Raw genomic sequence first — 72,089 nt, forward strand, 5'->3', positions numbered from 1 at the left:
CCTTCACACCTTAGTTTGTGAATCTGGAACCAGCCAGCCAGAGCTATTGAGTGACAAGCCCATCCCCATCTTGCAGTTCAGACCCTGGTCCTAGAGTGGCGTTTAGATCACTTTGCTCCTTGAATTTTCCAGAGACTCTAGTTCCAGTGAGTGAATTAATAATGTTAAAAATGTTCTATTGCTTAGGATTTCCCAGTGTTTGTTTATTAACTGTCTGCCTTGAGATAACAATGGATTGGGGTGGGTTCTTTTTTTATTAGTTCTTGGGGAGTTTTCTCCAATGTGTTTTGATCCTTTTCACTGCCCACTTCTTCCCCACACACCCAACTTGTGTCCTTTTTTAAAACTCTCTCTTAGGTGAATGTTTCTAAATCATTTAAAAGAGTTAAAGAGTTAAGAAGGCATTGATGAATGAATGGGAAGAAGGCTCTGTGAGTAAAGCAATCGCTGAAGACCCAAGTTCAAATCCCCAGAACCCACATAAAAAGCTGGATGCAGTAATATATGCATATGTAATCCAAGAATGCCTCTCTTAGAGGAACTGGGAGGCAGAAACAGAAGAACCACTGGGAACTCTAGGACCATCTTGCTTGGTATATGCAGGAGCAGTGAGCAAGACAGATGCTGTCTCAAACAAAATGGAGGGCGAGGACAGACACTCCAGGTTGTCCTCTCTGGCCCCCACACGTGCATGGTGGCGCATTTCCACACATGCACACACCACACATATATGTACACATGTGCACACACATGCATGCACATGCACACACTTGAACATGTACACATGCATACACACGTATGCCCACATGTATGCTCACACACAGGAAATCACTAAGTATTTTACTGACAAAGCTGATCCTGCATAAGGTTAAACATTAGCATGCCATCTGCCCCTGAGGGGACTTAGATGAGGACTAAGTAATTATATTAGTTTCCTTAGATGGAAATTTCATCCATTGTATATGTGCAGAGAAAGGTGAGCAGGTGAATTAATTCTTTATCTACATTCTTGCTAAGAATTCTGGGTAGCAAATTTCTCTCCAACGATCCAAAGTAAACAAACACTTCAGCACTTTATCAAAGATATGTTATGAATGTGGCAGATACAGGGAGGTCATCGTAAATTGCCCTGTTAGTGTCATATTTCACAGAAGGAGAAACACATGATCAGAATGCTGGCAGCTGGCAGAGTCAGAGCCTAAGGAGACCCCTAAGGAGAGCCTCCGGTAACGGTGCTGGGTCTTCATTGCTTGCTTCTTTCTCGGATCATTATGGTTTCCTGGTCAGAGGTGCCCTCTGAGGTTATGATTCTCAACCTGGTGTATTCCTTGGTTTAGCTAACACTGGGAGAAAGTCGGGGTAGACATAGTTGCCAAGACGTTGTAGAGGGAACCCTGAGTCCCAATGCGCCTGCCCCAGCCGTCTGGTTGTACCTTCACAGCTTTGGCCTTGTGGAGAGTTGGGGAATATTTCTTACCCCTGCTTTTTTGGGAACAACCACACAATTTGCTTTTATCAAAGGGAAATATAGATTTAATCTTTTTTTTTTCTGCCATTGTGGTGGGGAGTACACACCCCAGATAGCACAGAGGATGCAGTTGCAGGAGAAGCCAGTGGATCAAAGCTGCCCAAGTCCATCCATGGCCACCAAGGAATATGTATTTGTTTTCATGTGGTGCTGAGTTTGCTGAAGCTAACATCAGGGCTGGGGAAATGGCTCAGTCAGTAAGCACTTGCTTCCTTGTAAGTGTGAAGACTTGAGTTTAGGTCCAAAGCTTGCTGGCCAGCTTGCTTGCTTTGCCTATTTGGTGAACTTCCAGGCCAGTGACAGATCCTGTCTCAAGCCAAAGGTAGAATGTACTTAAGGAATGCAAAAAACGAGATTGCTCCCTGATCTTCACATGCCTGTAGGTACATGTGCATGAACACAAACACAGACAGACACACATACATACCCACACACAGCAAAGTACAAAAAAAAAAAAACCCTTTATTTTAACCATTCAATTAAAAAATGCTGTCTTATTTCACTCTCCCCTGCACCCCCAAGTATCTGATTCATTTAAATTCAACTATTTGACTACAAAAATCAGAATTCTAATTTGTCTTGCTTTTCTAGCTATACTAGAAAGTTCATCACTATACTAACTATACTAGAAAATCCATCTGGGATTATGTGCTCCACTGTGGGGAGTGTCAGGGTGCTGGTGATGAATGTGAATCAATTCTTTCATATGTCTTTTCTTATATCGCACAATGCCATTTGGGCAGACCACATGCTTCATGACACTCTCTTTTTTAAATCAGGAGCAAGTAGCACCACTTGTACTTGAACCATTATCTCCAAGAGCCGAAGTGGGTTGTCATGGCCAGGTGGATCATGCAGAGGATGGGTTACCTCTGAAGGGAATGGGTAGTTCCCTTTCCTCATTGAGCTTCTGGCTGCTGCCACTGTAGTGTCTCTGCCCACCTCTGCCCAGTGGTCTTCATTGAAAGCTGTTGTATCAGCCTGGTACAAACAGGTGGAGCAGGATTTGTTTTCTGCACATTCATTGCTTTCTTTTCTTATTTTTAGCAACATTCTTCACGAAGATAATCATCCAAGAGATTGAATATCGAATTGAGAATTACAGGGTGCAGAATATAAATGATGGATTCAGAGAGAGAACCCAACTTTTCCTCTCATAATAAAGCATGAAGGTACCTATTGACACAGGAAATCACAGCCTGGGGACAAGAAAAATACAGATAATTCAAGCAAAAGACCTTCACCAGTCAGGCAGAAGGCTGAGTTCTCTAGGTGACTCAAGCTCCAAGCCTGTTGGTTTCCAGCAGTGTGGTACCTCTCAGTGTTCATTCGGTGGCATGAGACCACACTTGTTGGACAAACCAGGCTGCTATTAGGTACGATTAGAATTTGAATGTCCTCAGATAATTTTGCTTCTCTCTCTCCCTCCCTCCCTCCCTTCTCCCTCTTTCCTTCCCTGCCTTTCTCTCTCTCCATCTCTCTCTCTCTCTCTCATCTATCTATCTATCTCTCTCTGTGCTTGTGTGCATGCGTGTGTGCGTGTGTGTGTGTGTGTGTGTGTGTGTGTGTGTGTGTATGCATGTGTATGGACACACACATGCAGGTGTTTACATAGGTTTCTGTTTTCTACATGCATGCATGTATATATGTGATATATGTGTTTATAGGCCATAGGTCAACTTTGGGTGCCATTCCCCAGATGCTGTCCACCTTCTTTAGGGGGAACTAGGTCTCTCACTTGGACTGGAATTTGATGATTAGCCTAGGCTGGCCAGAGCCCCAGGGGATCATTCTGTTTCCACTTCCACAGCACTGTGATTATGAGCACATGCCACTGTGCTTGGCCTCTTTTAGGTGGGTTCTAAGAGTTGAACTAAGGTCCTCTGGCTTATTGTATAGACAGCTCACTGACTGTACTCTCCCCCCAGGCCCTACTTTTGGTTTTTATTCTTGAAATTAAAAACACCCAACTCTGTATACAAATATTAACGAATGCATGTGTGAGTGGTGGGAAATAAAGAATGCTCTGTAGCTTTATTGTCCTTTCCTTATCTGCTACCAATACAAAAGCTTCCTGGTTTTGACATGATAATTATGCTTGACAAATTTAGCAAATGAAAATACAAAGTGTCTTCTCTCTTAAACTTCAGAGAAGCAGCAAGTGATTTTAAGCTGTATTTATACTCAAATTATTTGTTGTGTGAAATTCAAATTTAACTGAGTATCTGCTATTTTATCTGGCAACTCTAATTAGGCCATAGCTTTTTTACCATGCAGCAATTAGAAGAAGTTGGCTGGAGAATACATGGGACTCTATGTACTAGTTTTGCAATGTTCCTATGGTAATGTGACTATTTGAAAATATAAAGGTCTTGAGAAGTCACTCTCCCTCTCTGTTCACTGTACACATGGGATGATGGGATGATGAGCATCCTCGGCTAACCTGGAGAGGAGACGGGGCTGCCATCATAGTGATGCATGTGTTATTTATTTGGCTATGGTGGTTTGGAGGAGGCTTGGTTCTATTCTTTGGGCTGTGGAAAATAACCAGATCAGACAGTTGTCTAAGACAAATTGTGTGTGGCCAACTTTCCCGCCCATTCAGCTCAAGCTTGGACTGCATCCCATCTTCGGGTGGCTGGGCAGCAAACAGCATTTGTATCTCATGTCAATAACAAGCTGCCATGCTTTCCATGGCCTTTAGGGACAAAGGTCAGCTGAAATTAAGGATGAATTTCTTTATCTGAAACTGCCTCCAACAGCTAAATATGTTACAGTGTCTAGTGGACCAGTACCATTCACTTCTGGGGTCCTCAGGGCTCAGTGCCAAGGTGATAGGCCAAGCCAACTTATTCCCCACCTGCCCATACAGAGGCCCTACTCCCTTGGTGGGCTGATGGCTCCTTCTTTCTCTCTGATTTGATAGTGTGATTCTCAAAGATTCTCAGTCCTATGCTCTTTTTTCATGGAACCAGTTGCCAGTCACCACAGTCCCCCAAATATGGATGAAAGAATAAGTCAGGTTCAGCAAAATAGAGGTGGCATGCTTTGCCCAAGAGTGCCCTGTGGATTTCCCCTCCTTATTTTCCTGGACTAGTAGTACTCAAGCATTCAGTCAACATATGTGACTCAGATTGCCCATGCCCTAAACATTTCTTTCTTGCATTTCTAATCTGTATTCACTGATTATGTCTTTGTAGGCAAAGTTTATATTTCAGCAGAGATAAAACTTTCCTCTAACAAGCCTAATTTTAAAAAATTTAAATATAGTATCAGTAATATAGAAAAATGCCTTTATAGCCACAATTCACTATTGGCAAGATTGTGGGCATGTTTGATTTTTTTTTTTTAAATTACTGTTGGATTTGAAAAAAAATAATAATCTATAAAATTTCTTTCACATATAAACCAGAGATTTCTGGTTTTCTTGTTGAATGACTTTTCTTCAATACTCTGAGTAATGACACCCACTAGCCAGATGCTGAAGAATGCATGTCAGTGTGGATGTCCCTGAGGACCAGTCACAATGGATAGCTAGAAAAACTCAAAAACAAGAAAACTACACTTGGAAGTGATTGCCAAAAGCATAAATGTTGTCTGTTAAGAGCAGGCTGATTGACCCTCAGTTCCAGTTTTTAATGTTGGCTAAATTGATGTGGAAAAACTTACCAACATTTTTATTTGGATTTAGAGTTCTAATGGGGATAAACTTTATTTTTTTAATCAGATTTTGGTCCTTTCATCAGGCTGTGGTAAATTTCCTATTCATATGCTTTGCCAGTTGATGCTTTGTATATGCCAAAAGATTTTTCTCTATTTGCATATTAATGTTTTTTGGCACTGTTTGCTTCAGAGAGAATTTTAATTTTTTTATAATTAAATATATATATATATCTTGACTTTTATATTTTATAGTTCCTGCCTTTGGTCTCCTGTTAGGAAGTCTCTCTCCCTTCCAAGACTGAAATATTGACCAAACATTAGCAATAACAAGAATTATGGCTGTTTACTTAGTTCATATTATCTACGAGAGAAACGATGAGTCACTGAACCTTGTGGAATTTGACCAAACTCTGTTAATGACCTAGCAGCCTCAGTTGACCTTTCCTTGAAGATAAGGGAACAGAGACTTGGGGGAACTTATGTGTCTTCCTGGAGGACACCAGGATAGGTTCACCTCTCAAGCTCTGTTAGATGTTGGCAGGACCAAGGCAGAGGGATGATTCCAGGGAGATGGGCCAAGTGGATGGCCGAGCGGCAGTGGGAGTGTGTGGTTCACTTGTCAGCTGCAGCAGAGCCTTTGGTCACCTCAAGGGAAAAATGAATTCATCTCTCAGGCTGGCGACAGCAGAAGGGGATGTGTACCAACTCCGAATCAACTTGTACTGGGCATCCTTTCACAGTGTATTTGAGACAAGAAGATAAAGCACATGAGAGACCCACAGCCAAGAACATCATAAAAGAAGCAAGAGAAATTGGAAAAAAAATATTGTGGCTTGCAGGAAATAGGATATATTGTTTGTTTAGTTCATGATGCCTCTTCTGTGCAAAATAACCCCTACTAAAAGAAAAGGAACATGAATATGCACATAAATATACACATACACACATATGCACACAGACACATACATACGTGTCTATACACACATAGACAGACACACATGCACACACACACACACACACACACACACACACACACATGCAAACATACTACCACCACCACTATAAGCTATGTTATGAAAAAGGTTGGATAGCATTTTTAAAACTATGTTAAGTGAGAATAAGAAAATATTTAAGTTGAATTTCCCACAAGCCAAGGTGCTGACTTAGAGAAAAGACAAAGGGAACAGAGGAAAAATCAAGGGGGGGGGGCATACTTCCTTATTCCTCTGAGTTTTCTTAGTAATTTCTACATGAGGATTTATTGCTATTTGACTGTAAGATTGAAATGGCCCATCATTTTTTCACTTTTATCTCATGTATTAATTGCTTCTCAAATGTATTTTAAATATTTCCATACTTTGCACGTCTCATCCCATGATGTCTGTCTCAGCTTTGCCATTCTTTGTGACAACAGGTACAGTAGAGGAAAACTTCAACCATATCTGGGGTTCCGGTGGGCCTGAACATAAAACCAACAGAACACAGAGGCAGGGGGAAAGCACCCAAGTATGTGAATAGAGGTTTGATGTGATGTCGAGGCAGTTTCAGAAATGAAGACCCAGAGAAACATGGGGAACTGTGTTTTATGCTTGTGCTTGATGGAACATGGGCAGAAGGGAGTATGCTTCTACAGCAATTAACTGGAGAGAGGAAAATGCAAGGCCTGCATGCTCAGATTCCTCTTGGTGTCTCTGTGTTTCCTGGCCTTTTTATGGGCACAGGACATGACACCTGTCACATGAGAGATTTTAAAGGGAGAAGGGAGAGAGGTCAGAGACACCATCTTGCTTCTGCTGTTTTCTCAAATGACAAGATGTCATATTTGGGGCAGTGTGCCCTGAACCCTGCCAACAGTGTGCTTCAACTGAATTATGGCCCTGACTTTAGATATAGCTCAAGTCAGTCATCAGCGACATGGCTGAGTTGCCTACCCACCTGCCTACCTTGACATATCTCTTCAGACCCCAGTCCATAGATACTTGATTTAGTTTTTCTATTAAACTAATTCATCTTTACATTGAGCGCATTAACCTCAACTTCTGATTGGTACTGTGTTGTTACCAAAACAAACGCAGAATTGTGAATGGAGCTTTAGAGAATTGCAAAGACTAACATGGGGCTGGGGAGCCAACTTAAAGCTTTTGTAACCTTTTGTGTGGCAGCCACCTATTTTTCTGGCTAATGAAGTCATTTCTGGCTAATTAAAGTCTTAAGTGCTTTAAGAACAGACTAGTACCTCCAGATTCAAAGTGCAATCCTGGGGACCATGTCTAAAACTGGACAGCCAAACCAGATGAACAAAGCTCATCTCGTCACTGAGTCAAATGATAGACAAGAGACAGCTCAATGGAGGAAGGATTATTTTGGCTTATGGTTCCATGTCTGGGAAGCCATAATGACTGGGGATCACCTGAAATGACAGGAGCTTTGAGTGTGAAAGCAGCAGATCGGGAAGCAGAGAGGTTGGTATGGCACAGGAACCAAACTGTAACACCCTGTCCTTGTTTCCATGGCCTTTACTCAACCAGTTAGGCTCCTCCATATCTGAAAGCTCCCACAGTCACTCAAGGCATCAGCTGGGGACCAGGTGTTTAAACATATCACTGAAATGCAGTTCACACTGAAATCCTTCAGGGACACTTGTTAGCTGAGCATCCACTGGATGTGAGTGCAGCTGGGAACTTTGGCTCTCTATTTCAGTTGGAAGTAGTTTAGATGCTTTTTTAATGTTTCTCTTTTGCTTGTAGAAGTTGGGATTTTCATAGCAAAGCAAAGTGGGCGATGGTTGATTCCTAATTTATTGACCAATAAATATCCCAATGAGATGAAATACTGTATACATCAGCCACATCTATTCTTTTCTGTATTACTTTGACATCTAGAGGCTGAATAGAATACCCTCTCCTGAGGTTGACTGACTCATGGAGAGGTAAACAACTCAGATCTGAATGGGCATTTCAAAGGCAGACAAATAGTGTCCATGTCTTCAATCTATCCCCACCCCACCCCCTTTATGGGCTGTCACAATCTAGGCATCCTCGAGACCTTGTCTGCACCCAACCTGTCTGCATTTTTAGCTGGGCACACACACCTCTCCTTGACAGACTGCACATTTTTCATGTGTTCCTGACTAAGAGGAATGAACACTAAGCACTATTCATGGGCTTCATCCTATCGACATGAACTTCTCACAGTTCTTGCTGGCTATAATTTTGAACCGTGGCTTCATTCTCTGTCTGGTACCCTGGCTTGGTGGTCTTTCCCAGCCTCTGCATCTAGATAGTTCTTCAGTCTCATCCTTGTGCCTCACCTGGTAAGATGGTGGCCTCTGAAAGCTAAATATCAATGCTTCACTCTGAGGTTGATGAGAAGTGGAAATCTAATTTCCTTCTTCTGCCTGTGACCTCCCCCTTTTCTCAGCTCCATTTCTTGATGAGACTGACCTTTCTCCAATATGCCCTTAGTACTTCCATTGAAAATCAGTTGATTGCTGATGAGTGGGGTTATTTGGGAGTACTACTCAGTTCTCTTTCCCTGGTCTGTGTACATCTTTGTGCCTATGTCATGCTGTTTAATCACTCCTTCTCCGAAGCCAGGTAGCACAACCTCTCTGATTTTTCTTTTTTGCAAAAGATTGCTTTGGCTATTTTGGGTTGTTAGTGCTTTCATATGATTTAAACATTATGTAGTATATACATACCTCAAAAGTTTATGGAGCACCCCATTAATATGTATCATCTTTATGTTTTCATGTAATCTAATCTTAAAAATGCTTCTCTCTTCCTGTATCTAAAATTTTATTTGATGTATGTTTATTTAATATGCTTTGATCTCATTATGGAATGGAGGTCACTTATAAATTGAATTTCTTCCAAAATTCCAAATGGACCAATAGGTACAACACCCTACATAATTTTATCTTTATTCATTTATTGTTCCCTTTGCCTGACCACAGGTGAAATAAGGATAATATTTACCAGCTTTTCTCCACTGCACACTTTCTGGCTCCAGTTCAGAAATAAAAAGAAACTTAACCTTCATTAAAGTTTTACATATTTTTCTACTCAAAATAACCCTAACTGTATTTGTAAGCCAGAAAATTACTCCACACATTTTCTCTTTTGGCAAGATCATATTATAATCTCTATCATCTATCACAGTAGATCAACTCTACCTCTGTTTGACTGTTAAAATTTAAAGATCGTTTATTTATTAAATGACTTACAAAACTGTACAGTTTCAAGGTCATTGTTACAGTTGCAAATAATTTTGGTTTTGCCTGGTCCTGGGGGCTTGGCTTAGAGGGGTGGCCAGGGCCCACAGGATGTTAGCTAGTAGGGCTGCTAGGATGCAGCTGCCCCAGAAGTACCCTTGGAAATCGCTTCTAATACTCTGCTATTACATGGTGATATTTTTGTGTACTTGAAGAAAACCCCTTCTATTGTAAGATTACTAAGATGGTCTCCAATTCCTGGCATCAATTATTCCTTCTCTCTAAGCCCGAGCTCCCGGAGTAGCTGGGACTACAGACACATGCCACTCGACCAGTGAAGAATGACCATTGACTTTTAGGAAGTGCTTGGGGTTCTATGAATATAGTTTCCTGCTTCTCATCTACCCATCTAAGTAAATTATATTTCTAGAGCCATTGTGAATTTCTCTTGTGGCAAAAAAAAAAAAAAGGAAACTAGCCATTGACTGAAATAAAAGCAGGGTGGGTGAGAAGAGCTTGAGGGTAGAAACAGAATAAGAGCCGAGTGGTTTGGGGAACAAAATCCAGTGGTGCCGAGGAAGGAGACAAAGGCAGGGCAGGCGGGAGGGCTGCACCAGAGCATCCTCTACTTTGTCCTCGGAGGCTTCCGTTACCTCGTGGTCTGTTGCGTTAAGCACCCGCCTTGTCTGCTGGGCTTACAGAGCCTCTTCACTGTTGAGCAGGAGCAAGGAGGGCTCTTTTGAGGTGGAGAAAGAATCACTACTTTAGACCAGTGCTGGGGTTTCAAAAAAGTCCAGTGAGCTGTGCTGAGAAAGAACAATGAAAGCAGGAAAAACAGGACACCAGCCCCCACTCAGCCCCCTTCATTCCCTAAATCTCACCAGGGGATGCTGGCGATAGCCTTTGACACTACATCTCCCTGTAAATAAAAAGCAAGCCTGTGGAAGCTGGTCGCTGAGTTTCACAAGTGGTGCCTGGTTTAGTTTCTCCAGGGATCCACTGTTTTCTTCCCTTTCTTCATACTTATGCTCTACATCAAGGCCAGGAGATGGGTTAGAAAGATAGTTATCTCAAGCTTCTCCAGAATTAGTTTCACTCACTTCATCATAATTCTCAGCTGTAGCCACATATCAGTCATTAAATCCTGGGGTTGGACTGGCGCTTATAGGCAACCTGTCCTGTTGCTTTAATCACTCTGATATAAGGATTGGACTCCCTGGGGAGACTTTGTAAGAAGAGTGTTTGCTCTCTTAGTCATGTCTGGGGAATTCTTAGGCTAAGCTTTGCCTCTGGCTCCTGGGTCATAACCTCGAATGTCCATATAGAAGAAGGCAACTTACCTGGTACCCCATCCAGATAAGGACAACTCTTATCTGACCCCACAGCCACGGTGCTATAACTTAATACAGGCATCCTTCTTCCCTGGACACTCACCAGCCATAGATTTAACATCAGCAATTTCACTATGGTCTTAACATGCCCTGGAAATGGTCTAACTTGTAATCTTGCTGGGACATTAACTTGAGTAATGCTTTCTGTGAGGCTGACACATAGAATTGAGTCACTTAACTTGGATGTGGACCTCTACAGAAGGGTCACTGTTCACTTTTTTAATATTTGTCTCCTCTTCATGTGTATAGAGCAAACTGCCATATAAATGACTTTTGTCCCTAATTTATGATTTACAAAGGATCCAAAAAGAGCCGTGAAAGTTTTCAGTTATATTTATTCTATTTCATGAGAGAATCGATGCCCTTGGTGGTATTATACATTGGTTATTTGAAGACCCTGTGAGGTATTTCTAATGAATGTCAATGATCTACTCACTTCCTCCTGGAAGTTTTCCTGAAGAGCTCTGAGCACTGCCTAAGCAAGACTTTATTACTACGAAGAAGATATAAATAAGGAGATATATTGGAGCCCATAAAGATTTTGACATGCCAAAAATCAAATAAAGTAATACTGCAGAGAAAAATAAGGGATGTGACTGGGATTATTAGCACTTAAGGAAGCAAGCCAGTGGTGTGCCATGATTGATGTGTGCCTCAATTTTGTGGTTAGGAATCCTCAAGATGAGTATCTGTGTAGAAATTTATGTGAGGGAGATTTGATGTGTAGCAGCCATTCTTCACCAAATAAAATGATTACTGAATTATTTTCTGTGTATCTCCCCCTCTGCTCCAGAATTAACTTGAACTAGCTTCTGAGGCTGTTGACTTGTTCGATGAGAGTATAAATTAAAGGTAGTAATGACTAGGCAACTGCTTCCAAGTGTGTTTCACAGGCAGACAGGACAAAATGTATTCATGTCTGTCCGTCCGTCAGGGTTGGCAAGCCGCAGTGCATGGGTCACATCCAGCCCTATTTACTCATAATCTGCAAGCTAAGAATCATTTCCCTATATGTTGAAATAGCTTTAAACAAAACATGGTAAAATCAGAATATTTTGTGATATGCAAAGATCTTGTTAAAATCACAATAAAATGTTATTAGGACAATAACCACAGTCATAAACTTACAATTTACCCATATAAGTCAGGTTTCAATTATTATGACAAAGAACTGAGCACGTAAAGGAAAAGTCTATTTTGGTTCACCATTTCAGAGGTTAACTTTGGTTATGGTTTTGGAGGTTTGTTTTGCATTATGGTGTCAGAAGTTTTAGTCCATGATTGGTTGTCCTCATTGGTTTGAAACTGGTAGAATCATGGTAGACAAAACATCCTGTGTCATGTCTGGAAATCAAAGAGAAAGAGGATGATGTCTCACCATATGATCCTAGGGGATGCTCTCAACTACCTAAAGAGTATCTACCAGTTCCCATGTCTTAAAGGATTTACCACACCCAATAATACCATGCTGGAGCCATGCCCTAATCATGGGTTCTTTTGAAAGATAATCTGGACCCAAAGTACAGGGTCAACTCTGTGATGTTCATGCCACACACTACAGGTGAGTAGTCAGTCTAAGACTGGATGACACGTAATGCCAGGAATTCTAGCTCTACACAAGTGGACAATTGGTGATCCATGCTGTAGATCAGAGTGTCTTAAACTCATTATCCCTTTTGCCTGAGAAACTTTTATGTGAATCTAGGTATCTAGGTACGCAAGTAAATATTTACTGATAATAAATCAGAAAGAATTTTGTTGTAGAAGAATTATTTGATGTACATATTGTTTTACCACTTAACAACGATGGGAGGAAGTTCATTTTCTTTCTTTCTTTCTTTTTTTTTTTTTAAAGATTCATTCATTCATTATGTATACAGAAGAGGGTGCCAGATCTCATTACAGATGGTTGTGAGCCACCATGTGGTTGCTGGGAATTGAACTCAGGACCCTTGGAAGAGCAGCCGGTGCTCTTAACCACTGAGCCATCTCTCCACCCCGGAAGTTCATTTTCTAATGAGGTGAATACAGTTGTTTATTTTTACATAAAGAATTAACTCTTGGTTTAATATTTGATACATTAAGGTGTAGTGGATCAGTAATGTTTTTTTCTGGTGGGTGTTTTAATTTTATAATCACACCATAATGCACACAAGTATGTAGTATAAATTAGCAAAAGTATGTTTAGGGACATTTCAGAAATTATTAGAAATTATATGCTAATTCCAAAGCAAAATTCATTTAATGATATAATGATATTTTTAAAGTAAAATTCAAGTCAAACACTCAAACAACATATATTTGTTTTTTGTTTTTTTTACTTTTTGCTTTGGTACCTGTCCTGGATCTTGCTCTGTAGACCTGGCTGGCCTTGAACTCACAGAGATCTGCCTGGCTCTGCCTTCCGAGTGCTGGGATTCAAGGCGTGTGCCACCACTGCCATGCTCAAACAACAATGTTTAATTCTGACATGGCACAAGGCAGGCGTATGCTACCTTGTTATTTACAACCTGAGAATTGGTAATGGGGGGGAGCATCAACAGGCTTTGTTCTCTGCAATTAAGCTAGCGTGTTCCTAAAAAGGCAGCAAGCTTTGTATGTGCAGCAAAAGCCTTGCAATTCTCAAAACCCATTGTCTTGAGCCTGAGCCCAGGTGTTTCCAGAAGTGTGCATAGGCCATTGCCTGGCTTGATGGCATTCGCAACGGCAAGTGTGCATGCTGTGGGTTCAGAACCAAGACTGCAGTGATGTCACTCGGTGCAACATAGCTGAGTGCTGCCAGAGATACTCTAGATTCACTAATTTTTGCCATTGTGTGTTCTGAAAACTTTTACTATTGCTGAATTTTTCATGACCCACCTCAAACACACAATTTGAGATACAGCAGCTTCTGCATGAGGAAGGGTATGAAGGAGGGTCCTGGGTAACCATCTGCTCCCTGGAGCCATGACCCCTTCAGCTTCACTGGTTCTGAGTTATTGTGCTGGGTGGTGATGACATGATAGGCAAGGCTCGGCTGCTTTATTGGGAGAATGAGTTGGGAAGATAGGAGAACCTGCACAGTAGTGTGTCCTGATGCCAGGGTGTGCTTACAGTCTAGCAAATGCAGAGCAAGCTCAGAGCACTCTACCTGGCATGCCCTGCTAGGCCTGGAACATGGGCTGGAGAGAGCTAAGAGCAGAGAGAAACAGTGGTGGGAAGGAGAGACGTGTGGGGTGAAGAAGAAAGGCTTGAATGTGAGAGGTGAAGCAAGCTGTGTTTTCCTGATCACCCCTGCATTTTGAGGAAAAGACTGGGTCAGAGTGGGCTAGAGGAAAACACGAAATGCTGATGACTCCGTTGTAATCTATCCCGTTTTAGACTGACTCATTCAAATGATTGAATATCACACAGTCAGGTGAACTGACCATAATGTGAGGAATGTCAGCATTTGAGAATGTTTCATGACAATAATAGAAGATGAAATGCCCAAAGTGAGGCTAGCTTCTAATTACGGCTTTGCCCTACCCTTACTCTACCTGTCCCCCCTTAGCCATAGACAGTCTGCTGCATCAGTTACACTCAGGGCACAGAAGGCCAATGAAAACAGAGGCACTGTACTAGACCCTGGATTTCCAGTACTTGCGGGAAACTCTGGGTTAAGGGATAATGTTTAAGTAAGTCACCTTAGTGAGTACTGTTTACCTTGCTCTAACTCCAAGTGGTAACTTTGGGGTTTTCCCCCAAAGTTGGTAGCAGTACTGTAGTAGAGGAAGCTATTACACATAATCAACTATGTGTGTGTGTGTGTGTGTGTGTGTGTGTGTGTGTGTGTGTGTGTATTTATGTGTGCGCATAAGCATTTGGACCATCTTACCCAAAACTTAAGGGGAAGTTCCAAGTTTGTTAATATGCTCTCATTTTAAAAAGAAACTCCAAGTCAGAGAAAGGAGGAGGTAACTACTTGATCTGCTCCAGTGAGGCAGACGTGGCTTAATTTTCCCATCAATATACTCAGAGGATGCAGGAGGCTAATGGTTCACATGGTCTCTAATGCTTTGTGACCCCCCCCCATAATAGGGTAAAGACCACCTTAATAACTTGGGCTCTCAGTCAATTAAATTAGCTGCATATCCTTCCCTGCAGATTAGTGGGTTAGGAGGAGAGCAAAGCAAAGCAAAGCAAAGGGATAGTATTAGGCCCCTTACAACAAATACCCCTTGATTTTTATGTTTACAAAGCAAAAGGGCGAAGTATTTTGAAGTGAGGTGATGTCTTGCTTAACATTTCGTATTCTACTGCTTACAAATGAAGACACTGCTTTGAAATTCCCTCTCTTCCTCTTTGGCATAGAGTCTTCTCCCCAAATGCTGATGATTAAAGGCTTGGTGCAGAACAACATGACCTCAGATTATCTCATAAATCTCACTTGGATGAGTTCCTAAAGGGCACTCTTCACACAGGTGCAGTTACACCGACCTGTTGGGCTATTTACAATTCAGAATCTCAAAGGATTGTTTAGTAAATGGCTGTATCAGTAAGGGTTAAATTTGGCTGCAATTAAAAAAATAACAGGAGCTTAAATAAGTTGGAGGAATGCTTATCCTTTATACAAAAGAAATCCTGAGATTTCCTGCTCAGGCTAGTGTGTTGGTTTCACCATCCTCTGGGGGTGACCTGTAATGCTGTTCCATCATCATCTGCACAATTTCCAACCTTACCCTCTCTTCATTTTCCAAAGTGGCTGCTGGGACACCAATCATCAAATGGTCCTTCTGTGACCAAAGGCTGTACCTTCCATGTGAGTCAGCTTTCTTCTTGTTTATGGTATTTTATTTTGCTATGAGACAGGGTCTTATTCTGTAGCCCAGGCTGGCCTAGAACTTACTATGTAGCTCAGGCCAGCCTCAAGCTCCTTGCTGGGATTATAGGCATTAGCCAGAGTAGCTAGCTGGTGGGGAGTCTGCCATCTTTAAGCAGTCCTGTATTACTGTTAGTTGGATCTCATTGATTAGAACTTGATGAAATGGTTTCACTGATGCAAGGGCACCCAAACAAAACAGACTCCCCCATCTGAGCCACGGCTGACCCAGCTGTTGCTTTATCTTGAAGACGAGGAGATTGGATGTCCCCTGAGACACAGCCTTTGCCACCCAATGAAGAAACCATGTTGCATTCCTGTCTGCTTCCGACCAGGCACAAATGGACTCCAGAACAATATTCTCAGTGTGGTAGTGGCTGCAGGAAGCCCAGGCTCCTCCAGCTGCTAGGTGAACTCCCAAAAGCCATTGCAAATCTTCCATTGAAGTTTGGCTTTCATTTGTTACCAGGAACATGTCTGAGTATATTTCCTCACTTAAAAATTAAGGCTGTCATGTGATTCCTGCACTGTCTGCAAGACTCAACTGGCAAAGAATTAATGTTTTCCAAGCCCTCACTATACCCTGGTCTATGAACTAAATGTTTTACATTTAATACTTCATATCCCCGAGAGCTGGATCCCCACTCAAGATTTTATGCATTTATCAAATATTAAATGACTTGAGCACACAAGCTGTCATGATTCAAGCCTGGTGTGGTAGTGTACATCTGAAGTCCCAGCTGTTCAGCAGGCTGGGGCAAAATTATAAGGTTAAGCCTAGCCTGGACAGTATAGTGAGTTCAAGGCCAGCCTGGACTGTATGGTGAGTTCAAGGCCAGCCTGGGCAATTTACCAAGACCCTATCTCAAACTAAAACTTTGAGAGAAGTGACTGGGGATGTAGCTCAGTGGTAGAGCACTTGTCTAGCCTGCACGAGGCCTTAGATTTTATCCTCTGCTGAAGGTGTAAAGTAGGTAGAAAGAAATATGAATTCAGAGAGAAATCTTATAGAGGCTTTCTCACTCTCCTGGAATTACCTTCTGTCGGTGTGCCAGATACTAAGCCACAAATCCCAGAAGGAAAATGCTCCTGTGGTGTAGACCATGCTATGTCCTGGGAAGCCTTAAGGAAGGTGTATGGTTGTCAGTAAAGACTCAGGGATGGCTTTATTGGGAGATACACAGACGATTCTGGAGGACGGGCAATTAGGAAAATTGGGGCAAAGGTTCCACAAATGAGACATTTTAGGTGAAAAGTCACAAGAGAAGAGACAAGTACAGTGATTCATGCAGGAGTGAGGACAGACTGCACAGTTCTTGCTCAGGAATGGAGGCAGTGCTCAGCATTGCTGTCTCCCCTGTCCTCCACCAAGTATGCACACACACACATACACTCACATGCACACACTCACATGCACACGCACATATACATACACACACACACACATACACACACACACCCTTCCCACACAGAAATGAAGAATTGTACAGACTTTGGTTTATCTGTAATTATTTTTATAGACAAAATAAATCTTTTCAATCTGAGCCAGTGCTTTCCTGCCAAAATCCCCGTGAAGCCAAAATAATGAATGGTCTGAGATGTAACACCTTGAACCTGTCTCTAGTATAATCAAAGACCAAGAGGCTCTGCATTGTGTAGGTCTGGATTGTGCCCAGGACCAGGGTTCTCAGTTTTCTTTTATCTGTGAGGCCAGGGCCCAGCAAAGATCATTTTCAGGAAATACGCTGCTGTGCCAACTGGTAACTTCCATGGTCAGCAAAACTCCATGGTTGCCTTGTTCAAACTTCTGTCTCAGCCAAGAAAAAAATGGAAGGAAGAATTGGAGCTGAAAGGGAAGCCAAGAAAAATACCACTGCTCTTTGTTTATGGATGGCTTTATTGCCATACCTGATAGGAAATATCTTTTCTTGAATTTTTTCTAAAGATTGAAATTTTTCTAGGGCATATACTCTTCAGTTAACGCTTCAAGATGCTACAGACATTCAGTGGCAAGCCCTTTCCCCAGACTGCAATTTGCAACTGAAACTCACACATCAAATATTATTGCATGTATTTCTGTTTTATTATTATCTGTAATTAACAGACAAAATTGCATGTAGTTGTTATGAGCAGCATGATGCTTCGAAGTGCACAGAATTGTGGAATGATGATATCTAGCTAATTAGCATGTTGCTTACCCTCCCCCCACCCATAGCACCAAGGTTGGAACAGAGGGTCTTGCTTGTGTTAGGCAACTGCTCTGCTATGTTCTCAGCCATCCCTAGTCCTCATTTTTTTTTTGTGGCGGGGGGATGATTATTCTTTGCTTCCATTCTCTTAGAAGCTTATCAAGAAAACAATATGTCATTAACCATAGTCATCATATACTACGGTAGATCTCCTGGTATTTATTCTTTTATCTAACTGATTATTTGTCCCCTTTGATTAACCCGTCTCCAGAACACTTTCCCCACACTACCAACTGCCCCAGCCTTTGGAAGCTGCTATCTGACAATTTCTTTGAGAGTTTCTCTTTTAGATTCCGTATGTGAGTGAGACCATGCAGCATCTGTCCTTGTCTTATTTCACTTAACACAGAGTCCTCCAGGTTCATTCACATTATCCAAAATGACAGATTTCCCCTCTTTTTAATGACTGAATAGTATCCTATTGTGTATGCCAGTTACTTTTAAAATTTGCTCAGCTGTTTCTTTTTAATGGCTAAATAGTATCCTATTATACATACATACATACATATATATATATATATATATCACATTTTTGTTTTAATTCACTCACTTGTTGATGCATACTGAAATTTATTTCATAGCTTAGCTCCTGTGAGTTTTGATATAATAAAAAGAAAGCACACGTATTCGTCAACATCATAATTACATTTTCCTTAGCTACATCTTCTGTAGTGGGAATGCTGGATTGTGTGGTGTCTATAACTTTAATGTCTTGAGGGAATCTGTTTTGTTTTCTGTAGTACATTCACTAGTTTACAGACAAAAATACCAAGGGTTCCCTTTTCTGTACACATTTGCCAATGCATCTTTTTTCTTCTTAATAACAGACATTCTAACAGAAGGGGATAATACAATTGCGATATGTTTTTTTCAGACAGGGTCTTACCATGAACCCTGTCTGGCTTGGAACTTGCTATGTAGACCAGACTGGACTTGAACTCACAGAGATCCATCTGCTTTTGCCTTCCAAGTGCTGAGATTAAAGGTGTGCACTACCACACCCAGCATGATTATTATTTTGATTTTAAATTTCTCAACAATTAATGAACAATGCTGAGCATTCTTGTACTACTCATTAGCATCCCGTTCTCTGAGCTTGAGTATTTCCTTTAGCATTTACTGTGGGACGGATCTGGGAGCGATGAAATCCTCCAGCTTTTGCTTGTGTGATGGGAAATCCTACCACCCCTTTCCTTTTCCACGGTCTCTTGCTTCCTCTTGAAACACTGGGTGTGGATCCACCCAAGGAGCTTGTGGATGGTAGACTTGTGCTCTGCCATTGAGCTATGGCCTCAGTCCAGCTTCATTTTGAAGAGCAGCTTTGCTCTTTTGTTGGGGTTTGAGAAGGCTTCCTTAATTCATCCCTTTAAACCCAGCACCTGCTCTGCTCTGGCCCTAATCCACCTCTGCTGAGAACTCTGCAGCTAGCCATACTGGAACCCCCTTGTGTACAGCTTTCTCCTCACGTGCTGCTTCATCAAGTCCATGGCAGAGGATTCCATTGCCTTTTACTCATTTTTTTTTTCTGTTACAGTTTTCATCTTTAGGATTTCTGCTTGACATTTGTTTTTTCATTTTACCAGAAACTTTTATTCGAGTCCCTTATTTTCTCATCTTATTGGATTACCTATTTGTATTTTTTTGAGGTCTTCTTGATTTTAAAGTTATTTTTATTTCTTTGGCACACAGTTTTTATAAAGAGTTTAAATTTTTGTGTATTTGTGTGCTATATATGTGTTCACACGTGTATGGAGGTGTGTGAACACGCATGTGTGTAGGGGTGTACCACTATGCCTATGTGGGGGTCAGAGGTTCACTTTCAGGAGCCATTTCGCTCCTTCCACTTTGCTGGAGTAGGGTCCCTCTTGTTTCTGCTGTTGCGCTGCATGCTCCTGTCTAGCTGTCCCATGAGCTTCCAGGGGGACTGTCCTTTTTTCCCCATCATGCTGTAGGAGGACTAGCATTACATATGTGTACCACCACATACACCTTCAAAAAATACTACCATGGGTTCTAAGATCAACATTGCCAGGCTTGGACACATAGTGCCCTTACCCACTGAACCATCGCCCCAGACCACTTCCTCGTGTCTTTGGAATCAGCCAAGTTTCCTGGAGTGTCTCTCCTCATGGCCATGCCTCAGGGCTGGCACTTTTGGATAAATAGCTACATTTCTTCAGTGTGTTGTAGTCACAGACAAAAAAGAGGGTTGGGTTAAACTGCCTGTATGTATGTTGATTAGTGAGAATTCAATCTCCACTCTGTGAAGCCACTGAGCTTCTATACCTTGCCCTGTTATACCCAGTTAATATTGTGGACTGGTGTGAAATGTTTTATGATTTAGTTAGACTCCCCTTTGCTTCCAGTTTCATCATGGCTTTTTGCATTTAGCTCAGTCCCTCTTCGTGTTTAAACAGGAAGTTATATGTTTCTTATTTGTCAATCCTGAGCTCTCCATAGATTCACGGATATATGTGTGTACAGGTATGCATGTACATATTCACATATGTGTATAGACATAAAGAGAGATCCCCCCACACATACTGAAAGATGAGCAAGAACTGAGACCAGTGACTAGGGACTCAGAATTAGGCAATAAACAGATCCTTTTGTTGCCTTTGTGAAGGACTCTGGCCTCTTAAACAGAATACAAGTGAGGCTTTACCAATACCTTGAATCAAGTTGACTAAGAGAGCAGATTAAGTCCAAATAACCCATAAAAAATCTGAGATGCAGTCTTTGGACCTGGATGTCACTGCGCATACCATACCTAAGAAAAAGAAGAATACTTAGCGTTAGTTTTCCCAGTGCCAAAGAAGATGACAGTGACATCTTTCTGGTGTAGTTTTCCTTTAACACTGTCTGGGGCCTTCACCCACCTTTCTGTTTTGTCTCTAAACATTGAAAACAAGAGGAAGAGAAGTTTCCTTCTGGGTTTTTCTCAAAAGACAGCAGAGTGGCATGTGTCTAACATGCTTTGCTGGTGAGTTCACTTGTGAAGTGGAAACAGGTGGGCCAGGAAACTTCTGAGGTTCTTTGCTGCTCTAAGAGTCTATGATTGGGAAAGTGGATTCTTCAAAAGGAGATTCAAGGGTGATTTAATTTGTCACCTTACTTTTGTGACTTGGAGCCTCTGGACTTTCTGGATGATGTTCTAGCACACACAACCCTCTGGAGCAGAAGCTCAGAGTCTGTCATAACCACCACTTCTCGTTTGCAAGCAGAGATGCCTTCTAGGTCTTCGGGTTCTGCCTCCAAGGTTGGGGGTGGGGTCTGCTGCAAAGCTGTTCACTGTGTTTCTTCTCAGCTCTTCTCCAGCGTGAAGTTCCTTCTGTAGTCAAAGCTCTCTTCTATGACATCAGGATGTGTTCTCTTAGGATACTGCTTCCACTGATAACAACCACCGCCAAGGACCTGTCATTTGGTGATGTCTCAAATAAAACAGGAAAGTTGGGAAATCATTACCCTACCAGTAGGCATTCCCTCCCATCATTTCCCCCATGACCTGGAACTGAGGGCTATGCCTCCAACTGCAGAGAAGATATTACAAATGCATGTTTGTTATAAGGAATGTAGTCAACAATATTTGCTAAGATAATTCCATTTTAAAAAAGGCCAAATATGAAGAGACAGACTCCAGCACGATCATGTGTGACTTGGATGCATTATTTCTTATATCAGGAAAGCAGTAGAAGTGTGGAAAGGTGGAGGGCAGTGGTGTATGGGGAGCTATCCTGTCCCAACTGCCTGCTCCCAAATAACTGGCGGTTGCTTCCCAAATAACAGATTTGGAGACTTCATATGAATTGTAAATGATCAGCCGAAAGCTCAGGCTTATTACTAGGTAACTCTTACACTTAAATTAACCCATACTTATTATCTAAGCTTTGCCATGTGGCTCAATACCTTTTCTCAGTACAGCATGCCTAGCTTGCTTCTCTGAGACTGCCCTCCTTCATCCCAAAATTCTCCTACTTTGGCTCTCCCACCCACACTTCCTACCTGGCTACTGGCCAGTCAGTTCTTTATTAGCCAATGAGAGTAATACACATTCACAGCATACAGAAGGATTTTTCCACAGCGCAGTATGGTGGTGGGGTGGAGGTCTTCTCAGAAGTCCTCCGTTTTTGAAGCAGGGAGTCTGTCTGATATGTCTGCGTCTGATCCTTCTCACTGGGTCTAATTCCATACAGTTCAATTTCTGAGCAAATTCTTTAGACTGTCCATTGTTTTCAAGCACCTCCCAGTGTCTATGAGAACTTCATATAAGCCAGCTGCTCCACTAAACAGATCAACCTTCCAGCATGAGATTATGTAGTCTCAGGTTAATGTCTTGTCTTTACTTTGACTAATGTTTTAATGATCTCCCTGCCAAAGAGGCAGATAAAATAAACCTTCTGTTTTAATAGCAAGTCTCATTATCTTAGGAAAATCCACCAATCTGGGACTAAGTTCCATCTCAAACCTAGTCATGGCTTCTCAGGATACATCTCCCAGGCAGCGTGGGCCTCTCTATCAAGTATTGTCCCTGTCTGACTGGAGCTTTGGGAGGTCCTTACTCAGTTAGGGGTGGAAAACTTCTGTATGTTACAGAATTACTAAAGGCTAGTAATAAAATCTCACCACCTCTCGCTCCTAACCCATCTGGAAACCATAGAAAAACAAAATATCATTTCAGCTGTCTGATGCAGATTCTTGGATATAAAACAATAGCAGAAGAGCCATACTTTAGTGTTGAAAAGAAAAAAAAAAAGAAAAAATGTGATGTCTAGGGTCAGGAATTCATGGGTTAAGTTGCCAATTTAGCAATTATGTGGTCACAAATAATTAATAAGGTCCCTGCATGCCTGTTCATTCATCAGCTAAAACCAGAACAAGACCAGTGACAGCGGCAGAGAGTGGAGTGATGCTGCCTTCTCTGTCATTGGCAGAAATGAGGTGCAAGGATTCAAAACAACATGCACTCCTTTCTACCACACAGCTTCCTTGGTTTTCACTTGCCCTGTGCCTTTCTTCTTGAGGTAATGAGAGACCAGAGTTTTGTCCCTTACCAGACATCATTAACAAATGTGATTTTCCAAGGGATTAAGAATGAATTAATCAAGTGGAAATTACGGTAAAAGTGTTTTTCTGTGTGTCCTAAAAAATACCAGGAAAGAGTGTGAATTCAAAATAATTACAAATTATGTAACTCAAACACATAAAACTACTTAATATATATATATTTCTAAATTAACTTTGAGAACAGCACACATGAAGCCATGAGCAGACAGAATAGGCTTGTTTCCACATCTGAGCAGACTCATCCTTTCCTCTATGATGAGAATTTCCAGGGCTGGATGGGCTTGTGCATAAGTAGAAGTAATTGACAGACAAGGGCAACCATCTCATTGGAAAAAGAGAAACTGCTACTCTTTCTGGCTCTGTCATCTTATGATGCCCTCTTGTTCCTTGTCAACCATCCACACTAGTCCTGTCATGACTGACTTCTAGTATCCTTGGCTGTCAGATTGCTCATATTGCAACTTAGTTTTCAAGTGAACTAGCAAACTTAAGCTAATCATGTGATTCAAGTTTAATATGCATGGAGGATGCTACTGATGTTGTTTGGATATTGAATATGCCCCGTGTGCTGAAGTCTTGATCTCCAGTGTGGCATCATGGGAGAGGTTGGAAACTGAGAATTTGAGCCTGTGGAGGTCCTTAGTCATTAATCTCTTGGAAGGGTATATGGGACCTTGATCTTTTCTGCTTCCATTTCTCTATGTTCTCTGGCTGCTGAGAAGAGCATCCTCTATCATATTCTTCTGCCACAATGTGCTATCTCTCCTCAGTCATAAGCTGATGCCTCCAACGTTGTGAGCCCAGATAACAGTTTCCTCTTCATAGGCTGATATTTTGCTATTGTAGCAGAAAGCTCACTAGCACAGAGGACATGGAGTAAAGTCTAGTTAACTTCCCCAGAAAATATTAAAAGATTAAGTTTATGTTGAATCCAAAAGGGCTAGAAAATGTTAAAAAGTGTTTGTGTGTTCAATGAGCAGTGGTGTGAGAAGACTGGAGAGGGTTCCCCTACAGAGGGAAGCTAAAACACGGTAGTCCTTGCACAAGCCCTTGGTCTTTGCGGCTTGGGTGCTTTCCCTCAAATGGGCTGTTCCAGGGCTTTTCTCTCACATCAACCACAAGGCATGGTCACTTACAAAAGCATGTACTTCATAAGCAGGTTTTTAAAAAGTGACTATTTTAGGCTGAAAAGGTTTTCTTGCACTTATGTGAATTTTAACAGAAATGTTGGATTTCTTCTTGAAATAACTACATCCTCAAAAGCAAAGAAAATACTGGTAATGGATTTATTTGTAATGGACAAGTTTTTTTTTTTTTTTTTTTGTTGTTGTTGTTGTTTCTTGTTTTTTTTTTTTAAGTAAGTCCAAATTGCAGATCAATCTCAAAATCTGTTTTCTTTTCATTGTGTGATAATTTAAAAAAATATTATTGATACATTTACATCTGTGAAGATTTATCATACTGTACACCTGAGAGTTTCACACTGTTGTAAACTGCTGTTGCAAGTAACGTGAGATATAATAAACATTGAAAGTACAAAGATGACAAGCAGAAATGTCTATTTCTTCCTCTAATCTGCCAGCCTCCTCCATGCTGCAGAGGGCCCTTCTTCTTCCTGAACACATCTGTTCCTCTTCAGGAAGCATATATCCTGACTTTATGCCTGTTTCCTTCATGTCTGTAACTATCCTGTACATGCAATCATGCTAAACGACATGACTTATTTTGAGCCTGTGGTGAACTTCCCATGTAACTGACTCTGCACTCCACTCTCCAGCAGCTTTTCTCGTCCTTCCCCCTCAATGTGAGAGTCCCCCATTTTGACCCCTGGCCCTGCCATCCCCTGCTAAAAGAATATGGACTCCTACTGTCATATCAGAGTGAAGAGTGAGATTGCTTGTAGCTGGATCCTTGAAAATTCTCAGGCCACTTTCAAAAGTTCTGAAGACCAGACTAGCAAGATGGCTACACAGATGAAGACACCTACCACCAAGCCTGAGGGACTCAGTTCAATCTCTGGAGCCCATACGGTCACAGGAGAGAACTGACTCTCACAAGCTGTGCTCTGACCTGCACATGCGTGCTGTGCATGGGTGTATCCCCTCTCCCCCTGCTGAGATGTCTGTGTGTGAGAGGTGAGTATGCAAGATGTCGTGATAGTCTTGTTTCTCTCCTAAAGGAAGCAGAGGATTAATTATTATCAAGGGAAGTTATTGAAATAATGGGATGGCCTCTTTATTGACCACTTCATGACATTCTATGAAATGTTTTTAGCCTGGTAGTTTGTATTGTAGGAAAATTTAAAATCATTTTATTTCGTTTGTTTTAGGTTACAGGTGAAGTTTATATGAGCTTCCTGTTTGGTCTCCTTCATCTTGACATATTATCTATTCTGAGAATTTATATAGATTATTGTTCTTCTTGGTCATTCATATTCTTGTCTTTTCACTCTTTGGATGGCTTTTTAAAAATGAACTTTACTATGAAAAAAATTTGCAAATACATAAAACACACACACACACACACACACACACAATTTTGATTCATCAGATCTAAAGTCTACAGAACTTAATGAACTTATGCACAGTTGGCCTTGGCACATCAAAATGGAAGCTGTGAAGCTTCATGTTGAGTTTGTACTTTCAGTAGTGAATATATTTTTAATTATAGTTATTTTTTATTTTATTTTATGCATATAAATGTTTTTGCATGTGTGTTTGTGCACCACATGCATGACTAGTGCCTGTGGGATTCCAAAGAGGGTCAGATCCCTGGGACCTGGAGTTACAGGTGATTGTGAGCCACCATGGGGATGCCGGGAATAGAACCCGGGTCTTCTGCAAGAACAAAAAGTGCTCCTAACTACGGAGCCATATGTCCAGCCCCAGTATCGAGTATATTTTATACACTTAACAACAACCAAAGCAAAAAACAAAAACAAAAACAATTCAAGACAGATTTGGGACTAGAAACCAATTAGCTTAATGTCTTCATTCGTAACTCATATCCATCACCATCCTTCCTTCCTCATCCCTTTATATTTAGCCTTTCTGATCTTTTTCCTTCATGTCATCTCATACCCACATGTACATTTGTTTGCATATGCACACATGTGACTAGCTAGATTCCACATATGAGAGAGAGCATGTGGCTTATTTCTTCCTGAGCTTGTAGACCCTACTTAATCTGGATGGCTTTAGACTCTATCCACCCTCCCTGCCACAGATTGTTTATTTTACCAGAGATTTGTTTGTTAGTTTTCTCAATATTTTTCTTTGTACTTTTATATTCCACTTCATAACATCTGCTTCAATCCTGGTGATTCCTTCCACATTCTTGTGGTGACTCTGGCACAGCTGAGATGGCTGCTCTGCCTCTGGGCTTTAAGCTTTTCTTATTTTTTCCCCTAAGTGAATAAAGCTGTGATTTCCATGTATTTCATGCTTTATCTAGATCACACGTCTTGATAGGAAACTAAAATTGAGTTTTAACTTCCAATTTTAATCAAATTTCTTCTTTGATTTTAGGTGATTTAAAAATATGTTTTAAATGTAAGGGTTGTAAGTTATCTTTTATTCATCATTTGTAAGTTGACAGTATTATAGTCAGAGAGTTCAGAGTGTATTAACCCAATTTAAAAAGACTAAAGACTTCATTTATAGTTTAGCATACAGCTAAAATTCATGAATACTGTATGTATGCTTGAAAACAACATTATTCCATATTTCTTTGGTAAACATATACCTCTGTGTTTTTATTTAACCATCTTTTCCAGTGGTCTCTGAGACTTGAGAGCAGTGGGCTGCCATCTGTCTGTTTCTCTGTGTGTGTGTGTGTGTGTGTGTGTGTGTGTGTGTGTGTGTGTGAATGTGTGCATGCCTTTGTGTGTATATATACAAGTGTACATACCTATGTAAGTGTATACAGGTACACACTTGTGTGTGTGTATGTGTGTGTGTGTGTGTGTGTGTGTGTGTGTGTGTGTGTGTAACATGTCTTTCTCTGGACTGCCAGCTCCTGAATAATGACATGGAGAATTCTTATTAATTATGAAAGCTTGGCCTTACCTTAGGCTTGTTCCCAACTAACTCTTAAAACTTAAATTAACCCATTTATATTGATCTAAATTCTGCCACATGGCTCGTTACCTCTCCTCAGTACTGTATGTCTGATTTCCTCTGCATCTGGCTGGCGAACCTCTTGATTCTTTTCCATAGTTCCTATCTTTTACTGGAAGTCCTGCCTATCTTCTCCTTCCTAGCTATTGACCACTCAGCTCTTTAGTAAACCAATCAGAAGACACCTAAGGCAGATGGGGTTAAACAGAGACACATCTGCACACAGTGTACAAAAAATTATCCCAACATGATGTGTACCTGCCTCTGTGTGTGTATATATATATATATATACATATACATATATATATATATATATATATATATACAAGTATAAATACCTGTGTGTGTGTGTGAGTATAGAGGTATATACTCCTGTGAGTGTGTGCATATATGTATACGGAGTACACAACTATGTGTATGCCTGTGTATGTGTACAGGTGTACCACTTGTGTGTGTATACAGATGTACACATCTGTGTGTGTGTGTGTGTGTGTGTGTGTGTGTGTGTGCAACAGAATAAGACATTGGTGTCTTTCTCTCATTCTCTGCACAATACTTTTAATCAGGGTCTCTCCCTGAGCCTGAGGTTCTCTCTTATCTCAGTTGAAAGCCAACAAGACAATGATTCTCTTGTCTCCATGCTATTCAGAGCTGGTGTACCAGGAATTTGTGAAGATGCCTGGCCTGTTGTCTGGGTGCTGGATCCAAATTCTCTGGTCCTCATGACTGTGGAACAAGTTTTCTTAACCACTGATCCATTTCTCCAGCCCCAATTTTGTGCTTTCAAATGTTTAATAATGCTATTCACTATTGGATACATGTTTAAAGCCATAAAATGATAAATTATTTGCTGAAGAGTAACTAAAAGTAATAATGAAAAGAGATCAGAAAATGGTTTTTAATTCTCTTATTCAGAGACAACCATGGTGAACACTGGTTTTTAATCTAGTCTTGAGTCTTTAAAAATGCACAGCTGTGTTATAATTTGGATTTTTTTAAATAATTATTTCATGTAGAGCCAGAGATTCTAAACTTTTAAGCAGTTTCTAATTTTGTATCTTTAAAGTAGCTTTAATAAACCCCCATTTAAAATATTTTCTTAGTGTTCATGTAGAAGACAGCCAATATTGTGTGCCTGGAGCTACAACAATGGGTGCTGCAGTGTCTTCAGCAGCAGACCATCAACAAAGGCGACATTACAGAATAGACAAGAACCTGTGACCTGCTGAAGCAGGAGGTGCTGAGACAGAAAGGGAGAGAGTAGAGTGACAGGGAAAGAAGGGAGGCTGCTGTTTTAGAAATACACACAACAGAAGGCTGACCTGAGGTGGATCGCTTTGGTAGAGACTTGAATGCATGGTGATGAGTGATGGACAAGTGGGAAAAATAGCATGTACTGGTTCCCTGGGTGCAGGGTGCTGCCTGGTGCTCCCTTTCATACAAGGTACAGAGGAAAGACAAAGGTTTCTGGACTATGGGTGTAAGTGGGACAGATATGGAAGAATGTGTGTGTATTATTTTTGAACACAGTGGAAAGGTGCTTGTGTGGCATTTATGGGAATGTCCTGGCAGAACAGCATCTGGCATCTGTGTGAGAGAGAAGAGAAGAGCCGGGAAGACCCACTGTTGCTGATTTAGCAGGCAGGATGGATAGTGGACTGAGATGTTGGAAAAGCATCCTCAGCTCTCCCAGAAAAGAGAATGAGGGAGGAGCATGGTGATCAGGAAAAAGAAAAAAACAAAAGAAAACAAAACAATAACAAACAAATGACAAATGATGGGGAATGTGCATGAATTGCCATCATCAACAGTCATCACCACACCACAGCAAACCATCAGTTTCTCATCTCATTTCATCATGCCAGCAACTACATGGAGACACGTACAATGACCTCCCTCCTTTTTTGTAGGAGCCTTGTTAAGATGCAGGTTTTCAACATGACCTGCACCATAGGCTGCTCTTGGCCATGGTATTCTTATCACATTCTACCACCTGTGCGCCTCTTTATCATTTTGTACTCTTCAGTCTTTAGCACAGTCATGGGAAAAGTGGGCAAATGGCTGCCACACTGAGTTAGATGAGGAGGGTGTCTGTCTGGTGGGAACTCAGCATCATAGAGATAGTGACACAGATGCTTGCCAGGCATAAAGTCTGAAGGATACTGTGTTCTCACTTCACTTATTAAAAAACCTTGTTCTACACTGTATGCTGTTAAGACTGTCTTGGTCCTGCCATCTTCCAGCACAAACAAGTTTTCTTTCTTAGCCTTGGGTGAACCATTCATCTAAACCTTGTTTTCCTCCTCTTTGTATAGCATGTTATATTAAACCTTGCTGTGCTGTGTTTAGGATTAGTTTATGAGACTGTTACTAGACTGATTGTTAATTCATAATAGCTAACATTTACTCAGTATTTACAATGAGCCAGGCTCTGTGCTACGAGCTTGTCTTCTATGATTCCATTACAAGTCTAATACACTCTTAAGGGCTAGATGTTTCTAGCAACTTTCTGTAGCTAGTGAAGCTGACATGTATGGTGGGTAGATGATTTGTAAATCTAGTAAGTTCCAGAGACTGGGGAGAACTGAGAAAATGGCCTTTCTGCGCAGTAACTTGCCCTGTGTTGCTGAATAAGTCTGTGTACCTGTCCTGGTGGGGGGAAATGTGGATGTGTGTGTGTGTGTGTGTGTGTGTGTGTGTGTGTGTGTGTGTATGGATGGCCTGTTTATTTTCTTTCCTGTCTCTCACTCTAGAATTTGACCCACCCATTCATATTAGCCTGCCATGGCCCGTGAGGATAACTCCAGACTTGATGCGTTTCCTACAGCATCAACTACAGCATATTCCTTTTGAACCATGCTCATACATGTTTACATTTATACATATCCTTTTGAAACATGCTCATATGTATTTATAGTCTCTGTACTCTGGTTAGCATTCTATACTAAACACTCTTCTCAGACTGGCCTGGCCCTTCATAAATACTGGAAGTCATTATTGAACATGTACATAAAGTCAGAGTAAGCAGTTCTTGGGGCTAGAGAGCTAGTTCAGTCAGTAAAGCCCTTGTGTGTGAGCATGTGGACCTGAGTTCAAACCCCATTATGGTGACACATACTTGTCATCCCAGAGCTGGGATGAGAGAGAAAGGTGAAGCCCCAGATCCCAATAAGAGATCCTGTCTCAAAAAAAAATCCATCTGGGGTCGGCAAGATAGCTCAACAAGTGACAGTGTGTCACTAAGCCTGATGATGTGAGTTCAGTCCCTGGAAGCTACATGAAAGAAGGAGAAAACTGACTTCCGCAGGCTATCTTCTACCTTCCATAGTCATCACATGGCACATGTGTGCTCACATATATACATATGAACCCAGTAAATAAATGTAAATAAAATAAACAATAAAAATTGTATAAAACAGCTGTGTGGTGGAATATATCTTTAATCCCAGCACTTGGGAGGTAGATGCAAGTAGATCTCTGTGAGTTTGAGGCCAGCCTGGGTCTACATAGTGAATTCTAGGACAGCCAAGGGTACACAAAGAAACCCTGCCTTGAAAAATCAAATATGCATGCACACACACACACACACACACACACACACACACACACACATACACACACACAGACACACACACACACACACACACACACACACACACACACACACACACGCGTGTGTGCGCACACACATTCCCTAGGTTCCACTGACAGAGAGTAATCTCTTTCATCAGATCCTGCATGGCTCCACCACCAAGGCAAGATAGCCACAGGCTTAGAAAGGGCTCCATGGTCTCTGACCACAGCTGGTGGTAGATGCTTTAGAGAGGTTAGTGTCTGTCAGGACTCCATGGGCCACAGAGACATTCTGTCTCTAGGCTACTAATTTGGAATGATGTTTATGTGGTTATTGTTGGCTTCATTAGGAAACCTGGGTGGAACATTTGCTTTCTTTTTTTCTTATGTGTTGTTGTGAGTATTTTTCTCTCTATCCCCAAAGAAATGTATGTCTCCAATAGCCGAGCAGCTTATTTCCAGAGAAGTCAGTCAACTCTGGATTGCCCTGAAGTGACAACCAACCAGTGGTATGTCCTCACTGTCTTCAGTCTGTTATTCAGAGTAGCTTTTCACTGCATGAGCCCCAGAGGTCATACCCTCAGAGTGGCACACTCTGAGGGTATGACTTCCAAGGGTCCCAATTCCTTTCCTTAGGTAGACTATATCAGAATCACAATGGGCATGTAGGAAAAATATCAGCCACCCTGATCATACCCCAGAGCTACTAAGGCTTGACACAGGCTCTGTATTTTACCAGGCTTTCAGGATGAGGCATCTCAGTACTATCCATCAGTCTCTGTGGCTGCTGCTTCCTCTTATACTTGGGTCTTCTCCACTACAGTAGGGTCCCCTGAAATCCTACCCAGACAGTTTCCAAGCAAAATGGCCTCCAGTCTATCCACTCTTTTTGTCAATCCTATCTCTCCAATTGTCCTCGCTTTGTTTTGCCCCCTGCTTATGGAACTTGGCAATATCAACTCCTGACATGAGTTCTCTACCAAATTGTCTCTTTCTCCCTGCACAAAAACTTCTCAGAAGAATGTTAATCCTGCATTTGTCTATGCATCTCCCTACTAGACACTTATACTTTAAAAGCTGAATAATTTGGATCACAAAATGTGCCCACAAATCATATTTAATTTGTTATCATGATTTCATATGGGTGGAGAATAGCCCTCTCGGGCACTTATGTAAAAAGCTGGCTTGGTAGTGTACATCTGTAATCCCAGTGCAAAGAAGGAAGACAGAGGAGGGTCCCTGGATCTGCCTGCCTCACTGAACCAGTGAGATCTCCTACGTCAAAACTGAGAAGGGGAAGGGAGGGAGGGAGGAAGCAGAGGAGGGTAAGACACCTTTCATTGATATCTGGCCTTCAGTGCTTACACACTTGAATGCACATACATATGAGCACACCCACAAATACGTGCGTATACTGCCCCTACACAATTTACATACTTTATCTTGAATTTCTCCAGCTACTACCCCATTTCTCCACTCATCTTAGAGCAAAACTTTTGTGAGATTTGACGGAATTTCTCCTTTACCTTTCCAGATTCCTATCTCATTTCTCTTCAAGACTTGATGATTCCAGCCACATACCACTGAAGTATCAAGGTACCAAGGTCTCTGATGAGGTTCATCTCAACAGAACCCAGTGCCATATCTTATCTCTTTTTCTTATTCTACATCCCCTGGATGTGGCTGATAGGATTGATCATTTTTGCCCTCTTTATAATCCCCCTTGAGGCTCCAAAGTGTACTGGTTTCCACCTAAGAGCATGGACTGAATTTTCCTTACTAATCTCCTGTGTCATAAATCAAGGAGCAAAGGTTGAGGGGTGACCAACCAAAGGAGGGGTGGGAAATAGGACATGAAAGGCTTTGTCACCAATGGAGAACTTCGCTTTATAATCAGAGAGAGAGAGATGACGTGATAGAATGTTTGGAGTAGAAATGGCTAACATTTGGACACAGTCCCTCTGGGACCCTGTGGTAAGAACTACCTAAAGGTGTAAAGCTGAGCTCTCAACTAGAAGGTTATCACAGAGTCCAAATCTAGCCGGAGAGGCCATGGCAGCTGGAATGGTAGTAGCGATGGAGATGGGGAAGACAGTGGCTGCTGGTACATTTTGAAGGTAGAATGGGGATCTGCTGACAGATTGAAAGTAGGATTGGAGAGGAAGGGATGAGTAGAGTGTGGAGGGGGCAAGGTCCTTGCACTCACAGATAAGCATTAGGGAAACCAATAATATTAAACACACAGGGTTGTCTCTTCAAAGAAAGAGGCATTTAACTTATTTTCCACTCAGAAGGCTGGGAATGGGTGTGGTTAATAGCCCAGTGATCTTTGTACTATCTTTAAGGCCAGGCCACACCCGACTTTTCTAGACCCTTATGTTTATCTCAGTCATTCTCCCTAGACTTTTTATCTTGAGCATTGTTTCTCAGTTAATAGAACCCATTTTTTATGGAAGAGGTCATATTACTTTGTAAAGTTTCAAAGGAAGTTTCTTAAGCTTTGTTGTACATATGGGATTGAGTTAATTATCATAGGGAAACTTTCCCCCCAAATTGTCTGTGCTTAAATATGCCTAAAATAAACTGCCCAGTATCTGACTCTAGAAGTTTGAGCCAACATCAGCTACTGAGTCATGATGAACTGGATTTCCTCCTTGCCTCATGTGGATCCACTCTCTAATGGCCCTTGTGGTCTCAGAGACTCTGACAGTATAGCATGACTCCAATAATATTTTTTGTCTGAGGAGATGAGGAACTGGAAAGATTGAGGAGGTATTATTGACTGTATTGGGAAACTGGATGAGGGCAGCTTACCAGGGGCAAGGCAAGAGTTGGATCTCAGCCATGCTGCTTTAGGAACATATAAATAATATATTGGCTACTATCCAGCTCTCTGAGAGACTTCAGCCTGGTGACATCATCCTGGCAAGCTCTTTGGGATCCTACAGCAGGAGACCTAGCTAAGCCAAGCCCAGTCAGTCTCCCAAGCACAGGAACCAGCAGATGATAAATTACCACTAAATCTCTGGCAGCATCCTTACACAGCATTAAACAGATACCCAGTCTAGAGGTTGTACTATGTAGTTCTGTGTCACTGAAAGATTTTGTTGTTTTATTGAAGAGTAGGTCTTCAGTATATTTCAATGGTAGACACACCAGCATAACACATACGACATAAAATGAAGTCTATTTCTCTTCATATCTACATTTCAGGGATTGTAGTGCTTACAAACACACTTTCTTTGGAAATTTATGTTTTATTCCTTTTTCTGCTTTGTGTTTTTTCCTTGTTGGAGGTCATGAGGTTCTATCAGCTGGATTTCTTTAATATTGTGTATTTCATACTGGTTTAACCAAAGGCAACTCAAAAGTTCCAAAATGATCCACAATCCTGGAAAATGAATTTTGTCTCACAATTCGTAGAAATGGAGATTTGAATTCTGATGATTCTCAATATCTTTAAGATGCATGCGGCAGTTGAGGAGACTGTAATTTGTGTATGTCAGACAATTCGTGGGGAGGGAGCAATTGGGAAAATCTAGTTGTTTTTGAACTCTAAGGAAATATTTATAATGTTTATAATTATGTCACAGAAGAATTATGATGACAAATGATGTTTGGCTCATGTAGGTATGTATGGACAGCCAAGGAGAGGGTGCCATGCCTGTTTTCTCAGAAACATGGACAGCCACAAGCTCTCACTTGCCTGTATGGTTTCACACATTTTGTATACACAAGGGAATATTAAAGCGTATGGCTAAAGGAAAAAGTTAGCTACTATCAATCATCCCAACTGTCTCGCCTTAATGATGGTAAACTATTTAACTGACAGACTTTCAAATGCACTTTATTTCTTACTGCACTGATTTCACCAGAAGCATGTGATCTCCTTATCTCCTCACTGTTAGCTATTTGGCAGCGCTCTTACCCTTTGAGGAAATGTCATGAAACACGACAGAATCCACTAATAAGAGTTTTATTAAGATAAGAAAGAGAGACAGATGTGAACAGGCCTGCGAAAAACACACGTGAATCAAGAGAGAGAAGCTGGGGAATATGGCACCAGCTTATAAAGGCTGGGCCACGCCTGCGCACACAGGCTCATGTGACTACTCCACGCATGCACATAGATCACATGGTTGCGCTGTCTGCTTTACATAACCACGCAAAGCCACGGGGTCCTAGTCAGGTAAGACATTTGGACTCAGAAATGGCTAGGCAGAAGTGTCTAGCTCCGCCAGGCATGTCCAACCTTGGGGGCATTGTTGTGAATTCATATCACTCACCCCGTTAAAAAAAATTCAATTTAGTATCACTATTTTTTTTTTTTTTTTTTGAGCTGAGGATCAAACCCAGGGCCTTGCGCTTGCTAGGCAAGCACTCTACTACCAAGTTAAATTCCCAACCCTAGTGTCACTATTTTTAAAATGGTAAATTATTTTCAAAATTCTGTCTTTGAAAGAAGACACAACATTATGGCTCAGACAGAAAGTTAGAAGCCTGCCTTCCCTTTCCCCAGAGGCTCTGTTCAAGGTCATAGTGGGTCAGATGGCATCAGAGAAATTGATCCTTACTTAGTACATTAGTTACTTTTGTGTGTGTTGCTGCTGTGGCATAAACAACCTAAGGAGGGCATATTGGTGAAATTATTAAGGCCACTCTACGTAGTTAAAAGGGAGGTTTATTTTATGGGGTAACTTACAAATGAAGGGATAGATTGCAGGGTCTGGGAAAGGTATGGCACAGTCCGCTGGTGTTCTCTGGAGTACTCTGCTCGGTCTACCTCCAGCATCCAGTGTCCTGGAACCAAGAGAAGCCTCTCCTCTTGATATACTCAGTGTCCTCTCTCAGCCCCTGCCTTGTCAAGCATGACATTACCGAAACCTCAATGGGGGTTGGAACTTCCAGGCCAAGGCTGGAATGGCTACCCACTACAAGGGCAGCTTTATGTTGGCTCATGGTTTCAGGGTGTTCAGGTCATCATGATGGGGAGCACATGCATTGGAAACCCCAGGTAGCTACTTGTTTACAGCAGACAGGAAACTAAAAGTGGAACTGGAAACAAGGCTAGGCTGTAACCTCCAGAGGTCAGTTCACTATGACCCACTTCAGCCAGCCAGGCTCCACCTCCTAAATGGTCTGCAGTCTCCCAAAACAGCACCACTCTCTGGGGAGTAGGTGTCTAAACAGGTGGCCTTGTTGGGGATACATTTCAGACTCAAACCATGATAACTATAAATCAGGGCCAGGTTGACAGCTGTTCCCAAAGCAAAGGATGTACTTGAAAATCTTGGTCAGGATGCACAGAGATCAAAAGCATGAGAAAAACCATTTAGCATGATTTTGTAACCATGATTTAAAAACCAGTAATATTGATTTGGAATAGTAAACATCTAATCAAAACCAGATGAATCTGAGTCAGAACCATACAGTGAGAAACACCATCTCCAAGCAAACAATTGTGACAGTATGTCAGAACCTCAAGGACAGCAATTGACAGCCCAGCCACTGTACGTTTGTAACAGAAGAACCCTGTGTGAAACCCTGCATCTGTTTTGGATATCACATGCCTACCAACATGGCAGACAATTACTAAGTGACTCCTTTATAGGGTAGATATTAACATAAGCAACACACACATCTAAACAGCTGGCTGAGAGGCTGGAGTTAACCTGGCTCTTTCCATTATGAATGGTAGAAGGCACAGACATGCATAAATATGCTTGCTTGCTTGCTTGTTTTAGGTTGCTGTACTTAAAATAATGCTGTATAGGAATATGTTGCCTTCCAAAGGATTTTTGGCAAAAATAACTCCTAAGACATGCTCAACAAGATGCATGGGGCATTTAGCTGGTGCTATATTGATGAGAGAAATGTGTAGCCATGTACACAGATGGCACCACATCTAAAAGAGCACATGCAACAAGACAGACCCCATCAAACCTTTGACCAAGACTGCTCCCCTGGGAAATCTTTCCACATTCTTGGTGTGTTCATTTGGAAGTGTGGGACCTAGATCATGGCTTCTTGAAAAACACTTGCTTACAATTTTAATCTTTTAAGGAAAAACTGTCAGAAACACTGAAAGGCCTTTGAAAGCTGGCTTAGGCAGAGGAAGTGTTTATTAGAATTTATTTTCCCTAAATGGACCTCAGGAGTGTAATATTGGTGAATCATCACTATACTTCACGTCATCCTGTCATCCTTAATTTACCTATAAACCAATTTTATGTTCCTTAGTTAAGAACTCTTACTAATTATAGGATGGATACCTATGAAGTCACCACCAAATATAAGAATGGAAGCTAATAACCTGCATCTGCCAGCGTATTTTTCTTCAACTCTGTTGCCCTGATTCCTCTACCACATCCTGAGGTTTTTGGGTACTCTAACTTGAAAATTAATACATAAAATGCATACCTATGCATAGCTTTCAAAACCTGGTTGAAGCCAAGTGTGGTAATGTATGTCTCTAACCCCTGTAAGATAATTCCGGCATTTTTCTGTCACCCCAATGTCAGCATACACTCATTGTCTTGGTAGTTCATCCTTGTAATCCCAACATTCAGGAGTTTTAGGCAAGAGAATCACTGCTGAGTGTTCAAGGCCATCCTGGGTTACTTAATGAGATCCGGTCTCAAAAACTAAACCAAACAAAAACCTTGATTAAAGCTGGACCTAGTGGTCTAGTCCTGTGATCCTAGCTATTCAGAAGTTTGAGCCAGGAGGATTTCAGGGCCAAGGCCAGTCTGGACTACATAATGAGACTTTGTTACAAAATAAAAAACACAAAAAGAGTAGAACTCTAACTCAGTAGTGAGGTTCTTGCCTAGTATATGGAAGGCTCTTGGTATAATCCCCCAGCATGGAAAAAACAAATACAGCTGATTGAAAGCTTCCTGGCTTTTGGTTTGGTAAATGATTTCCTAATGAAACTGGGTATTAATTAATCTTTCTGTTTAGCTGGCTGCTTTTGAAGGTACTCTTGTGGGAGATTGAGAGTTATACCTTGTTGCTGTTGGATGGGGGTAGAAGTTGGGCCCCACTCATTCGTCTCTAAGGACATTCTCAGGACGGCACTCCTGCTGCTATTGGTTGAGACAGGATGGGTTTTGGGCTTTTATCTGATATACATATATGGGGAGTGTCATCTGATCATTGAGATGACTGTAGTTGCTCAGCATATCATTCCCATCCATGGTCTTCATATCACTGACATTCTGGATGCCATCTAGAGAGGATGGAAGTCACAGACACAGGTTTTAGCCATCTCTGACCCTGTCGAGAAAGAACTGGGAACCTGGTTATAGCATTACGAGAGATTCTAGGTAGATCTCTCAGCCCTTGCAGGAGTGATTAGGGATGAGGATACAGGTTATTGTTTATTTTTGTCTCCACCCTGACCCTGTGGTTTTGGCCAGCCTTAGAATAGTTATTGTCTCAAAGGTTTTGGCTTGCTACACTGCATCTTTCCTATTCTCAAAGAAAACAGGTTTCTGTCAGGGCTGTTTGTCTATGCCCATGGGCACCCACACATTGTGATTTTTAGCTTCTGGGATAGAATTATTAAGTAAGGAGAAAACCTGCGGAGTGTACCACCACACCATTCTTTTGATGGGAAAACCTGCAGAGTGTACCACCATACCATTCTTTTGATGGGAAAACCTGCGGAGTGTACCACCACACCATTCTTTTGATGGGAAAACCTGCAGAGTGTACTGCCAGGCCATTCTTTTGATGGCCAGATCTGCACCTGCGTGCTGCAGTGCTTCCCTCCGCTTGTTCTCAGCAGAGTGTCCAGTGATTGTGGAAGTACTCAGATGAGGGAATAATGAAAATATAGCAGCTCCATATTCTATTACTTAATTGATTTTTTTTTTTTAGAAAAATAGCAGAAGTGAGAATGTTCTCAACTCTTTCTCTCAGCCCAATATTAATTTGCTAACAAAAATAGACAAAGATATTACAACAGAACTAGAGACAGTATTCTTTGTGAATGTAGACATGAAAGTCATCAACAAGCCAAAGCCAGTGATAAATAAAAAAGATTATACTAGTATTACAGAATATTATTTTAAGGTGTGTTATATTTGTTTATGCTGTGGAACATTTGTTTAATGATGCAAAGATGTGTTGCATTCTTTTATGTTGCATTATTTAGCTCTGTGAAGTTGTGTTCCTTTGCTTGTCTAAAACACCTGATTGGTCTAATAAAGAGCTGAACAGCCAATAGCAAGGCAGGAGAAAGGATAGGAAGGGCTGGCTGGCAGAAAGAATAAATAGGAGGAGAAATCTGGGAAGAGAGATAAAGGAGCAAGAAAAGAAGGGGCCAGACATACAGCCAGACACAGAATAAGAAGGAAATAAAGGATATACAGAAATAGGGAAAGGTAAAAGTCCAGAGTCAAAAGGATACTTGGATACTTTAAGTTAAAAAAAAGCTATCTAGAAATAAGCCAAGCTAAGTTAGGCATTCATAACAAAGAATAAGCCTCTGTGTGAGATTTATTTGGGAACTGGGTGGTGGTACTCCAAAAGAGTAAAAAGTAAAACAAACAAACAAACAAAAACAACCAGCAACATACTAGGGCAAAATGGAATTTGTTCTCATGATGCCAAGGCATTCTATAGTGTCTTAGTTAGGATTTCAACTGCTATGATGAAACGCCATGACCCAAAAGCAAGTTGGCTAACACTTCCACAATGTAAGAATCATTGAAGGAATCCAGGATAGGAGGTGTAGTTGGAGAGCTTCTCTCCAGGTTCCACCAAGCCCCCATGGTCCCACAACCCACGTATAAAATAATCATACAGACACTTATATTATTTAAACTGCTTGGCCATTAGTTCAGGCCTACCATTGTCTAGCTCTTACTCTTATATTTAGCCCATTTCTGTTAGTCAATACTTTGCCACATGGCTTGTGGCTTACTGGTGTCTTTACATGTTGCTTCTCATGGCAGCGGCTGGCGGTGTCTCCTCCCAGCCTTCTCCTCTTCCTTGTCCCGCCTACCCTATCCTTCCTGCCTGACTACTGGCCAATCAGCACTTTATTTATTTTAACCAATCAGACACACAGAACACATTTGACATACAGAACATCCCACAGCAGGAGGGATCAAACCTGGGCAGGAACCTGGAGGCAGGAGCTGATACAGAGGCCATGGAGGGGTGCTGCTTAACGGCTTTCTCCTAGTGGTTTGGTCAGCCTGCTTTGTTATAGAACCCAGGACCACCTGCCCAGGGGTGGCACCACCCATAATGGGATATACACCCACCCCCATCAATAACTAATTAAGAAAATGCCCTACAAGTTTGCCTATGGTCCTATCTTATAAAGAATTTTTTTTAAGTGAGAGTCCCTCCTTTCTGAAGACTAGCTTGTGTTGAGTTGACATAAAACTAGAATGGGATATCAGTAGGGCAAAGCGCAAAAGTCACACACAGGGATCTCAGAACACATAGAAAAAAACAGTTGACAAAATCCCAATGCCTTTTCAAGTAAAAAATGCTCAAAATACTGGGAATAGAAGGGACTGTCTTGGCTGTGACAAGTCACAGGGAACACACTTCCCAGCGACAGGCTGACACTTATCCTCTAACACAGGGCAGGACAAGGGTGTGCGTTATCACAACTTCCCATCAGTGCTTTGCTGGAGGGTCTAACCAGCACGTCTCAGGAGAAAACATGAGTGGAAAGCCTCAAAACTTGAAAGAAAGAAGTCTCTATTTGCAGATGACATGATCCCATGTATAGGAAATACGAAGGAAAACCTGTTAGAACAAACAGATAAACTCAGCAACCTTGCAGAAATGACCATTAATATACAAAATTCAGGGTTTCTTGTTTATTGTGTGTGTGTGTGTGTGTGTGTGTGTCTGTGTGTCTGTGTGTGTGTCTGTGTCTGCGTGTGTGTAGTGTGTGTGTCAGGGGTGGTATATATGTGTGTTATGAATCTTGAGGATGCATGCTGTGTGGAGGCAGAAGGAGTATGTCAGATGTCTAACTCTATCACTCTACCTTATTCTCTTGAGACAGTCTCTCACTGAACCTGTAGTTAAGCTGTAAGCCAGCAAGTAAGCACTAAGATGGATTCTTCTGTTCTCCCACCCCAATCCCAAGTGCTGGTTTTATGTGCATGCAACCACACCCAGCCTTTTATATAGGTTCTGAGATTTTTTAAACTTAGGTCCTCATTCTTGTGCAGCAAGCACTCTTACCTGTTCAATCTCCCCAGCTCACAAAGTAAATAATAGTTGTATATTTTAGAAATGGGTAATACAAAAGTTAAGAAAATTTCATGTGCACTAGATACAAAAAGTAATAAACTTCAACAAAAGAAGTGAAATACTAAAACACATCATTGGAAGAAATTAAGTACCTAAGTTAAAGTAGACAGAGCTCACTGAATTTATGGAGTAAACAGTAACATGATTAAGAATACAACATTCTTTATATTAATAGGCAGCTTTAATATGACCTGTATCATAGTTGACTATTGTTCTTTGCAGAAATTGACAGGATGATCTTGAGTGAAAATGTAAAAGCCCCACTAGGCCTTGAAAAAGAAGTCAAAATCATGTTAAGAAAAAAGAATGAAGTTGGAAGACATACTTTTTATTATTTTAGCTTGACTGATACTCTGATCAAGGCAAGAGCACTGCCATATGCTGTGCAACAATCTTTGTGCACTGTAAATATGTATTACTCTCATTGGCTAATAAAGAGCTGACTGGCTTATTGCTGGGCAGGAAGAGATTGGTCAGGAGCGCCAAATTAGGAAGATGCTGGGAAGAAGAGGGGTGGAGTCTCAGGAGTCACCAGCCAGACACAGAGGAAGAGAAAGCAGAATATGATGAAATGAGGTAAAAAGTCACATGGTAGAACTTAGATTAAAAATATGGGTTAATTTGAGTTGTAAGAGCTAGTTAGGAATAAGCCTGAGCTACTGGCTGAGCATTTATAATTAGTATTAAGCCTCTGAGTAGTTATTTGGGAATTGGCTGCCAAAATCAAGGGAAAATCCACCTACAGCCATAACAATAGATGTACGAATTAATGGGATGAAACAGAATTAAAAATAAACTCACAGTCTATGGATAACTGACCAACAAGAATATCAAGACAATTGATTAAGGAGGTGGTTGTTTTCCAAATGGAAAATGTTGGGGCGATTAAACCTTTAAGTAGAGAATGAATGTGGAGGGCTTTTGTAGTTGGTGCCACCAAGCCCCCGTGGTCCCACAACCCACGTATAAAATAATCACTCGGGCAGTTGTGGCGCACGCCTTTAATCCCAGCACTGGGGAGGCAGAGCCAAGTGGATTAAATGCTTATATTACTTATAAACTGTATGGCCATGGCAGGCTTCTCGTTATCTACTTCTTCTATCTTAAATTAACCCATTTCTATTAATCTATAACTTGCTCGTGGCTTACCTGTACCTTACATCTTGCTTGTCATTGCGGTGGCTGGCAGCTCTCTCTCTCCTGCCTTCCTGTTCTCCCAATTCTCCTCTCTCTTAGTCCCGCCTATACTTCCTGCCTGGCTGCTGACCAATCAGTGTTTTATTTATACAGAACGATATCCACAGCAGGCTTTCTTATACTACATATGATTTGAAATACACCCAAAGTCTAAATTGAAAGCCAAAAACTATATAAATCTGAGGTACTTAAGTACCATGTAAGTTTTGTGACTTTGGTCAGAGTACATTTTCTTAAAGTGACATCGAATAACAAGCAATCAATGAAAAAAGAAAAAGAAAAAAGATAACTTAGATTTCATCAAAATTCAAGTACCTCAAAAAATTCAAAGGTCATTATTAAAATTAAAAGTCAACTTAAAGAGTAAGATAGGCAGGTGTGGTGGCTTAAACTTTTAATTGCAGAACTTGTGAAGTGATATCTTTGTGACTTTGAGGCCAGCCTAGTCTTCATAGAGACTTGTAGGCCAGCCATGGCCACATAGTGAGACTCTGTCTCAAATATGTGTGTGTGTATGTACATACATACTTGAAAACCATCTGACAACAGCTTTACATCCAGATTATATAAAAACTCTTACATCTCAATAATTAAAAAAAAGATAAGGGACCCAATTAAAATGTAAGGAAAACTATTTAGGAATCAACATCCAAAATAGAAAATCAGTACATTAAAATGTTGAATAGCATTTGTCATTGGGGAAACACAACTCAAAACCACAATGCGGCATACCTCAAACCATGATGGTGTCTGAAACTAGAAGAACAGATTAGAGTGGATGAGAAACTGGAGAAATTTGAAGCTTTAAACACTGTTGGTTGGAAAGCAAAAGCCAAAAATCAATCTGAATATAAATATAATGCCAATGTAGAAATTATTTTCAAAAAGTCGAAGATGAAGTTACCGCAGATAGGTTCCCAACTATTCCTTTCTTCACATGAACTTTGTACAGTAATGTTCAGATCATAATGGATACAACCCAAATGTCCATCAGTTGATCTAGTGGAATATAATTTGGCCATAAAAAAAGAATGGAGCGCTGTGATGAGAAATACTGTTTAATGTTAAACTACACATTTACATTGTGAAACAGAACGCAAAATGTGGTGTACTCTAAAGGGGAGACACCTCATTGGCTGTAAGTCATTGCAGTCCATACTGGTGTTGGATCTATTGAGGTTTTTTCTCCCTCTACCTGAAAGTGTTTGTTTGCCAGAAGTATTTGGGGAACACCATTTGGATTCAGTCACCTTCCATCTGTCACATGACATCGTAGCCGAAGCCAAATGTTAATTTTAGGAAGATTTATAAGCTTGTCTAATTAAACACTTACAGATTACATATTGCATATTGAGTTTTTGTTTCTTTTCCGATTTCTCTTGATGCTTTTTTCTAGTGTCATAAACTTTGTCAACTTGATACAAACCTGCACATATCCGGGAAGAGAATTTCAGCTGAGGAATTGCCTTTATCAAATTGGCCCATTGAAATGTCTGTCACGCATTTTTTAAATTGCTAATTGATGTTGTGAGAGGGCCCAGCCCCAGCCCTAGGCAGATGGGTCTAGACTGCATAAGAGAGAGGGTAGAGCAAGCCAGGGGGCTCAAGCCAATAAGCATGGCTCCTGCACGGTCTCTGCTTCTGTTTCTGACTGTAGACTCCTAGCTTGGCTTCCCTTGATAATGAGCTGGAAGCCAGAAGCCAGGTAAACTCTTTCCTCCCAGAATTGTTTTTGGTCAGTGTTTTATCATAGCAACAAGGAAGTAAACTGGGACACATAGTAAGCCATTTTTACAGTTCAGATTTTAAAAATCAGAATTCCTGGATTTTCATAGCTGCTTGACTGTGGCTTCTGATACAGACCCACTGGAGCATTTGTTTTGGTTTTCAAATGTGCACACATCAAACAGTACTACATACAGTATGGTTTTCAGAGTTCCCATCTGTACTGGCTGGCTTTGTCTGTCAACTTGACACAAGCTAGAGTCATCAGAGGAAGGAGCCTCAGTTGAGGAAATGCCTCCATGAGATCCAGCTGGAAGGCATTTTCTCAACTAGTGATGAATGCGGGAGGGCCCAGCTCATTGTGGGTGGTACCATCCCTGCGCTGATGGTCCTGGGTTCTATAAGAAAACAGGCTGTGCAAACCATGAACAGTAAGCAGTCCATGGCCTCTGCATCAGCCCCTGCCTCTAGGTTCCAGCCCTGCTTGATTTCCTGTTCTGACTTCCTCCAGTGAAAGACTACAATCTGGAAGTGTAAGCCAAGTAAACCCTTTCCTCCTTAACTTGCTTTTTGGTCAGGGCATTTTGTTGCAGCAACAGAAACTCTAAGACACTGTCCTTCTTTTGTAGTTTAGCAATATTCGTCCAAATATTTGGCTTTATCACATTGAAAGGTGGTGATGTAGGAGGCACACAACATAGAAATTAATCTCAAAATATTTTTTTAAGGGAGAAGGGAGAGGGTGGTTCCATGGCAGGCATTTCTGGGGATTGCTGCTAACTTAAAAATTAAAAACCAATTCTTCAGCTTTCCCAGCTGCTACATACTGGATTCATCCCACAAATACTAAGTTTAATGAAACATATATTTTGTTAAATATCAACCAACTCTTGCCTGGCTAAATGTGGACTCTGGTGATTGAATCGCTATATAGCTGTTTGGTGCTACTGTTTAGCATGGTCACTAATTCTCATTTTCATCTTTAAAATGCTTTTTGGAACTTGCAGGAAGAGCATTTAGTTTTTAAGTTGAGCAGATCACTGATAATTCCATTAGCAATCTGGATGTTCACTTTCATAGATGGTTTCTCTGTGCTTCTTGGGGGAATCTGAGAGTTTGTTGTCTACTTAGCTTTCTGCTCACAGATTTCTCAGATAAATTGCTAAGTCTGTGTCATGCACACCCATGTGACTGTGTGATTGAAGGTTCTGGCATCCTTGAGGGTAATAAAGTAGAGCATACCAGTCAGTGTTTGGTGATGCTATTATAATAAACACCCCTAATCTCTGGGTCATTGTGGTGGTTTGAAAGAAAATGACCTCCAAAGGGAGTGGCACTATTAGGAGGTGTGGTGTTGTTGGAGGAAGTGTGTCACTGTGGGGGTGGGCTTTGTGGTCTTTTTCTCAAGCTTCACTCAGTGTGACAGTCAGTCAACTTCCTGTTGCCTGCAAGATGTAGCACTCCTAGCTCTAGCACCACATCTGCCTGTAAACCTCTGTGCTCCCTTTCATGATGATAATGGGCTGAACCTCTGAAACTGTAAGCGAGCCACCCCAATTCAATGTTTTCTTTATAAGAGTTGCCATGGTCATGGTGTTTCTTCACAACCATAGAAAACCCTAACTAAGACAGCTATTTAGTGGAAAGCATTAATATGTGAGTTGGCTTGTCCTCAGCTAGACTTGGTTCCAAACCACGAGTGTAAATATCTGTTTATAGTTATTTCATTTTTCTGAGACAAATGAGAACTTCTCCCCCATTCAGCATGGTCTTTTCATACTGATGTCAAGGTGCAAGGGGCTAAGTCTGATCATGAAAATACAGCAGGTAATAAGTTACTGGTTCAGGCAAACAGGTGTATTAGCCAAAATGGCTAGTAAAAAAAATATAATTTGCCTTTTATAAATTTATTTTTTATTTTAAATTGTGTGTTTGTGTGTGGGGGTATGTGCATGTGCATGCAGGTGCTTATGGAAGCCAGAGGTTACAGAGTCCCTCCAGCTGAAGTTACTAGTAGTTGTGAAACTCCCCCCGCCACCAATTGTTGGTGCTGGGAACTGAACTGAAATCCTCTGTAGCATCAACAAGCACTCTTAACCACTGAGCCATCTCTCTAGCCCCTAAACTGCTATAGTATGAAGACCTGTAAAACCACAGGGCAAAATTGTATGGATACAGAAGAGAGCAAAGAATTGGAGCTCAAAATTCAACAGATGACATGTAGATTATTCTGGAATGTATTAGGTGATAATAAAATATTTAAAAAATTCTCACTAATAATACATTTCATGACTTTCAGAAGTGTGGCTCTCAACTTCTCCTATAGGACAGTGATACAGGACAGGCACATCTTTTTCTTGTCACATACACACAGACACAATAGTCATCAGCTACCATATAAAGTTATCCTGCAATAGCTCCTTCCTTTTAAAATGTCTTCCAAGGCACCAGAACTCCCTCTAAGACAATTTTGTATAGAGTGGATTGTGTTGGAGCTACTTCAGCGGGAGGGTACAGGGAAGCAGGGAGTGAAGTGCCGGGAACAGTTGCAGGATGCTCAGCTCAGTTTGAACCTCAGCTAAGCAATGAATGATTTTCTCATAGGATCATATCCCATGATGTTATTTTGGTTTTTCTTTTCTTCTTTTACTTCTTGCTAAAGTCAGTCAATCTAGCTGACAGCCATGCATGCCTATGTGTATCTCACCTTCTACTACCTCCTGAGGATCCAAGTTTATGACCCTGAATTTCTGATCTGGCATCCACCTTCTCAGAGCTGAGATTACACACATGCACTATGGCACCAAGTTTATGCAGTGCTGGAGATCAAATTCAGGCCTTTGTGCATGCCAGGCAAGCACTTTGCCAACTGCTACATTCTCCAGCCCAGAAAGATTCAGTTTTGTTGGAGGTGGGTTTGAGATGGTCAGAGTGATACGTGCGCTTCCAGCCCCCACCTTCCTTCTAATCTCTCCACACTGCAACAGCTCCATCATCATGCATCTTGCAAATTGAGACACTCAGTATTCTGTCTGAGAAGATCATGGATTCCTCAATGGAAGAGGCAAACTTCTGAGATAACTCTTCTTGCCTGTCAGAAACATGAATCTGTGGAGTTCTGTGTATACTCTTTCTACAGGACAACGAGCTCTCTATAGTTAGGATGGGAAATCCCACACTGCTGAAGTGGATGCTGTATAAGCCTTTAGATCCTAAGGAGTCAAGAGGAAAGCTTGAGCCTGGAGAAATGAGAGTCACTTACATTGTGATACTTAGATCATAAGTATGGGTGTGTAGACTCTTGTGTCAAGACATTGCCCCCTTTCACAGCATGCTGATCTTCTCAAAGGTTTTAATGAGTGCCAAGCATTGACTCTGCTGTCATACAGATAGCAGTGAGCCTGAAAGTTCTGGAAAAAATGCATTAAATTCCTTTGTTTTTGTTGGTTAAAGTGCCCATGTCCAAGAAAAGACCAGAGGACAGCAGTCTCTGGAAACTGGGGGCTGGCTGCAGTGAGGTCTGGACCTTAGGGCAGACAGGGATGGAGAAAGCTTTGCGTTTCCTCCCCCACCTCCATCCTCTCTCAGGGCTCAGCTGAAGCCACAGGCACCAGCCCCCAGAAATAAATAATGCATTAATGTTATTCATGTCTTCATGTAATAACTGCAAAGGGAAAAAAGCCAAAATCATTTTCATGTCTCGAAAATGACAGGAAACTCTATATGGTTTGGAAAGAAAACTCTGAGCACTCAATGGAAGCACTGGAGCCAAGGTAGGGACCTGGATGGAACATTAGAGAACAAACCAGTAGAGTCCCAGTCGGAAGTGATAAGCAGTAATGTGGTCACAGTCACTGCACAGATGTGCTGGGAGAACCCAAGCTGCTTATCTTCCTTTGTGCCCTGCCTGTTGAGACCAGATGATTGGTTTCACTTCATTTTCTTTATTTTAGGAGCCATGGCAATCTGGTGCTGTTAGCAAGGCTGACAGAGATAGGTTTTCCACTGTGCAGAAGATGGTGAAGCGCTTGGGGGCATCCACATGTGCTTTCTGTAATCTCCTTAGGTGGTCCTCATGCCATTTTATGGGAGAAAAGAAGTTATGAGCAGGGTTTAGGGCACAAGAAGTATTTCCCAGCAGCAAAGCCACTCATCACTGCATTTCACCCATACCTCTTCCTCTGGGGAGGGTTACAAGTCTACCATGCTCTGCTTCCTGGATGCCAAGCAGCTTCTAGAAACAGGTAACACTATGACTCCAATCAAAGAGATATAAGAGGTCCAGTTGTGGGAACACAGCCACATACACCACTTATGTCCATAGGATAGGTATGGAGACCCTCTACTCCTTTGAGTGGTACAGAACCCTACATATACCATGCTGCTTCTTGTATTATGGTTCTATGACAGAGTATCACCTACAGATTAGACACAGTAAGAAAGGAACAATAGCTAACCACCCAACAGAACAGTCATGACATTATATGGAGAAAACACATGAATGGTCATTCTTGACACATCACAGCAAACAGCAATATTTTTAAGAGCTGGGATGGGGCTCAGTGCAAGAGCACTTGTCTGATACATGCAAAGTCCTAGGATTGGCACTACTGTGTATCTATCTGTCTGTCTGCCTGCCTGTCTATCTATCTATCTATCTATCTATCTATCTATCTATCTATCTATCTATCTATCTATCTATCTGTAGCATGAATCTTAAAGGTACTTGTTAATGAAATCAAACCCAAGGCCAGTTATTGGGGTGATTGCTGAAAGATCAGAGAAGCAGAACAAGCCACAGCTACCTCACCTCACCAGTTCCTCAGCTGGTCTTGTTTCCTCAGACTGTAGCTTCTGAGTCCTCCACATGAATCTCAGCTGAACTGTGTTGCTCCAAAGCCTGAACGCCTCTCCAGCCAAAATGCTAAACTAACTACATGCTTTACTACTCTAGTTCCTGGTCCTCACGCCTTAGATACCTTTCTCTTTCTGCCCCCACTCCCTGGGGTTAAAGGTTGGGTTTCTGGGATTAAAGGCATGGGTCACCATGCTTAGCTGTTTCTCTAAAGTGGCCTTGAACGCACAGATATCCACTTGGCTCTGCCTCCCAAGTGCTGGGATTAAAGGTGTGTACCACCATCGCCCAACTTCTGTTAGGGCTTACTCTTCCCATTTTCTAGCCACCATTTTTGGCTTTGTTCTAGTGGCTGTCTTCTCTCTGACCCCAGATATGTTTATTTCGGGGAACACACAATATTCCAGGGAACACAATACCTACCACATCTATCTATCTATCTATCTATCTATCTATCTATCTATCTATCTATCTATCTATCTATCTATCTATCTATCTATCTATCTATCTATCTATCTATCTATCTATCCATCTATCTATCATCTATCTATATTCTATGTATGTATGTATGTATGCATGTATGTATGTATGTATGTATCTATCTATCTACCTATCTATCTTCTATCTATCTATCTTCTATCTATCTATCTATCTATCTATCTATCTATCTATCTATCATCTATCTATCTTTACTTACATAGTCATAGTTTTTTCCTTGATCATGGCAGACAAACATAGAAAAATGAAATCACAGATAATAAGACACTGTTGTAGTTTAGAGCTATAGTCACATTATAATTGTTAAGGTCCTTGGCCAAACCATACTGGCTGCAAGGTAGTGCATCTAATGAATATATAGCATAGTCGGATGGTAGGAATAGGAGCCGGTAAGAGGACATTTCAGTTTGGTGCTTAGGCTAGCCCTATCCTGGAGCGTTAGTGATGTTCTTACAGAGCTTTTAAAGGCAGACCAGGCATGTTTTCCCATTTGCTCACTCACTGGAGATGCTGATGAGAAAAGGCTAAGTGTCAAAGTGGAGAAAGCAACTAATCTAATTTGCTCACCTTCCACCACACATGTGTCAGGTGTCTATCGGTTCTCACATCAGTTCTGTTCAAACCTCTTATGTTCAAAGGCTCCCAGCTAGCAAATCAATAGGCTTGGACTTTGTCTTAGTCAGGGCTCTCAAAGGAAGCATGCAATTTATGTAACCTTGTTAGAAGGCCCTGATGGCATTTTCCTGGAGAAAGTAAGTGATGGGTGCAGCTGCAGAGAGGGTATATAATTAGAAAGGAGATTGCTTATTGGATTGATTTGCACAGTTGGAAGCTGGACAGTCCAACAATGGCCACCTGCATGCTGAAGACAGACAACTCGGCAGTTGCTTAATCCCACACACTGGAACCCTAGAAGAAGAAGGAGGACCAGTGATTCAGCCAAGTCCAAGCCTGAAGGCCTGGAAGCTATCTGGAGATTCACAGGTGTGAGTCCATGTTGGAAGTCAGGGAAAAGCTGGAGTCCATTGTCCACAGTCAGCGACAGGAGCAGAGGGGTGCTCACTCGGGAAGAGTGGACTTTGTTTGAGCTGGCCAGCTTCTTCTTCTTCCCTTTGTCATCTGACTGTGAAGAAAAGAAATATCCTTTACAAATTTGTGTAATTTTGCAAAAATGTGCAATATTGTCAAGGAAAGTCCCCAAGTCGTGTGGGAGGTACTTTTCAGAGGCCCAGGCTGTTATCAAACATGTGACTTTCAACAAGCTAGTTCTCTGCAGTAGTATGAACACTATAGGTGGCATCTGGTGGCCAGACCCAGTAAATGTCTCTAGGGCTTGATGGAAAGGCAAGCCCACTCTCAGAACATGGTTCTCAGTGGTCCCAAGAGCTTTCTAGAGGCAACTCATCTTAAAGAGGCTGTCTGAGCCCTCACATGCTTTCCTCGCTAACCTAAGTTAGGCCACACTCTGAAGCGAACCTCAGAGAATGTTGTAAACCATAGCCATAGAGCATGTAATCAGAGACAGCGTTGCTCTTGACTTGGTTTCTTACTTCATAATGCCCCTTCCATAATGTGTCTGCTGCCTATTTATTCTCTAAAAACCCAGTTAATCAAGGTGACCCGAGCTTTGTTGATCATTGAATTTTCATTAACTGTGGGAGAAAGAAAGAGAAGCCTACATCTCCTAGATTGTACCTGGGATGCAACTGGACCCACTGTACATACATTTTTTTTTCTGGAAGATATTTTAAATAAGAAGAGAATGGGGGGGGGGCTATTGAGATTACTTGGTGGGTAAAAGTGCTTTCTCTGCAAAGATGAAAACCTAAGTTTGGATCCCTAGCACCCAGATAAAAGCCCAAGTATGACTGTAACCCAGCATTGGGGTGGACTGGGGGCTGGGGGTGGCTTAGGAGTGACTGCCCAGCCTACCCCAAACAGTGAGCTTGCAGTTCCATGAGAGACCCTATTTCAAAACAATAAGGTGGTGAGAGACAGAGAAAGACAGCGACCCCTTGGCTCTGGACTCTGTATGAGTGTACATGGGTGCACACTTATGTGCCTGTATCCCCACCCCTAAACAAAATAAACATCAAATGACATAAATATTCCAGAATGTGGAAACAAAGGCCTGAAATCTGAAATACTTCTGGTCCCCAGCTCTTTAGATCATGGCTATTTCACCTGTGATGGATACAGGACTTGGGATGTGACTCAACGAGACTGCCTGTAACAGAATAGGACTGAACGTAGGGGATGGCACGATGCCCACTGTGATGACCGCTGGCCACAGGCCTCTTCTGACCTCTTGAACTGTGCCTAGTGTGACTGAGAAGCTGATTTCACAAAACTTAATCCACACTAAATTACATTGTAACTGAAATGGTCAGAGATCTAGTGGGTACCAAGTTAAACAGCACCAATACAAAGGACACATAGGACAGCCGCCTTCTGTCCCTTCCTTGCTGTGACTCAGCTGGACGACCTTGGCACAGTCATTTTCATCTGCCCTTGCCTTTTCCAGTAGATTCACCTGGTACCCACCCCACTCGTGAGCCTGAAGGCTGAGGGGGAATCTGAAGACCAGAAAGAGAAAAATCTTTGCAGCATCTTCATCTTTGAATTCCGTATTTTCTCCCTTACTGTCAAGAGCCTATTGTACAATGCTTGCTCTGGTTTAAAATCAGCATCTGTCCCAGACTACTTCCAACGTTGGAACATGTCTTGTTTTCTGTGCCAGATGTTCTTCTGACCTCTGACCCACTCAGTACTTTCTATAACTTTTCCCAGTGGCCCAGGGCTGAAGTTCTGTCTGCCCCACCCACCAACATTTGGAACCTTCCCACTTAGGATCATCTCTCTATCTCTTGGCATTCTACAGGCTGACACTGTAGCCTGAGAAACCCCTCTTTGTTCTCTCAATCCTTCCCCTTACTTAGTGTCCCAGCCCAGACCACACCTACTGTCCCCTCCCTGGGTCCTCTTGGAGGCAGTGGGTGGTAGATCAGAACCAGGCTCTGCAGGAGTGCCAGAAGCCTATTACTATTACTTGCCTTGGGTGGACTGAGCATGTCTCCTTTGTGGTTGTGACCTTTGAATAATACGATTTTTGCATTGTATTACTCTGATTCCTTGTGGGCCTCCTCCACCAACTCAGGGTTGGTGCTGCCCTAGACTAAAGAAAGGCACATTCATGGCTGTACCCATAGGACCTAACACAGTTTCTGAGCCACTGCTCTGAGTACATTTATGTTGAAAAGGGCAGGGCTGGAGTTGGCAGGTTCAAGGTCATGGGAGGAGGCAAGCTGCCCACAAGTGTCAGTGACACCGGCAAACAGGCCTGGTAAGCATAAAACATTACAAGTCCAGGCATTCGTTGTGCTGGTCTGTGGCTACAGCTGGGCTGAGTAGTGTTTAAAGTGAACGTTTAGGGTGAAGTCAAAGTCGGACATGAGGCAGGTTTGGAGTCAGAGACTCAACCCCACCTTGACAAAGGGAAACGCACGCAGGGTCAGCCAGTCACTTGTGACCACTCCTTGTCCAGGATGTTTCACCCCCACCTCTTCCCTCCAGCCTCTTTCACTGCCACAGTAACACTTGGTTGCCATTCCCCAGCACCCCTCGACTGCCATGTCCTCCCTGAGCTACCCACTAAGGGGTCTAGCTTATTCCTTCAGTCTCACTCTTTGCCCATTAGCCCATTTCCAAGCCCAGTGTCACTCTTCCCCCAGTTCAGTGTCTCTTAGACCTGCCTTCCTGTACCACAATGGCCTTGTGCCCACCCCTCACTCTGAAAGGTCATTTGAGACAGACCTTGCCCTGGGACTCAGCACGTGGCAGTCAGGAGGCAAACAGGAAGGTTTCCGTTCAGAAGCCTGCCAAGGTTTCTCAGGGTGGCCACATTAGTCACCCAGAAGCGGGAACTGCCGTGGGTTGAGCCAGGGCCAGGGAATCCTGCGGTAATGTTTTGTTTTGCTGGTGGCCTTTACTTTTGGCAGAACACTTTTTAGGAGAGAATCCCAGGCATCTTCTCTTCGGTGAATTGAACTACATAAGGGTCAAGAAGGTCAGAAGGGACTCCTCCTGGGACAAGCATAGGTACCTAGTTCTTTGGTGCATGCAGATAAGCAAATAGAAATGATGATCAGGCTGGATGTCACAAAAGCTTTGCAAGATATTCCAATGCTGGACTTCTAGTCCTTGCTGTTCATGGAGCTATTCTGTGCACAGTCCAAAGTGATGGGCCAGCCTCTATCAGCAGCACAGGGATGCTGGGACTTGGAGCAGTTTTCTGCCTCTTTGGATATGTATTTATGTCTGTCTTCTGCATTCCCACAAAGAGGTGGGAACTGCATTTTCCCCAAGTACCAGCTTTGTGCCAGGGATGGCCCCTAATACATGACATGGCTTGGCTCTTCTCTTCAGTCAACTTGTCAAGTCCTTTTCATCCTCCAGATAGCATGGACAATGATCCTGGGAGTCAGTTGCAAAGACAGCATAAGGGTTGGGGGCTGGTACTAGAAGGACAGAAGTTGCCCTAAGTGTGGCATCATCACCCCACTCTGCTGAGAAGGAAACTGAGCTCTACATTTTTAACATCTGTTTTGGGTGATGGAGACTGAATTGAAATCACAGTCTGACCCTGAAGCCAATATTCCTAACTGTTGTTGATTCGTTCAACAAATATTATTTGAATACCTTTTGTAGATCATGCATGGTCTGTGTCAACAGAGCCAGCATAAGTTGGCCCTTAGTGGTGAATGTGGCAGGAGCAGGTGGGTAGGACAGGAATGATGCATTAGTAAGAAATGGTGTGTTAGATGTTAAGTGATTCAAGGGTAATCAAATGGAAAGAGTAATAGAGGATATTGAGAGTTAACATATGTATTAGCATTGGCAAAGGTCTCATAGAGAAGAGGTGAGCCATGATACATCCAATAAATCTGAAGAGTAAAATATCCTTGGTTTAAATAGAGGAAGATATAGTTAAACCAGAAAACATGAGATTATAATGATTAAATTAGGTAACTGGTAAATGCAATATTGAAAATAAGCTATATAGTGGATAGAACTTGTGGGTAGTAGCAAACTATTAATATGATCTGAGATGCATTAAGAGATGGATTATGACAGTGATAGTGATATACAGAGATGGTGAGGTGGCTCAGTGGGTAAAGGTACTTGCTGCTAAGTTGGAGGAACTGAGTCTGATCCCTGGAACCCACATGTGGAAGTAGAGTACTCTTGCAAGTTGTCTTCTGACCTGCACACGTGTGCATACCACCCCCACTCCCCAACACATACCAAATAAATAAGTACGTTTAAAAAAAAAAAAAAGAGTTTAGTGGATTCCCTCTGGGCTGGGACAATTTGGCAAGCATGAGGACCTGGGTCTTATCCTTGCAAGTCACATAAAAGAGCAGAGTATGACAGACCATGCTTGTAATCTTAATGCCAAGAGAGCAGGAAGAGGTGGATTGCTGGGCTCACTGGCCAGTTAGCTTAACCTACTTGTCAAGTAAGATACCATGTCTCTGAAAGCAAGGAAGATGGCGTGGCTTGGCTAATAACACCTGAAGTTCAAGCTCATGACTCCACATGTATGTTCTCACATCTACACATGCACACACAGGAATGTGCACACACAAAACAAACAAACATAACTAAGTACAGGACTCTTGGCACTGACATCTTTGCCCAGAGGCTGGAAACTCTTTTCTTTGTGTGCAAACTCACTCGTGGACACATGCTCAGGGTCTCCACAGGAGCCTCAGACCTAGGGTGTTCCCCACATCAGAGGCCATCACTCGATGTGTGCTCATTGCAAAGTGACTGCGGGATTTAATTAGGAAGGGCTTCCTTGCAGGTTCAGCAGAGCATTGATGTGTTCTGTTCCTTCACAGTTTGCTTGGTAGCTGTTCATTCTATTGCAAATCCAAGTGAGGGCTGATAAATTTAGCACTGATTAAAAATTGAATCCTTGAGCTGTAAGATGAGGCACAATTGCTTAGCACAACTGTTTTTGCTTCCTCATAGGGAAATGACTTTCTAAGAAAGCCTGGTGTAAAACATATAATTTGATGCAAACTTCTTAATTGCCCATGAATTCATACAACTATTTGTTCTCTAGAAGAAAATTCTGGACTTTTTTTGAGGCTGTCTGATATTGTCTGCATATCACACACCACAAAATCATGAGAGCAGACCAGGAAGTCATCATTGAAACAAAAGTAAGACCTGAATTTGTACCTGGCTGGGAGATGAGAGTTTTTTTTTTTTTTTTTTTTAAGCAAAAGAGGTTAGCAGCCAGCAATTAGCCTCCTGGATGTGAGCATTGAATTAGAATGCTTGAAGTAGTCCATGTGGGCAAAACAGAGCATCCCACACAGTCAAGTTCAATAAGCCACCATTGAACAACTACCATGTGCCAAGCCTAGGACAAGGTGCTAGGCTCACAGTGATGGTGAGGTAATTGTATGCATGTTCATCAAAATGTCAACTTCTGTGGGTCAGTGAGAATGCTATAATATCCACCACTGGGATAACTTCTTTGTGCTGGAACACATTCTCCCGAAAGACACTTTGAAATGCAAATGTATTGTTTGGAGAAGGGGTAAAATACCATCACTCATGCTGCTACTGCTTAGATGCCCAACAAAATGGGTGATTCATTTATTTCAGGCATATCTGTTGAGTACCTAATATATGTTGGGCATTTTTTTGAATAAAACAGACATTCATTTATTGCTCTCAAAATATTTACCTTCTATTGAAATGAGAGAATGCAAAGGTACCTAATGCATATTAAAAGGATGTCTCAGATGGTATAAAAGAAACCATGGTATAGCAAGGGGAAGGGGAGAAAAGGGGCTGACCCCTTTTATGCAGGGTTATCAGGACAGAGCTTTTTAATGAGGTTGAATGGAAATGAAGAAAAGCCACAGCAGCCTTCTGAGTAGAATGCCCAGGGAGCATGGAGGCTCAGAGGCAGAAGCTCTTGTGTGATCATGGTATGTGGCAGTGATGAAGAGTTCCTGGGAGGCTGGCCAATAGCAATGGAGGTGTGAGGGTAGCAGCAGGAAAGATGGGTAGGAACTGTCGTGGGTGGTGCAAACAGGGAGGTGGGTTTTGGTGCAGCCAGGGGTTATTAAATGAGGATGATGAAGGAAAATGAGAAGTCTGAAGTCTAACTTATTCTGCTCCTGTGCTTTTCTGTCCAGGGCATTTGCTGATGTTTTCCTTGCCTTCTATTCCCTGCACCAGCTGCTCCAGAAACCAACCAGACCAGATGGAGAGTTGGAAGACATGGTTTCTAGCCCTGGTTCTGCCATTTGCAGACATGTAAGTGGTGAGCCTTTCCTCATTTTATGGGGGGAATGATTCCATAGCCAGAGAGATGGGTTAAGTTTCCTTGAGAGCCTATGTGCATGTCTGTGTGCAATGTAGTCTTCATGCATTCCATTAGATTTTTTCTCATTTTCTATATTGACATCTTTGATACCCAATGGAGTCTAATCAAATACTTTCCCAGTTGAAGCGTCACAAGCTGGAGTCCCAGCATGTGAATTAGGCATCTTTGCTCACTAGAAACAAGTTCTCGGATCAGTGATTTCCTGTTTTACCTGCTGGAGAACCAACTGGAATCTTGTATAAAAGTAGACTCCTGGAGAATACTTAACAAATTCAGGATTCAGTAAATTTGGAGTGAGGCACAGATTGCTAGAATTTGAATGAGAGCCTAGAAGACTCTGAAACAGATGGTGGCCGTCCATCTTCCAAACACTGATATGCTCAGTGTGTAGCTATTGTTGTCATTGGATGCAGGAAAAGTTTAGCATGTCAGTGGAATAGAAACAGTAGTGGGGATGCTAATGGCAGCGGTGGTGGTGGTGGTAATAGAAGAAATACAGATATTGCTGGTAATGGCGGTGATAAGGGAGAGAGGCAGTGATGGTGATGGAGATATTGGTGGTGACGATGATGGTGATGATAATGGATTTAATGATGGTGACAGTGACAGTGATGGAAGTGTGGTGATAATGGACATAGTGATGATTGATGATGATAAAGACATTGATGGTGATGGTAGTACTAGGGGTGAATGTGTTGGATGGAGTCAGAAGATGTAGCCATGATGGTATTGGTAGTCATGGTGATGATGATGATAAGGGTAGCAGAGCATGCATAGATGCAAGGATACAGCTGCTGTTGCTTAGTTTCCCTTGATATTTATTACACAAATGGGGCAGAGCTTACAATATCCAAAGGGGCTAACTTCTACTTCTCTATAATCACGGACTTCTGTGGTTTCACTTCTTTTGGCAGTGTATTTCCCTAGGTCTGACCTCAGAGTCATCCTTCCAAATGACCATCTGCGTCGTTCCATCTAGCTAACTGGCCCCAGCTCATCTAGTGTAAATTATGTGTGATTTTCTCATTAAGTACTAAACACAGCCTGATGAATTAGATACTGGTCTTATGCTTATTTGAAAAGTGGGGAAACCAAAGGTTAGAAGATTAAATTACACTCAGCAAGCGTTTGAGTCAGACAAGCTCCAGGAAGTCTTCAGTGGAGTCCAGAGTTAGACTGTCAGAACTATGCAGTCACTTTCCACATAGCTGGCACACGGCGGAGAGTCACTGAACACTGGGATGAACAAGCAAAGCAGGCTGACAGTTCAAGAGCGAACTTAGTGGGATCTGTTGTGGGCTATTAGGTTAAGATATGCTACACTCCCTTATGCTGTGGCATATTTGTTTAGTGATGCAAAGATGTGGTGTATTCTTTTATGTTCCATTTGTTTAACTTGTGAAGCTGTGTTACTTTGCCTGTCTCAAACACCTGATTGGTTTAATAAAGAGCTGAATGGCCAATAGCTAGGCAAGAGAAAGGATAGGCTGGGCTGGCATGCAGAGAGAATAAATAGGAGGAGAAATCTAGGGAAGCGAGTAAGAGGTGAGGAGCAAGAAAAGAAGGAGAGGAGGATGCCAGGGGCCAGCCACCCAGCCACCCAGCCAGCCACAGAGTAAGAAGGAAGGAAATATATATAGAATAAAGAAAGGTTAAAAAAAAAAAAGCCCTGAGGCAAAATGTAGTTAAAGAGAAATGGGATAATTTAAATTAGAAAAGCTGGCTAGAAACCAGCCAAGCCAAGCTAAGGCTAAGCATTTGTAAGTAATAATAAGTCTCTGTGTATGGTGGAGAGAGAGAGAGAGAGAGAGAGAGAGAGAGAGAGAGAGAGAGAATGAGAATGAGAATCAACTACAGGGACTGAGTGTGTAATGCACACTAAACTTCTTTTCATCCACTCAGAAGTGAAGCCACACTAAAATCTGTAGCTGGCAGTGTGGATTAGTTTATAAACTCTAGCATTTCCTTGGGTAGTGGATCTGGAATTCCCCAGAGGCTTCCATGCTGAAGTTTTGTTTCCCAATCCAGCACTATACGCAGGCAGGATCCTGAGAGCTTTCTGATGTCATCACTGGATTCACTGATGGGTTCTTAGTTTTTTTTGGGGGGAGGGCTGTTGGGAGCTGGTGGAAACTTAGGAGGTGAGTCTCAGTTGCTTGGAGGACTGTTTGGGGACGGTATGTCACCCTAACTCCTCCCCTGCTTGCTTTGTGTCCCAGCCCCATGAGGTGAGATGGATAGGTTTGCTCTGCATGCCCTCCCCACTGTGATACTCTGCCACTCCACAGACCCACGGTGATGAAGAAAGCAAGCATGCAAGTTTCAGCACGGACCCTGAAACTGTGTACTAAAATGAACTGTTCACTCGGGCATTTGTCACAGCCACAGAAGGCTGGTGGTACATGGGTGTAGTTAAGGTTCTCAGAAGCATTTGTTACATCAATGAACAATGCTTTTTTTTTTTTTCCTGCTCAGAGTTTGGTGATAACACATGACAAAACATTCGTGGATGATTCAAGGAGCATTTGACTTTGTATATATTATTCACCATAGTCCTAGAGGAAGAAGCTCTGTAAGCAGGAAACAGCTTGTTCTGAAGGCCGTCTCAGAGTAGATATTAAAAAGGGTTTGACATTGTCCTGTGAAGGCAGAACCATCAGAAGGGCCACTGCCTTCCCATCCCGAGAAGGTGATGGCGGTGGTGGGCTCCCTTGCCTTCTCCTTTCCTCTTTAGACCCTTCTCTGAGAGGGCAGCCATGATTCCCAACAAGGTGAGCAGTCTCAAATGCATCCGACTCCTGAGAGGTCAGGCTTAGACTTCTGTTTACTCTCAAAGGGACTGCCTTTCCTAGAGGACTGTGTGTGTGTGTGTGTGTGTGTGTGTGTGTGTGTGTGTGTGTGTGTGTGTGTGTGTGTGTGTGTGTGTGTGTGTGTGTGTATGTGTGTGTGTGTGTGTGTGTGTGTGTGTGCGTGCGCGGGGTATAAGGGACTGTTCCTGAAATAAAGTCAGCTTTTGTTTCTTTGTTCTTAACAGCTGAAAGTGTCTGAGCACTTTCTCCCTGTGTCCCAATGTCTTGGCTCCTTTCAGATTTTTCACTACTCCCCCTCCTCTGTAAAAGGCTCTAATTACCTTACAGTAAGAGGAAGTCTGCTGAATATTGAAATGGCTTACATTGTTTGCAGGACCAGGCCACAGACAGCAGGCTCTACTGTGTGTGCTGGCACTGGCACGCATTCTGTTTTGTAGTAGCAAGACAGTCTGGGTCCTTAGGTCTCTTCCTTCCTTCCTCATCCTCTTAGGCTTGGAATTTACAAAACAAACAATAAATGAAGCTCCCCCCTCTTCCCCCCCCCCCCCCCCCCCGCAAGAGCAAGGGCAACACAATTAGACCTTTATTAGGAAGGGGGGATCCTTAAGAGAATTATACTTGAATATTCAAGTCCTGGCTCCTTTCTCCTTTTCTACAAGAAAGATATTGATAAACAGCTGAGGCACAAAGGACCTCAGCCACCCAAGAGACTCAGCTCTGGCTTGGCTCCTGGGCCAGCTAACTGCTGGTGCCTCATGGCCTGGCGGTGGGCTGATGGAGCATATTGTACAAACATCTTGGTGGATCCAGTGCTTTCGTCGGTGAGCCTTTGAGGCGAATGTAGCCTCGATTTGATAGATACCATCTTCGTGCAGGGATGACATTTGGAGGGTCTTCATACTCCCAGCAAGGTGTGATAGTGACAGGCTGAGGCTGAGGTGGTATTTTGACCAGTGTTGTGCCTTCCCAGCTGGGCGCTGATCAGCAACAGTGTTGTGACATCTATGAATAGCTTAAGAGCAAGACAAACCACTTTGTTTCCTCTTCAGGGAAAGTAGAAATAATGGGCTGAAGCCTCTTGTGCCATGGATGGGTACAGGCTGCTATGCCATTTTAAGCAAACATTCATTGTATCTGTCCTTCTCTAGCCTCTACGTAGGTAACAGGGTAAAGCTTGTAGAAAGCTGCTGCCCTCAAGGACATTCCTCATTGATAGGAAAGACAGAAATATATCCTAAGCATTAGAGTTTTCCATGCCATGGTGGATCTAGCTGTCAGCTGGTTCTCTGTGTACTGGTGACCTATGGAAGATGGTCTCCCCCTACTTTCTTCAAGGTCTGTTTTCCCTCCAGAAGCCTCAAACAAATGTTCTTCTTAACTTCACACCAGAAAGTCCAGGCCCTAATTCTAACCTGGGAGCCAGTGGACACTCAGGGCTTCAGAAATTTGGAGACTATTACATCTTTTCTTTGGATTCCAAAATAGATAGCAAAAAAGGAACAGGTGTGATTCACTCACCTCGCAGATCACTAAGGGTTTCACATAGCATGATGGCAGGTCTGGATCTTCAACTTGAAGAATCACAAAGAGCTTCATCTAAGTTGAATATCTGCTTGGGAAATCTGGATCCCATTCTCCACAGTGGCAGCCCTACAATGCCACCCTATCCTCAGCCACAGTCCTTATCATGGGCCTCTCAGCACACACAATGTTTTTACTTCCCTGAGTATCATGCTACTCTTTAAGTATAATCACTTCTTGACTGCTGCTATAGGGGTGGAGATACCAGCAGAGATAGATAGATAGATAGATAGATAGATAGATAGATAGATAGATAGATAGATAGGGAGAGAGAGAAAACAAATAAATGGGTGTGAATGATGTAGTGAGCATTGCAAAATGCAGGCAAACAAATGGATGGTTGGTTTTCTTTGAAATAAGCCAATGCAAAGAAAGGAAGAGCTTCAATAAAAGTCTTGCTGTGCTTTGAAATATCTAGTAACAGCTCAAAAGTCTTAGAGCTACACATAATATACCCAAAGCCCAGAGTGATCCAATGCCTATAATAAATCACATTGCCTCAAAAGTTTACCCATTAAAAATGTGATTTCAGCCATCCCTAACGTGTGCTTTACCTTGAACAGCTCATAAATAAGTCATACAGTTTATAAGTGAGGAAGATTGGACCATCTTTGTCTGTTTTCCTTTATTCAGTAGTCTTGGTGGTGAAGAAGATAAGGGTTGAAAAAGAGAGGCCATTTGTAGTGTTTCATATTGAATGTCTATCTGGTTCAAATGCTTCTTTAAAAATTCTTTTGAATGGGTGTCTCTGGTGTGTATGGGAGTCCAGGTGTGCGCATGCTCTAGTATATGTATGAAGGTCCGAGTACAAACTTGGGTATTGGTTCTCGTCTTCCACTTTGTTCAAGAGAGAGTCTTGTTTGTCACTGTATACCAGGCTAGCTAGCCAACACATTCTGCTGACTCACCTGTTTGAGCCTCGCTTCTCCCGATAGGAACATTGGGATTACAGGCAGTGCCCAGATCTACACAGGTTCTGATAGTCCAAACCCAGGTTCATGCTTCACAGCAAGCATGTTTTCTACTATGACATCCCCTCGGTCCCTTCAAAGCTTCTCACCCACGTGACCTGCACTTGCTCTACCTCCCACTCTGAGCAGTCTCGGGCCTCTGTTCTGAGGATTCAAGCTACCACCCAGGGCTCCAATAGCACTGTTAATTTCAATAATATGTCTTGTGATCATCAAAGAGGGTAACATGGGAGGAAGAGAGCACTAAGGATATCTCCCGTTCAGAGTTGCATTCTCTCTGCTCCTTTCTCTAGAGAGTGAGGATCAAAGAGATTAATATTGCTCAAGTTAACAATATCCCTGGAGCTCCCCACAAAGACCTTGGACTCAGGCATATCAGATAGGCCAGGCTTGAATAAAACTGTCTGTGCCTTGCTAGACAGTGGCCTAGCAACTAAGATGCCCAGCCTGGATCTTTGTTTTGCATCTGAGATTAGATAAACATACCACAGGCAACAGTCTTATAAATATCAGAAAATGGATTTGCCACAAGTACCTGATATAGTAAATATTCAATAAACAATATCAGTGTGACACTTTAAGAAATGTAGAATAATCAATTGATGCATTTTTGAGGGGGCTGAGGAGAAATAATATTCAGGGTAGCAAGTTAATTATCATTAATTTTTAGTAAACAAAACTTCTAGTTTACTTATTTCAAATGTTAATGCTTCTGATGAAAAATAGGATCATTGGAAATATGAATGGAAAGAACTTTCACAGATAAAATAAAAAGTTAAATGGTGATGGTGTGAGCAAGGAAGGGAAGGGAAAGGATGCTGGGAGATGGAGGAAATGTTAGCTGGAGGACGTGCTGTGTGATTCCTGTGGCCTTTGAACGTCTAAGGAGTGTTGTTCCTGCCTCCCGCCTTTTCAAATCTCCATCAAGTCATTAGGCATCATTTGCAATACTTAATTACATTGGAGATAACGTCAAGACATGAAAGCAGCTAGGCAGCTGTTGGCTGTGCAGAAAAGATATGGAGCTGAAACTGGAAAGAAAACTATGAGCATAGAGAGGAAGTGAAAATATAAGACACAGCCTTTCAAAGGCGAGAAAAAAGCCCAGAAAAAAACACTGCAGAGAGCTGCATAACTGGGCATGAGGCGAGAAACGGGGAGGGTGGGTTAGGCAGGGAGGCGCCAAGAAAGCCAAAGCCAAACAGAGTTTCATGAGAGAAGAGGCGATTGACATTGTCAAATTCCTAAAGGTCAGGTAGGATGTGGGCTGCAAACATCTAACTCCATCTGGAAGAAGAATGACCTTTGATATTGCAAAAGTGAGGTCTTCTTGGAGGACAACCGAGCAAGGTGTTGGCCATGTCTGAAGGGTTCACATCTTTGGAGCTGTACCTAAGTGGTGGGACATGTGTTTAGCATGTGTAGGGTGTTGGGTCCCATCCTTAGAGTACACAAAACATATGATTATTTGACCAGCACTTCAAGGAATTAATTTTTATAAAAGTAAACATGAGCATCATGTAGAAAAAGTCAATAATAGGTTCCTGACAGAGAATTATGGTAAATGCCTTACATGGACAATAGGAAGAAATAAGTTAAACAAATAGTGGATATCCATATGGTCAAATGATATACAGTCTTAAAATTGTGTTTTAAGTAAACTTTCAAAAATAGAATTTATATAGAAAAATGCACAAACCACAAAAATGTTGTTCTAGGAACTTTTATGCAGAGACTATGCCCATAACCACTACCCAGAGTAAGAACCAGAACACAGCCAGCACCCCAGAAGTCTGTTTCCTGGGGACCCTAGGTTATGATGCCTCTCTCTAAAGGACCCACTTTCATGCCATCTGTGATCAGGAATTAGGTAGTATAGTTAGTATAGTTTAAAGCCATATATATTGAATTGACATGTGTATATTTGATCACATATAATTCCTCCGAAAAAAACCAACAAAAACAACAAAAAAGAAAGAGAGAGAGAGAGAGAGAGAGAGAGAGAGAGAGAGAGAGAGAGAGAGAGAGAGAAAAGAAAACTCTTTGAACAGGTCCATTCAACCATCAGCAAGTTTCACCCCCAACACCCAACCCCCCCCCCCGCCCCTGCCAAATATCAGCCAAACTCTTCTTTAGGAACAAACGTTTCTTTAATTTGTTTTCTTGCTCCAAGATCTTCATTGCTGTGCTCCCTATAGCTGAGACTCCCACCCCATCGTTCTTGGGGGTCCTGGGGCCCAGAGTTACGGGTGGGTCAGGTGGCAGTGATCCTTGTTAAGGAAATGGAGGCTTCTTTCTTCTGCTGCTCAGCCTCTGGCCCAGTGTTGCTGTTGGTTGCTGGTAGACTGTGAAGTCCACCCAATAGAGTGATATGGGAGGAGCATAGCATAGAGAAAAGTCTGGTACCCTTCTGCAAAGAGTGTCCCGAAGGTGTATAAATGGTTTTCAGCCCAGGACCCATCACTGAGTATGGTAGGGGTTGGTGAGGGACAGGAAAAATGAGGGTCTTATACTGGAATTGAGTATGCCTGTAGCCAGCCCTCCTAGTGATCCTTAACATCTGGAGGCTCTAATGAAAGGCACAGCTTGGCTAGCTTTGGATTTTTGCATTTTAGCTTTTTATACTTGGGATACTGCATGACGGGTATAGATGAGATAACAAAGATGTTTGGTAAGGATGCTTGTTCAGACCCTGAGTTCATTGCTTTCCTTGCAGAGGTCTAGAATCCCATGGACCTGGGGTAACACTGACCACTGACCCTAGCAGCCTTGTGGAAGCAATGTCTTCCAGTGATTGTGAGCTGCAGTGAGAGAATGCCAGGCTACAGCTCAGGAATGCTGGCCTCTGGGGAATCTCCCCTGCTAAAGGTTTCGGGACCCTCAGCATTTGTCCAGTGCCAACCCCAGGAACCTTTCCTGGCTTGTCAAACTTGTGGGACTCCTCAGAAGCTAGGTGGGGCCATGGCTACAAACTGGAATTGAGACATACACTCTCCCTGCTTGAAGGGGCTGTTTTTAATCTTGTGAGCAACGGGTACCAGAGAATATTGCAAAAGAGAATGGAGAGGTAGTGTCCTTCCCAGGGGCCACACTGGGCAGAGTCTCCCCTTGAAGGAATTCCTGCAGTTCATAGAAGATGTGAAAAGGTATGATGGAGTTATCTGGTGGGCACAGGGACTGTGTGTGTGTGTGTGTGTGTGTGTGTGTGTGTGTGTGTGTGTGTGTCACACGCACGTGTGCGTGTGTGCGTGCGCTGGAAGATGCTGGGGATCCTATCAGCCTCTTCTGTAAGTTTGATATGAGCCGTGGGAGTCTAATGAAATGAAAGCCCCTTTAATCATTCTTTATTGGGTCAGGCTGGTACTTTGATCTTTTGTCTGGGATACAAATTCTCACATTCTTTCCCTCCTGGAAATATACAACCCCCTTAGGGGTGGATAAGTGCATCGGAGCAAGTAACTAGAGCTTGCTCTCTGTGCCTTTCTTTTCCCAGAGAAAAAGAGAAACGTGACAATATCTAAAGTGTGTCAACTTTTTGGAACTGCCCAATGGCCTAGAAGCCCCGAACCCATTGGAATTTTTCTCATGAAATCATTCCCCAGTAGAATAGTACCTTGTAGCTTGCTTACTCTGGTACTATCCTACTTTTCTTTTTCTGAGTTGGATTGGTGCCAGCACCACAGAACTGCTCCCTTTCTCCTTCATGGCTAACTGAAGTTTGGCAGATGTGGTGAATAGTGGTATAGTGGTAAAACACTCAGTTTCTTTGCCAGAGAGCATGGGTTCAAACCCAAGCTCAAGTATTCATTCCTTAAGAATGATTCTTAAATTTCTATAGTGAACTGGGCTGTATTTGGGGAGGGGACTAAGCTGTGCTCATTACCGGCAGTTATTGCAGGTAATTAAACAAACCTTTATGTCTGCCACTCAATTAGAACAACCGCAAGGGGAGTTCACCTTTGATTAGCAGCTCAAAGTGTACCATTTCATACCCGTCTTATCGTTTGATTCTCAGAACTCCGTGACGTTGTCAGGGAGATTCTAATATCCATTTTTCATACAGAAGTGGCAGATACAGGTTAATTTTAGAAGTCTTGATGATATCTAATTCTTCTTACTAATTTTACAGTCATAAAAGAGAATTTCTGTATGACTGCTTTCGTCACTATGGTTTCGTTTCCCACCACTTGACTAAACTTGGGCTTTGGAAAACTCAGTTTGGCCCACAGACTCTCACATAGACAAACCAAATGGGTGCATTTCTGTTTGTGGCTGTCTTCTCCTGCGCAGTATTTTACATAGCCAAACAGTCACTTAGTTCTTAATAGTCGTTTTTCCTTCCTTTTCTTTCCCCATTCTCTGTTTCCTCTTTCCTTTTTATGCTGAGGCCCCTCTCTATCTCCGACCTCTAAGTGCTGAGTCCCCTAGGCTCAAGCCTGGGTCCTTGTGATACCTAAGACTCTCTGGACTCCGTACCCTAAAAGGACGATGATTCTTACACTGAAGTCATGTCCCCAGCTTCTGTCCAAAGCTCCAGGATCCCATGTATAACATTTGAATATTCAATAGACACTTCAAACTTACTGCTTCCAAAACAAATGGTTAATTCTGCTTCATGGGAACCCGAATTCTCTCTTCCTTCTCTGTTTTTGTCTGCCATTTTGTTCATGAAATTTGAAAAGTCCTAAATGTAAAAATAATAAATGAGCAAGCAAGTGAAGTCATGCCTCCCGCCCCCCAGTTTTTGATCACCCCATCACCTGACTCCCTTCGTTCTGTTACCCATAGTCTCTTCCTCCTCTTTATCTTACTCATTGGGTTTGGGGGTTGTTTTCTCTCAGATGATCATGGTGTCTGACACAGCAGACATTAAACATGTGAGAAAGTCCTGCGTACCTTCACCTTCCTGAAGCAGATCGTTGCCGGGAAGATTAATATATTTGACTGTGTGTAGCTACACAAGACAGGCAGCAGTCAACAAATACAATAAGACTATTGTTAAACTTTAAAATGGTTGATTCTTCCTAGAAATTTTCCTTTTGTTTCTATTATAAACAAAGCAAAATGAAAAGCAGAGCAAGGAGACAAGAAAGTTGGCAAATCAAGTAAAAAGTGCCCATGCTACAACTGTTTTGAATCCATAGGCATTTCCAATTATAATGCTCATATTTCTGACAATTAACCTAAGGCTCAGAGTACTTAGTGAAGTCGTGCAGTTAGTTGTTGGTTCAACCAAGCAAACATCCAGGTTTTCTGGCTTGGAGACCATGGCCATGATTCAGAGACCCACTGAACTGCAGAAGAGGCATGTGTCTTCTCTGAGACACCCTCATCAGGGAGATCTGAACACAGTGTGTTGCCTTGTTCTCCTCCTTTAAATAACGATTGACTCCTAGAATCCATTGTTGGAGGAAGTATTATTCTACATGTTAAACGCCATATACGTGCTAATGAATTTGGTCTCATAGTAGGCTGAAATTCAAGAGAGGGGATTTTCAGGTTAATTACATACTTTAGAGAGATGTCAAGGTTTCATAAACACATGATGGCTCCATTAGGAATTTTTGGAAATATAAGCATTTGCTGACTTTGGTTTTTACATAGGCTGTACATACTTTATTGAGGGAAGTGAGGAAAAAAATGGATGGTCGATTAATATATTTTAATTCACTATGCCTTTATACTAGAATTTTATTCAAGGGTCAGATTTTAGGAAGACTTGACTATATATTTTTTTAAAGTGGATGATTTTATATTGAAGTTCAGTTATAAAATTTAAAGATATCTGTTATATCTCTGGTCTTTTCAACATGAGCTGCTGAAGAGGGAAGGATTCTTAAAAGCTTTTTTTGTTGGAAAATTTTCAAGAGACTATTGATTGGATCTCACTTTTATGCATCAGAATCATTACTTTCAGGCCGTGAGGCACAAATAAGTGAGGGCACCAGCAGAGTTTTCATCTTGCTAAATGTGACCTATAGAAAATTATGTTGCTTAAAGTCATGCTGACTATACAGGGACAGGTTTATGGCTAAACTCTTTCATGTCCAGAGGATGACAGGACGTTAGAGCACCAGTCACCAGGATCCCTTGGCAATCCATCACTTACATGGAGAGTCTGGATGGCTTGCTGGTGAGGTTCAGGAAGGCATGGAGGAGACAGGCAAGGTGCTTTAACCAAGACAGGAGGTATGGCCATTTGCCATGCCAGCATGGAGAATCTCCTTGTCTCTGGATGTCACTTATTTTAGCACATATATTGCCTTTTCCAAGAAAAGTTTTCACTTCTTTGCTAATTAGTTCTTTTGAGGAACTTGGTCACACCTCTTCAGGTAAATTATCACACTACACTGAAATGACTTTTTCCATTTCCAACTTTCCTACTGAGAGCAAATATCCATGATTGCTTTTCATTATGATTTCAGCATTGCACCAAATAGATCTGATAATATCTGTGGGTGACACAAATCCATGAGCAAGCCTCACATATGCATATGTGTGTCCACACATTAATAACACACGTAACAGCACATGTTAATAACATACATAACAGCTCGATATCTGTGTGTAATTTTTGTCTGTTGCTTGTGTTCATGATGTATATGTGTAGGTATGTGAGATGTGTGTGATGAGCCTGATGACTGTGTAATCTGTATGTGTGATATTTCTGTGCTATTTGTGGGATATGTGTGTTTTATTTATATGTGATGAGTGGGATATGTGTGTATTGTTTATGATGCATGTGATATATGTTCATGTAAGTGTGCATTGTTTACTCTGTAATTGGATATGTGTTTTGTGTGTATGTGCACATGTATGTAATGTGATATGTATGTACATGTGTGCAATGTATCTGTATTACGTATATGACATGTATGTGTGGCTTGTGTGTGTTATGTGTGATATGTGTTTGATATCTATGTGATTTGTGTGTGTTGTTTGTATGTGTAATATATCTGTGTTATGCATGTGATATGTGTATTTTATTCATGTGTGATGTGTGTGATATGTGTGTGTTGTTTGTGCAATATGTTGTTTGTGCAATATGTGTGTGATATGTGTGCAAGCATGTAATGCACATGTGTGTGCATGGTCCTGGCAATGCTTTTTGCCTGAAAGAGGGTTTTATCATCTCATCACTACGTCAACTTCATCTCATTTTGAAACAACTGAGACGTTTTCTCCATCTGTACTACAGTTTCCTTCGTTCCACCACTCCCTTTCAGTAATTGTATTGCTTAGAAAAGATAAAATGATAAGAAATAAAATTTAATTATCATTGTTTCCATTTTATAGAGCAGAGAGAGAAGGCTTCTTAAAAAATAAAACCGACAAAGATGACACCTGCTAATAAATAAATGCCACTCTGGAACATTTAAAAAAGGCAGCATGCCCCTGGCAGGTGCCTGGCTCACCAGCAGGGGGTAAGAAATGGAGTGTTGTCAAGGGACTCAGTTCTGAATGAAAAACATCCTTGTGCAGAGGCCTGGCACAATTGGAGAGGTGAGTGGGTGGATGCTGGGGAGTGTCTGTGTGGAAGAAGGAAGCTGGGTCCCACCCTCTGTGTCAAGACAAGCTGACCTCTTTGGGGGCCTGAGTCAGTGGACTACCCAATAAGGAATTAGGCCATGAGTTGCTAGGGTTATACTATAGGATGTATTCATTGGCACAGTCTTCGAATCATTTTCCCTTTTCTGCTGCGTAAGCTCCAGCTAGTAATTCAGTGGAGTTATGCAAAAACATGAGTTGCCATGTCTCTTTTTCAAGCAGCCAGTTGAGGGGGGAATGCAGAGATGAACGTCTGGATATGTTAAATGTGTGCTCCTGTGTCCCAGCCAGGGGCCCAGAAGGAAAGATCTGAGGGTAAGCTGAAGCCACCTCCACTTTTGTAAAGTGTTCAGTGAACACTGCCAGACATGGGTCGGGAGGAGGAGAAAACCCCAGGCTGGACCTGGCCTTGGGTAGTCGCTGGGTTTGCCTTCTTTACTTTCCTCCACCACATCTCCTGGCTGCCAGTATGGCGTAAACATAATATCCTACAACACTTTAGAAGTAAGCTTAGGACAGGCCAGGTGGAGCCGGTGCTAAGATTACATTTACTCAGCAGACAACTATTTAAGGTCAGTTGAGGTAACAATAGCATCTGTCTGAGAGCCAACACATCCTGCCAATTAGGCTCAAAAGAAATAAGTACCTTTTTTTTTTTCTTCCAAAAGTGATAGCTCATTTATTAATGCATTGATTTGAGCCAAAATGTAAATAATTCTAAATTATGCATGGCTTGAGGTAAAGGAAACTTTTCTATTTTAAAATCTCCATCCATTCAGAAACATCTTCCTTTGACTGTTCTTGTTTGGTGCTTATCCTTTGGCCATAAATCCATTTCACTTTGTTCTTTTATTTATTTTTTTTTAGAAATAAACAGAACAGAGACAGCTTTCCAGTGGGGGTAGGGGGCAGCCCACACTTGTGGTACTTGGTAGGTGTGTCAGAGAGATAAGCACCCTCACGTTGTCTTTGAATCTATTAACCTTGGCCTTGGTCTTGGCTTCTCACACCAGGAACCTATGGATGTTCCTATCAGACATTACTAGGTTCTGCATAACAATGTCAGTATTTGCTTATGGTATATATGGCGAGTGGGCCATTTCAGATGGTGCACTAATACTGTGGTCTACCAAGTATAAATTAATAAGCAATGCAGCCCCAAGATTCACCTGGAACCCCTCCTTGCTGCTGAGCTTGACATTTTACTCTGTGGGGAAGCACATCCAGATGGCAGCTTCTGAGGGACCAAGTCTAGCCCCTGAATCAGCCCTATTGTATACCCCAAAACTGCTTGACACCGGGACCTGTACGTCAGAGGCTTAAACCAGAGCACTCAGCAGATGTTGGCACAAGCTTGCCAAGGTCTGACCTTCTGGGACACGTAGGGCAAGGAGAAATTTGGACATTTGCTAACTCCAGGAGAGAGAGAGAGAGAGAGAGAGAGAGAGAGAGAGAGAGAGAGAGAGAGATCTGGAGAGCTTGTGGTTATTTTAAGGGATAGAACTGCAGCCAGGCAGTCCACTAGAATAAATGGACCTGCTGATACAACTCCCAAAGTAACTTTGGCTCTCATTTTCCCCTGCCACCAAGATTTGAGGACATCCTAGATTGCATTTGAATAGACCAAAGCATGCTAGCCACCACTAGAGGTGGAAGCTTCACACACAGGCTGAGAGATATGAGCACATTCCATCAGCCTTATCACGGACACAGAGAACTGATTATGACCAGCTTTATGCTCAGGGACCTCCAGGGCTCTGTGGACAGCAGAAAAGCTGGAGAGTAACAAAAGGAGATGACCATTGATGGGATGGGGTAGACAAGGGACAACCTCAAGGAGGTCTGCTGTGGAATAATCCTCCTATACACTTTGAATATATATTATTCTCATTGCCTAATGAAGAACTGAATGGCCAGTAGCCAGGCAGAAAATATAGGTGGGACAGCCAAACTGAGAATGTTGGGAGGAAGAAGGGCAGAGTCAGTAGAGTCACCAAGAGACACAGAGGGAGCAACACATGCTGGAGGACAGGTAAAGCCATGAGCCACATAATATATAGATTAATAGAAATGGGGTAATTTAAGTTGTAAAAGCTAATTAGTAATAAGCCTAAGCTATTGGCCAATCATTTACAACTAATATTAAGTATCTTAGTGGTCATTTAGAAAAGACTGGTGGCTAGGAAAGAAAACTCTACCTACAGAGGTCATCTTAGTTTGAGACATGTTGACCAAGCTCTCCCAAAGACCTACTCTCTGAACCGAGGCTATAAGAGTCAAGAAGAATGGGGTAGATCAGAAAGATTAGGGTTTCCATATGAAGGGAGACAACATAGATTCCCAGCAAACCTAAGTGCCCCCATCCCTTGGCCTTGGGAGGTAGACCACAAGGAGAGAGGATGCTATCATAAATGTGTGTGAAGTTGTCTTCAGTACACAGAGAAGGTGTGATCTCTTCGGTCTTGTGACTTAAATACTCCTTGCACCCTTCAGTATTTCTGCAGTTTGGGATGTTAATACCACAGCCATTTGTGTTCCCTGCCAGACAAGTCTGAGGTTCTGAG

Source organism: Onychomys torridus, chromosome 11 (assembly GCF_903995425.1).
Source record: "Onychomys torridus chromosome 11, mOncTor1.1, whole genome shotgun sequence".
Taxonomy (NCBI): Eukaryota; Metazoa; Chordata; class Mammalia; order Rodentia; family Cricetidae; genus Onychomys; species Onychomys torridus.